The 50,901-nt window shown below is 40.1% G+C and overlaps 2 protein-coding genes across 2 annotated transcripts; one reads left to right on the forward strand and one right to left on the reverse strand.

The window, feature by feature from the left end:
• Positions 1-10,971: 10,971 nt before the first annotated feature.
• Positions 10,972-17,901, reverse strand: tmem100a (transmembrane protein 100a). Its single transcript, XM_088355468.1, has 2 exons — positions 17,755-17,901; positions 10,972-12,846 (listed from the first exon to the last, which is right to left on the reverse strand). Exon 2 carries the CDS (start codon positions 12,810-12,812, stop codon positions 12,378-12,380), a length of 435 nt encoding a protein of 144 aa, XP_088211594.1. The 5' UTR covers positions 12,813-12,846; positions 17,755-17,901; the 3' UTR covers positions 10,972-12,377.
• A 3,285-nt stretch (positions 17,902-21,186) lies between these two features.
• On the forward strand, positions 21,187-33,385 carry pctp (phosphatidylcholine transfer protein). The gene is made up of 6 exons (XM_088340866.1): positions 21,187-21,423; positions 25,221-25,338; positions 30,842-30,921; positions 31,011-31,182; positions 32,797-32,864; positions 33,013-33,385. The coding sequence occupies exons 1-6, from the start codon at positions 21,292-21,294 to the stop codon at positions 33,085-33,087; spliced, it is 645 nt and encodes a 214-aa protein (XP_088196992.1). The 5' UTR covers positions 21,187-21,291; the 3' UTR covers positions 33,088-33,385.
• Positions 33,386-50,901: the final 17,516 nt, after the last annotated feature.

The following is a 50,901-nucleotide window of genomic DNA, read 5'->3' on the forward strand; positions in this document are numbered from 1 at the left end:
CCAACCCTGCACCTAGTGCAAGCATGTAAATGCTAAAAAGAAGGGGGTCAAGCACTGAAACCTGCGGAACACCACAGGTAACACTAAAGGGCTCAGATGTCATTTCGCTATATTTAACACAGTGCGTCCTATCTGAGAGGTAGGATCTGAACCATGAGAGGACGGTTCCTGAGAGACAAATCCATTTTTCCAACCGTTCTTGTAAGATATTATGGTCCACATTGTCAAAAGCAGCACTAAGGTCCAGCAGCAGCAAAAGTGATGAAGTCCAATTGCCAGTAGGAGATCATTGGTTACCTTAATCAGAGCTGTCTCAGTAGAGTGGTTAGCCCTGAATCCTGATTGCATTGATTCAAAAAGATTGTTCCTTGATATGATATCATTCAGCTGCTGTGCCACTACTTTCGCAATCTTGAAACTCCCATGTGCACCTCCCAGTTTATTTTGCTAGCTTTTACGCTCTTGTCATGACTCACATGCCAACATTTGTATGTAGAAATATTTTTTTGCTATTTCCTATGATGAAAATATTGCTGAGAACTTACTGAACAACTCAAAAAAGACGAAGAAAGTATTGTAATGTCTGCTTTTGTTGCTGTATATTGTGTTCTCGCATGGTCCCTTTAAGAGAGGATGTGACGCGACATGCTTTGAAGTAGTGTGCTTTGAAGTCAGGCTGTGTGAATGGCATGAGTTCGACCAACTGTAGTTCTTGTGTGAATGTTTATACTGCCTGTTATAAATTGGCGATGACACTTAATCAGCGACTGGGTGCATCATTGATCACATTAGTGTCAGAAGTTTTGGATTTGCCGCTCGTCTGGAACGCTTGAAGGAATGGACAGTTTATCACTCGAGTAAGCTCTCCGAGCAGTAAAGCAAGAACACTGAGTTTGCGATTGACATGCCCGCATCAAGCTGCACCGAATAGAGTAATCGGCGCGATTATGAGCAGATTACATGGACTTCCGAGAAAGCTCTCAAGTTTTCGGGTAAAGGGAGTTGGGAAGCCGATAAAACGCAATTTGAATTAGTGGCCTCAGAGTGGTTCAATGAAAGGAAAGCCGTGCGATTAGCGCTGACTGATGACGCGGCAGACTCCATCGGCATACTGTTGGGGGCGCTGCAGAGGCGATTTGTGGAGTTGATTTTAAAATAATCACGGCAGTGAATTTAAGCAATGTGATCGATAGCCACGGAGAGGCAGACTGCAGCCAAGGAGCCTCTACAATATACTGAAAGTGATTTAACATGCATGCCAGATCACAAGAAATGTTAAGGTTTTCTAACATGAAAAAAGTACAATGCTAGACTGTAAGCCAATGTTTCTCGAGTAGTTAGACTTGAGGACCCACCATCCTACCTTAATTACAAGCTGCGACCCAAGCAAAATGACACGCAATACGAAATCAATGCTCTTTTGGCTGCATTTTTAATGAAATTCAAAATGCTTGAAAAGCAGTGAAAAAGCATGAAATGAAAAGTACATCATTTTTGTTGGTCCTGGGGGCCTTTTTCCTCTCCACCCAAAAGTTAACTGCACCTGTGCAGCCATAATCCATTATCCCTGATCATACGTTGCTGAGAGTGGGCTCTGTAAGAGAAAATGGGTATATTGTATTGTGGCTCTTTTCGACATTCTTTCCACCTAGAATGAACAGTACCCGTGCAGCCACAATCCATTTTCCCTGTTTGACTATTGCTGCAAGCTGGGGCATGTTAAAATGGGGAAAGTTGAGGCTACTTGTCGGATTTTTTGATATTGCGGGTTGTTCTGGTCCCCATTCACCACAATAAACAGATTGCGGTATCTGGGTTTCGCCATGCTCAACATGTGTAAACAATCTATTCTTTGGTGTGAAATAGCAGGCGACAACTTGCATTTGCAGTGCTTTATCACCATCTACTGTTAAGGAGTGTAATTGACCCCTCAGATATTCTTATTTTTATAGCAATTTTTTGCCAAGGCAAAGGTCCACAACCCACTTTTGGGTCCCAACCCGCCTGTTGAGAAACACTGCCCTAATCTGAACCTGAACCGAATTAAAAAAAAAGAAAACATTTAAGAAAAATAAATTTTAATGTAATCCTCTGCGTTGTATTCACTTCTCGGGGCTTTGTTTCAATTTCAACATCAAAGGAAAAGTTGATACTTTTATTTTGTTTCACAACGCTGTCTTCAAAGCCCTGGGATGTGTTTCACGTTTCATCACACTAACCATTGCAAACTTTTTGTGTGCGTCATTTCGGCGGCACGCTCAACATGTGGTCCCCACACATGGATCTCATCATTCTCAAAATTTAGTGGGAACGCCAAAAAGAAGCAAAGGGGATAAAGATGGATAAGAAGAGGAAGAGGTTTTGGTCTGTTTTGCACACTTCATTCTTCATTTGCCAACGTGTTTATGAGGTAAAAATTTGTCTTATACTTATGTCAAAATGAAACAAAGAATAATTTCTAATGGTTTTGACAGGAAAAAAGACAATTGTGAATATCGTATTCCACAAGGTTCCTGGGTATTTGTTGCCACTATGAGTCATTCCCAAATGGACAACAGTGTTTTGCCTGGAGGACTGAAACGGACAATTACTTGCATGTGTGCACCCCGGCCCCCCCTTTTTTAATGACAGTTGAATGCGTCGTCTGGGATGAACTGAAGCAAGCGTGTATGTGAGGTCCGGAAGAACTTCAATGTGGCTGGATTAGGGCAGGGACCACCTCAGAGACTCAGCAACCCTGGCAACACTTCCAAGACTTGCCGGGACGTCATAGGGTCATAGCCAGGGCGGAGGAGTTTTAAAGTGATGAAAAGATCATTTTTTTCAGTGAACTTTCTCTTCTGAATTCTAATCACCTCTTGCTCAATAAAACCTGCAAGATCGGTTGGCCTTTAAGTATCGTGTGGAGGAATAGGTATTGCAAACAAGCAGGTTATCTTTGTACAAATTTTGGTTTTAAGTCAAGTCATGTTTTTTTTTACAGCCCTTAATCACAAGGAGTCTCAAAGGGCTGCACAGACAGATTATCGCAAACAACAGACTGTTATTACACCATCCCCTGGTCTAAAACCTACATGAGGGCAAAAAAACCTAAAAAACCTCAACATGAGGAGAATGAAGAAACCTTGAGAAGGGACCGCACATAAGGTAATCCCCTTCCAGGATGACCAGGCTGCAATGGATGTCGCAATAACAAATAACACACAGATATTGTCAACATGAAATATATGTCATTCGTAAGCTAAAGAATAGAGCCTAGATTTAAACAGTTCCACTGAGGTTCTAGATCGAATCTCAGGGCATCATTGGGGCCCGGATGGAGAACGCTCTCGAACCTAAGGTTCTCTCCTTGGCTCTTGGGATCACTAGGCTCTTGGGATCACTAGTAGACCAGCATTTTCAGAGTAAAGGGGGAAATTAAATCCGAAAGATATGAGGAAGCAAGTCAGCAAGAGTTCTAAGTCTGCCAATCCATGTGAGGAAATACTTTGAAACACTCAATACATCCAGAGGACACTTTGAAAACTGCAGGTCATTATTTGACGAGAAGCGTCTCATATTTTTTCCAATGCTTCTCTCAGCATTCTATCGCGGGCTGGATTTAACCAGTTGGCGCACCTGATACAGCCCGCGGGCTGTAGTTTGCCGAACCCTGGCCTTGAGTATTGGGGACTCGACTCTAGGCTGTCTCTGATGGTTGTTAATTGTGTGAGTACAGGAAGTGACTGTGTTTGACAAAAGCCCACAGGCTTACGGCACACAGATGCCCATGCCCACACCCATTCACGCACACAAACACAAAGTCGCTCACATTGAGTGAGAGTTTGGCTCACCTTCCCGCGCTCAATGACGTGACTTCCTTCCAATGGGCGTGAGCGTCTCCTGTTAAGGCTGCTGTCGGCGTCAAGGAGGTCAGCTTTCTTCAAACATCCTGCAGAGTCGCCACCACCTCTGTGAACGCTCTAAACAAACTGCGGGGTGGATCCTGATTTTTCCTCAAATGCTCTTGGCATTTGATTGGCGTGCAGGATGAAAGTGAAGCAGTTTGATTGGAAGAATTGCAATGGAAGGGATGGGAATTATGCATCACAGAGAATATATATTTGTGTAAAATACAATTACACATATAGAGCTGTGGTCGGCATTCCACCTGGCCGCGGACGAGTACTACGCCATGGGTCGTTTGGTACCAGGCTGCAATTTTTTTTTTATTATTTTGTGCCTACACCGTATTTATTAATGTATTCACGCAGTTTTCACCCCTAAAAAACGCTAACCCTGGACGTGTGTTGTACCAAGGTTTCACTGTAGTTGAGCAATGATTGCTCAGTGGACAGATATTTCTCATCCAATAAACTCATTTGGATACAACACGAATAGATCTGGGATCACCGCGATCGCAGTGTTGAATCCTGACCAATTCTCTACAAGAATTGTAAGTCACAGAGCAAAAAGCATTGGATTTTATCTCATCATCACACCATGTGATACTCACATTGCCACATTGCACAACGTTGTAATGTTCTTTTAAAATTTCCTTTCTTCCCTCTTCTCTTGCTTTTAATGTTCAGCCGTCTTCATATTCTCATTTTTCATTCCGGTTCAAACCCAAGGAAGATAATTTGCAATATTTGAAGTATATGTTGTGTAATATAAAGTATAAACCAGTGTGGTAAGGTTTTGGGGGTGAGGCACCGTCAGATTTACAAATGAATGAACCTAGTACATTTTATTCATCATTTGAGGGCAAGAAATCAATATATAAACTGTAGCTTGGACAAAAAAATTCTCGTCCGCAGCACAGTTCTGAGGTCATGGGATCAGATCCAGCTACCAGCCTTCCTGTGCAGAGTTTGCATGTTCTGCCTGTGCTTGCGTGGGTTTCTTCCAGGCACCCTGGTTTCCTCCCACATTCCATAAAAACATGCATGTCAGGTTAAATGGCCGGTCCAAATTGTCCCTAGGTGTGAATGAGTGAGTTAGTTGTCTGTCTGGGTGCTCTGCGACTGGCTGGCAACCAATTCAGGGTGTCCCCTGCCTACTGCCCAAAGATAGCTGGGATGGGCTCCAGCACCGCCACGACCCTGCTGAGGATAAGCGGTGCAGATAATGTGTGGATAAAATGTTATTGACATAAATGTATGATTAGCAAGTAAGTAATATGAATATTTTAAGTAGTAAAACATTTCACTTGTGCTCAACTGAACCTAGTATTTTTGCCTCCCAGTTTGTCAAACAGGATAGCTTCTTTAAAAACACAAGCAAAAGCTGTATAAAAGTATGCAAACAAAATCGAGAAGTGTGAAGGAGTTTTATCTGGTATTATTCCCAATGTGGGGGATCGGAACGTGATGCAGAGTGAGTGGTTGAGTTTCTGTGCTTAGCGCTGTTGAACTGACCTTCCAAGAAGACATTGACATCCAATTTGACCTTTGCTGTGAATATGCTTATCGGAACAACCCTGGTGTGGGAACGTGGACTCTGTGAATCCGGTGAGGAGAATGACTGGCGCGCAGATTGGTACCACTGATATCTTGAGAATGCCTGGATCAAGCTGACGTCATCTGAGCTGCAAAAAAGCGATCAATGGGGGTCTGGGCACAGGCAATCACTTGGACTCGTCGGGCCCTCGTAACCTGCTCTTTTTTTAGACGTCCAATCCTATTTCAAAATTCACGAGAAATTGACTATTAGTCTCAGGTTTCACACATTATTTATAGTTAGAGAGTAAGGAGGAAAAGGATGGGAGCAGGAAGAAAATTGAGAAATTGTAAAATACTGTATATACTGTGATTCAAACAATGTGATCATCTCATCTCATCTCATTAGCTGCACCGTTTATCCTCAGTAGGGTCGCGGGGGTGCTGGAGCCCATCCCAGCAATCATCGGGCAGTGGGCAGGGGACACCCTGAACTGGTTGCCAGCCGATCGCAGGGCACACTGGGACAGACAACTCACTCGCTCATTCACACCTAGGGACAATTCATGTTTAAATTAATTAACAAAATGATTGTGAAATGATGTAAGATAAGATAATTGTTTTTTATGATGGAAGCATCCAAAATTATTTTGTGGACGTGTCTCTTATAAGCTGTCATCCTTTCTTTCTTTTCTGGTGACTTGCCCATTTTGTAATGAAAATAAATGAGAAATACCCCGACGCTCAGTATTATACAGTTGTGGTCAGAAGTTTACATACTCTTGTGAAGAACATAATGTCATGGCTCTCCTGAGTTTCCACTTATTTCCACAACTGCACAACTGACTTTGTTATGGGTTAACCGAAAAAAGTGATCAAATCTGCTGTGTCAAAGATATACATAGAGCAGCGTTAATATTTGGTAACATGTCCCTTGGCCATTTTCACTTCAATTAGGCGCTTTTGGTAGCCATCCACAAGCTTCTGGTTGAATCTTTAACCACTCCTCTTGACAGAATTGGTGCAGTTCAGTTAAATTTGATGGCTTTCTGACATGTACTTGTTTCTTCAGCATTGTCCACAAGTTCTCAATGGGGTTTAAGTCAAGTCTTTTGGAAGGCCATTCTAAAACCTTAATTCTCGCCAGATTTAGCCATTCCATTACCACTTTTGATGTGTGTTTGGGGTCATTGTACTGTTGGAACACCCAACTGCACCCAAGACCCAATCTTCAGATTGATGACTTTAGGTTATCTTGAGGAATTTGAAGGTAATCCTGCTTCTTCATTATTTCGTTTACTTTCGGAAAAGCACCAGTTTCATTGGCAACCCCACAGTATAATACTACCACCACCGTGCTTGACAGTAGGCATGGTGTGCTTGGGGTTAAAGGCCTCACCTTTTCTCCTCGAGACATACTGCTGGGCATTGTGGCTGAATAGTTTGATTTTTGTTTCGTCTGACCACAGAGCTTTCCTCCAGAAGGTCTCATCTTTGTCCATGTGATCACAGCAAACTTCAATCGAGCCTTAAGGTCCCGCTTTTGAAGCAAGGGCCTTCTTCTTGCACGGCAGCCTCTCAGTCAATGGAGATGCAAAACACGCTTGACTGTGGACACTGACACCTGTGTTTGTGCAGCTTCTAATTCTTGGCAGATGTCCTTTTTGGTGATTCTCGGTTGAATCTTCACTCTCCTGACCAATTTTCTCTCAGCAGCAGGTGGCAGCTTGCATTAACCCTGATCGTAGCAGTGACAAAACAGTGCCATGAATTTTATAATTACAAACAATTGCTTGCACTGTTGCTTTTTGGGACCTGCAGCTGCTTTAAAATGGCTTTTTCAGATCAATGCTGAGCTCTTTTGACTTTCCGTTGTAGCGTTTGCGGGCTTTTGCATCCAACGAGCCGTATTTAAATGGCCTCAGAGAAGTCACCAGCCGTAGTCTCTCATAATCACTCACAAGAAGTTAAGAAGCCATGCTATTTATTAGACTTACTTCACTGACACAACTTTATAAATCACCAAAATTGCTGATTCGTGTTGCTGTATGTATAATTTTGACCCAGCAGATTTGATCACTTTTTCCGTTAACTCAAAATAAAGTCATAAAAGAACTAAACCTCATGAAAATTCTTTTGTGATTTTTGATAGAGGCTGACTTGATTGATTTGCCGTTTCGTGATAGTCAGTGTATACCAGATGGTACCCATAATTGACAGATTTGCGTTTTTCCGTGCAGATTTTCTTGTACGTCGTACACGACTAAAATTACATAATGAACATACTTTGTACGGCAAAAACGTACAGGTTGACAGGTATGAAATGTAACCGTTTAACATCATTTGAACATTACATTTTCATGATTGAAAAGGTGAGATACCTGCCTCCCCTTACAATACGTCACTGGTGTAAACAAGTTATGTGTTTGCATGTGCCACCTTTGGCAAAGATTGTATTTTACTACAAATCATCTCAAATACGATACCAAAAATGAGTGACTGCAGCAATACTTAAAGTAACAGCGCTTTGGACGAAGTTGCTTTGGCTAGGCGAGTTTTATGCTGAATGCTTTAAAGTTCCATTTTAAAAATATTGTTTAAAATACACAGCACTGTTTGTGTGTGTTGCACATGTGTTGCCGAGTCGCCTTTGACGCAAGCCAGGCGATGCGTTGTAGTGTCAAGTATCACGCGGACGCATATCGACGCAAAGGCTGACTATAAATATCCTTCCACGTCTCGACTATTTCCATCCCGGTCACTCTGACAGTTTGGACTTTCTTTTTCTTCCACTCATGAGTTTTTCTTTGATGGAGGTGCCCGTCCACTAACATCATTCACAAGAGTAAAGCAAACTAAAATACTGTATTTTTTTTAAAGGCAGGGTGCATCGTTTGAGGTATCTAAAAACGTTGCAAATTAAATATTTTCTTTGTTAAGCATGTGTTAACAATGGCCAACACAGTTCAAAGAGCCCACATGTTTTATTTTCCACTGGGCCTATATAATCATTTCACAATTTTAGCAGAGCTGTTCCGGGCAGAACACGTTAGGTTCGAGGAATGGAGGCAGGAGGGGAGTGCTGGAGAGTGAAGTAATACAGTAATGCAGTGTTTTTTTTTTCAATTCAAGGTTCTCTTAGTATTATACAAAATCATACATGGACTTGCTCCCTCTTATCTTTCAGATCTGATTTGCCCCCATGTCCCGGTCTGAAGCCTACGATCTGAGAGTGCCGGTCTTCTGGTGATCCCAAGAGCAAAGAAGTGTTCTGCTGGTTCGAGAGCGTTCTCCATCCGGGCACCGGTGTTGTGGAATGCTCTTCCCCCTGAGATCCGATCTGCAACCTCAGTGGAAATGTTTAAATCTAAACTTAAAACTCACTTCTACTCCATAGCATATGAATAACCTACTCTTCTCGTTGGCTGAAAAATAGTCTGTGTAATATAGTGTAATAATCTGTGAAGCCCTTTGAGACTCTTCGTGATTTAGGGCTATACAAATAAAAATGACTTGACTTGACTTCTTAGTGCAACATGAAAATAGTAAAGGTAAGAAAAGGCCTGCCTCAAGCTCAGTACTAATGCCAACCCAAAGACAAATTAACAAAAAAAGAGTTTATTGAAGTGTTTTTAAAAAATGCACATACTTGCACGTGCATCATAAATGAGCTGACTGAGGCTGCAATTATGACACAAGCCAGCAGATGGAGGCAGAAAGTAACAAAGTTTAAAATCCGTACAGCTCCATTAGAAAATAGCTATGTTAAATTTTTAAATTGTTTTTTTTCGACCACGATTTTTAAATGTCACTAAAATCGGATCTCTTCCCAAGTTATCATCAGCACTTGAGCACCAAGAATCTATGATCTTTCTATCAGCCATCTTTGACCACTTAAGTGCTCACATAACACCCGAAAATACATATGTCAAGGAATCACGACGGGATTTTATATGTATCCATTCATCCATCCATCATCTGTACCGCTTATCCTCAGTAGGGTCAAGGAGGCCCTGGAGCCAGCTATCTTCGGGCAGTGGGCAGGGGACACCCTGAACTGGTTTCCAGACAATTGGAGGGAACACAGAGAGAGACAACTCACTCGCTCATTCACACCTAGGGACAATTTGGACTGGCCAATTAACATGACATGCATGTTTTTGGAATGTAGGAGGAAACCGTAGTGCCCGGGGAAACCCACGCAAGCACAGGGAGAACATGCAAACTCCACACAGCAAGGCTTGATCCCATGACCTCAGAACTGTACTGCACATGCGCTAACCACTGTGCTGCTGTGCTGCCTTATATGTATTCTATTCTAAAAAATTGTACATTACACATTTTATCAGGCAATAAATGAGTCTTCGTATAGTCACTTTTGTGTCACAGGATTATTTTTATATGTGCGGATTAATCTGATTGATTACAACAAATTTTTGAAGGTGGCCGGTCTTAATAAACGTACACCCTGTATATGACGTATGTGTATTTCTTTAAAGGGACACTTTGTAATATTTGACCATGACGTGTCGCTTTATAGTGTATTTTAGCCAAAATGAGAGCTAAAAAGCCCAAGGCAGTACAAAAACTATGGAGACTCAAAGTAACAAATATTTTTGGTGGTACCCTTAGCAGCAAGATGGCAGAAAATCATGTAATCTCTCTCCAAGTGAGCCCTGCATTACATATAATAAATACTAATTTCTCAACCAACGAGTATTTAAAAAAATGCTTGTTTCTATGATAGTTTATGCATTTTTACTTATTATTCAAATCAATATTGTTTGTTGTTTTCTTTTTACCACTAAGAGATGCTAAATATTACAAAATGAAAGAGACATTGTGTAAGTCATGATGGAGCAGTGACTTGATCTAGAATCTTTTTATGGATTTATTATTGTTGACAATTGATTGTCACACTATTTTCATAACGTTTCATCAGTCATGAATTGTTTGACACGTTGTCAAGAACATGACACAAATGAGGGTAGAAAGGTCAGTGAGATTGCAGTACTTGGTACCTTACTTGATGTCTTGAAATATATAATGGAGTCAAGACGTTGTTTAATGTATTGTAGGCCAAAGCAATGCATCAACATTTTGTTCATTCCAAAATGTATAGGGCAAAATTTCAACTACAGTTTACACTTGGGGTGTTATGCCAATAGACCCAGCAGTACATCTTTAAAGAATTCTTTATATGAAATCTCATTGAACAATCTGTGTTCACTGGTGGTATACTTTATTACGAAAACCAACATAACAAACTTCAAAGACCCGAAAACGCCAGCCAAGCACCCAGAGCTATTTGATTGGGTGAGCAGTGATCTCTCCAGAAATAGCGCCTAAATCTGTATCCTTCGTGTTTGCAGTATTCTGACATTTTTACAAAAGAAATCTGCTCGCACCTTTTTTCAACTATTATTTATGTCATAAATTACAGTCAAAATGACCCTCAATGATCTTATAGGGACAGTGTGTAAAATGTAGTGCTTTCTAGTACTATAAAAAGCCTTCGTTCTGTAAGAAAAAAAAACCATACATACAAAAATACATGAACTGTCATACCAATGTTTATTAAAAATATATTCATAGGTCAAAATATTTGTATTTCTTTTACATAGCGGCTTCCATACCTAGTAGTTGCAGTGTTTGTCTAGCATCATGCTGCTTTGCTGCGCTCATTTGACATTAGTTTTCATTCGCATTAGACAATGTAATGCTGTCTAGTTGTCAAATATTACACAATGTACCTTTAAGTAAATGCAGGAGTGACAAATTATAACTGGTGTATTTGTTTGATATGGGACACAGGCTCTGGCATTATTATTATTTCATAGATTTTATCAAATTATCAAACCTCACTCAGTAAAACAAAATATGCCAAAGAATTAGCTTTGGTCTGGAGAGCCGTTTGGCTGTTTGGATGAATTTTGTCTAAATATATATGGTCTGGCTCTCAAAAATGTAATCAAAATATTTCCCTTTTATGGCCGTTTCAGTCAAAAGGGTTCCGACCCCTGGTCTAGGATCTCAAAAGTACATTCACCTTTCAAAATAATTCTGTACATGCTGAAAATGTTTAATTTTAAAAATGGATGTCTATGGCTTACATTTCAGTGCAACTTCTATCACTTTTTTATTTTATTGTATTTTTTTTTTAAACGATTGAGTGTGTCAGAGGTAGGATCTTAAGCCTAAGCCTAAAATGTCAATCATTATGTTTCGATTGACTCGAAATTCTCTCTCTTTTTAAAAAAAAATATCCACCCATCCTTATTTTTCTACTTCTCTCCCTTTTAAAGTGCCACACTAGATTCTTAAGGAGGTACTGATGCTGTGGTTTACGGCCCAATTTTCAACACGTCAAAATGACGGACGGCCTTAAAATTTCCCTGTCAACTTTTAAACAAATCCGTCAATGATGGAGAATGGTCAGTTAATGTAACCTTTGCAGACACTGAAAAAAGAAATGTTTTATAGAGTCTTGATTTTGTTAAAAAAGACAGACTTAATTTGTTATCATAAATCACCTCTCCTCCTCTTGAGTCCCTACAAATAAAATATAACATTTCGGGTTACTTTCGGGCTTGATCCTGCAAATCAAGTTAATAGGTCTGAGTCAGGCTTTAATTCCTGCCTAGGCGGCGTTGGGTTAAAATGTTTTTGGGCTGCATCTTACCTCTGATACAGTTGTGGCTTACAGTCCAGAAAATAAAGTATTCACCAGTTTTCACCCCACTATTTGCCATGAAAGCGAATATACAGTCAAGGTTTGAATGGTCCCAAAACCTGTCAATCGCCCTTGTCAATTCTTTGAATTAGTGAGCATAACATTTTCAAGTTTAAGCCAAGAAATTTCCCATCGCCAACTGAAGTCTGATTTGACTCAAGTCATGTGATCCGAGTCCCCTGCCTCTGTGTCTTCCAGTTCCTCTTTCTCCTTCCCGGTGGTGTTCACGTGAAAAGTCTCCTTTGATTGGTCACCAGCACAGTCTGGCTCTCACGCCGCCGTTCCTTTTTGCGCTGCAGCCGGACCCTCCAGCAGACGGCGCTTGCCGCCAGCAACGCCACTCCGGCTGAGAGCAGCACCAGGCCCAGGTAGGAGATGGTAGAGCCATGTGAGTTGAAACTGTACGCCACTGCCGTCACAACCACGCCGGCAATGAGAACCACCACGCCGAAGGGAACCGTGCAGCGGTAGCACGACAGCTCGGCGCCCCCCGTCGCCGCCGCTAGCTGCATCTCGTTCACCACAGGGATGCTGACGGATGTGGTGGCGAGGACGGGACTTTCGCCGACACAAGATTTTTCTGCAGATGCCGGTGTCTTCATTGCATCCCTGCTGGCGTTTTCTGGCATGGCAAAGTCCGACAGGTTTAGTCGGTCCATCGACGAAGCCTTGTCATCAATCAGGTCTGCCAGCCTGTGTGGACAAACACGTCTTTTGTTAATTGATAGTTTTTGCGTGATGTCCTATGCAACAAACAGCAAACAATCGGCCAAATTGGATAGGTCCACCAGATGCGGATATATGTTGTCACGGGTCCACACTTATTTTGTTGGATGTTCAAAGGAAAGAGGAATGTGTAAAGTAGGCATGTCAAACTCAGTGACCGATCTATGTTTGTCTGTTCAAATTTCGCCAAGTGAAATATAAAAAGAACTACTGCTGACTGGAAGTAGGGGAAGATTTCTTACAATCAGAGGCAACCCAAATGAGTTCTTAAAGGGACAGCGTGTATTATTTGACCACTAGATGTGTGCTGCATCTTGTAGTGCACGGGCGTTAAACTCATTTTCACAGAGGGCCACCTTAGCGTCATGGCTGTCCTTAAAGGGCCTGATGTAACTTACAATATAAACGAGACTAAATGTAAATGAATGGTATTTACGAAATACATGTAACTACTCCTTAATGTAAATTTATCATTTATTCAAGTCACAAATATTACTGATGCATTGAAAAAAATAACAATACACATCTATGAATTAATTAATACAACAAATTCACAAATTCTTCAATCATCCATTTCTCAAATCCACTAATCTGGTATTGATAAAGGAATGCTGGCATGTAGTGGCACTTAGATGTCAATTTGCAGGTATTGTAGTCGACGGGAATTGTGGGAAATGTAGTTAATAGTAACAAACTAAGATGCAAGTTTATAATGAAGTCAGCGCTTGCCAACAGGTGTATGCAAGGTAGTGGAGGAATGAGGGAGCACAAGAAACCTTCGCCGGGAAACGCATGTGTTGACCGGGACGAGCCGATGCCAGCGATGAGCAGTCTCGAGCACTCGGCCCTCTACTGGGAGTTTCTGAAAATACTCGGAACTTGGATTTTCGCATGTATGTCGGACGCGCATCTCGTATCTCAAAATTTATAGGAACCAGAGTATCTCGTATAGAGAGGGGCCATTGTATTACCAATGTCCTCAGATTAAAATCATTATCGACACTTGTATGAACCTGAAGTCCAGTTCACTTTTTAAGCTTCCCTCCATTGGCACGAGTATAGTTCAAGATCCTTTTGAACCACCATCATACCGATTATGGGCGTGCTCATAAAAATCTTCAAGTGCTGACTATAACTAGGCGAGGGGATCATTTTTCTCCTGAGGTCAAGCACTATGAAATCAAATGTTTAGGAGCTGCCGGGACACCGCAAGGCCGGCCTCCCCCAGGGAATGTTACTGAACTGGGCCTGGAAAGGTTCCGGAAGCATGTCATAAACAATGAGAGGGATCCCGCATATGTTTGTTGTCAGAATTCCCTGCGAGGCGGCGGCAGAGGTTTCTACAGCAGCGTGCCGAACCCGCGTAACCCCCCCGACGCATTCCGGGCCGCCTCTTGACTCAGGCCGAATGACGCAGGAGCCGCGAGGCCCGCACGAGCTGAGACATTCCCCAGAGAGTGTCGCGAATGACATTATGGCCTCGGCTACGAGAGAGCAAGAGAACGGCCCGGCAAGGTTCCACTCCATCTTCTGCTGATGTTTTGTTGCGTATTGCAAACCGCGACTGGTGAAATGTTGCAGCTGGCTTCTATTAATGATCCAATTATTTCACATTTACCCTCGACGCATTTGTTTTGTACTGCTTGATTAGTTCCAGGATTTTAAGAGTAGCTGTTGCCACATAGTTCTCCTGAGAAAGTAATCTAATTACTGATTGCAACACCACAGAAAATTTGCCGGTGTTGGATTAGCACTAGCAAAGTGTGTGTCCACACCCACAAGTATGGGTGGGGGAAATTTCCGATTCTTAGATTGTGACGTAAACAAATCTGAATCAATACATTTACTGGATTTCTATTGGTATTTTATGTCGAATAACATAAAAAACGTATGGTTACAAGCAGAGCGTGACTAAGAAGTTATATAATGTTTCCAGAGCAGGGGTCCACAGACGTTTTCTTTCAAGGGCCACATGAGTTTTTCCTTCTCTGATTATTGGTCTGGGTTAATTTATAAAAGAAAAATGTGACTATTGCGGGAGTGCCTCAGTATAAAAATGTATTGTTTTCCAGAAAGCCACAATCCAATAAACCTTCTGGATACTTCACAGAACAAGTCAGAAGATAAATAATGAGTAAAAAATAACCAATTTGACTGTGTGGGTCTTCACAGGGAAAAAGTACATGAAACATAAACCTTCTGTTGTGGCTTGCAAAGTCTTAACAGTTTCAAGATCAGCGTAGTGTCAGAACACTGGACTACCAGTGATTTAGAGAAGACAAATGTTAATTTAGTAGTAGGTTTCACATGTTACAGTGACAATAAAGTATTAATTGTAATTTCAACATGTAAATTTCACAACAAAATTGACATTCATATTTGGTACTGGGACCAAAGATCATGTGATAATGTGATAAAACCCAATGCTTCTTCAGCTGTCTATATCACTGGGAATCCAGTGGTAAGAGTTTACCACTCTCACAAATGCAACCTGGGTCCGAACCCTGTTACAGCCTAAAATGTGCACAGAGACATTGAATTCCTTTGAGGTTAAAAAAAATTCTCATCAAAATGCTCTCTTGTATTGTTCAGGGTGCTGTATCTGGCCTGCGGGCTGTAGTTTGGAGACCAAAGTATCACTTTAAGCCCTTTGTCAACAAACACCTACTTACTGCAACATAAATATATCAAAACAGCCTTCTGCAATGTCGACTGCGGAACACAACTTAAGGAATTTGTATGCTAGCTGTATAAAGCTAAAATACAAACCCCAACAAGGCATTCAAGTTACCAACGGCTGGGCTGTATTTGCTACTTTGCTAGTTACCATTGATCAACCAGAAACCGGCTTCCACAGAAAATAAGTGAGCTCAGGCAGACAAAACTACCCGGTGTTATTTTACGAAAAATCAAAGTAAATGGACGCATTGTTGGAGGCAATTGCAATAACATTCTCCTAACTTTCATTTCATTTATTACTGTAACTGCACTTTTTATCACAAGTTTTCGGAAACCCAAGGTTTGCGACAGTATTAAAAAAGAAACAACACTTGACTTTGAAGGATTTTTAAAACGCTTTGGCTTCATTCTATGATACACTCAACATCTAAAACAGGTGTAACCTATGGCTCGCAAGCCATATATGGCTCTAGCCATGAGTACATATTGCTCCGAGATAAAATAGACCTAGCACAATTATTCAATACAGATGTTTGTCGCACATGCCAAACTAAGAATTTACTGATGGGCAGAGTGTTCAGTCCAGTATGTAAAGGACACAATTTTTAATGACTTTATAGAGTTAAGGTGTCACACCAACAGACCACATTGTGGCTGTAAATTGCTAAATGATCATTTATATGGAAGCTCATTGAACATTCTATGTTGATTGTTGAGGCACTTCATGATGAAAAGCCACACAACAAGCTTTAACCCAAAACAAACGTTTTACCTAGAAGCTCAAGCAAAGAATGTAATTTGATTTGGTGAGCGGTAGGAATGGGTAGAGCTATACACAGGGTGAAGCACTTTCTTCTCCTTTGCCTAGCACAGTCTGCACTGCAGGCAAATATGTTAGTATTCTCGATTGCAGTATTTTGTGAACATTGCTTCGACCTTGTTTTGAAACTGTTACTTAGGACAAAAATGAGCTTCAAAACTCTTACTGTGGGAGGAAGACCAACTTTGAGTGGTATATACCCTAGCATCAGTAATATTTCATCAATTTTATCAAATCGTCTAACAACACACAGAGAAATAAAATGCGATGAATAATTATTTTTTATCTGGAGAGTGGTTTTGTCGTGCTTTGTCTCAAAATATATGATGTCTCTCTCCCCTCCCAAAGAAAATATGTATGTGTACATGTATGTATATATATATATATATATATATATATATATATATATATATATATATATATATATATAAAGGGTGATAAAACTTCACTAATTGTCTCATAATGATTTGATAATCGCAAAAATATCCTCTAAATATGAATTTAATTGTGAGGCAAGAGTCACTTCCCAGGGTGGCACAGCGCTGAGTGATTAGCAAGTCTGCGGCACAGTTCTGAGGTCATGGGATCGAATCCTCCTGTGCGGAGTTTGCATGTTCTCCCCGTGCTTGCATGGGTTTCCTCCTCATTCCAAAAACGTGCATGTCAGGTTAATAGCCATTTCAAATTGTCCGTATGTGTGAATGAGTTGTATTTCCCTGTGTGCCCTGCTACTGGCTTGCAACCAGTTCAAGGTGTCTCTTGCCCACTGCACAAAGAGCAGCTGGGATGGGCTCCTGCAGTCCCTACTGTATATTTAATAATACACATAGTTTAATGTAGCTTACAAAAAACAAACTATTTCGAAAGTGTTAAAGTCACACTCAAAGACGTGGACTCATTAGAAGCATTAATTAGAGTTGTTTTTGTTTGGCGATAGTCCTATATTTGAAAAAAAAAAAAGAAATTATTTGGGGATAGTGTCAATTTTCCAAAAATCAGTGTAGACTCTGCCTTGAAAAAACTTACATATGTGTTTTCTGGGCTGGAGGCTATAGTAGCTTGGCTTAAAAAAGATTGGGGGGGGGGGGATAAACATCACATTTCTACTCTGTTCTATTACTACGCTGACTTTTGATAGTATTTCCAGCTCGGTTTTCTGAAATTATTTCTTCCACCGTTTTCTTGGATGGTTCAACACGCCTAAGACAGACATAAACTCGCGAAAAAAATTTTTTTTGGGGGGGGGTTGTTTCTCGTGAAGCTCCGTTTCCATTGCCCGAGCAGGGGACGTGAAGCGTTCTGAAGTATGATGGTGCAGCTGGTTCCTACGAGCAAACAGTTGCCGAAGTGCAGCAAAAAGTTTTGATGTGTCTCACCTGGAATTCAAAATCCATCTCTGAAGTTGAAGTTTTCTCCTGCCTCCTTAAAATCTTCCTCTCCTGTGACAAGACTTGAGTTTCTGCGTTCTAGTTGCCTCTTTGCGAGTTTGCGTCTCATTCATGAGCACACTGGCCCGTCTGAGCTGACACTGACGTCACGGACGCGCTTCCATTGACAACCAGCGCATGTGTCAAACAAAATAAAAGACGCGTGCTTACTATTTCCGGTTTTGTGGTAGACAATAAGAGCATAGTCTTTGCAGAGAATCACGTTCAGTGCTGGGAATAAAAATGCGGTGGCGATTCTAGGGTCCAGTGGGGCCCCAAGCAGAAATTCATTGGGGTGCCCCCACTACTGCCCGACCCCCACACACAATAGAATATTGCAAGGATCAACTCTGGGCCTTTGTCATTTTAATAAATAACCAACAAATTGGGTGGTCGTCATTAGAGGAAGGTCTCGACTGTGTAGTGAAGGTAGATGCTGGATAACCCATCAGCTGGCAAAGAAGGGACATCATTGCTTTCGGTTTATTTAATGTAAGAAACATCAGCAATGAACCTAAAAGAAATGTATAGAGAGGGAAAATAGGCTATGAATGGTAAATAGGCTATATTCATTTTATCCATTACACGGGTTTAATAATTCCACATTTTGTAAAAAAAATCTTGAAAAAAAAAGTTCAATGTTTATTGTTGACTAAACCGCTTATTAATCTGCACACGTTGACGTTTTATGAACAGATGTCCAGCTTGAAATGCAGTTACAGCTGTAAAATAATAATTACAGACCAGTGGCCTCACTGTCACAGATTTTCTGATGACAGCTTTCACCTTTCCAAACAACTAATCACGTGCCACGTTTAAAAACATGAATTACGTTTTCTGTTTCGACTATATTATTGGTTCTAAATCATAAAGCCACAATATTCTGTGTAATCTTGTATTACACTCAATGGGCTTTTAAAAATTAAAATTACTATTGTAAATATAGAAAAAGCTTAAGACGTTAAAAAAACATAAATAAAGTATGGTCATGCCATTGCTAGCGTGAGTGACACGAGCACCATTTGCACTACATCATTCATTATCAACGGTAGGGGAAAATACTGATTCATCTCCGTTCACGATCATATTGCAATCACCATCTTGCTTTATTCTCTCCTCTTGTTCTTTTTTTCTTCTTTCTTTTTTTATTCCCAGAAGGATAGTTTCTCTTCATAATGAAGGTCTCAAAACGAATTTTCCAATTCTTCACTTAAAACCTCCATCAACTGCAATGCAAATTTTGACTCTGTCGCCACCTAGCGAGGACCCTGAGCAAATGCCTGGTTTGCCTGGTGAAAAACATCGCCTCTGAAAACATGTCACAGTGTTCATTTTGTATTTTATTCAGGGCTTAAAGATGTGCTTGCATTTATTATATTATACGAATAGAATGAGTAATTTTTATATGTACTGTATTCTGAAACTTAAAAAAGGAAGAATTTTAATGCTTGGAAGAGCGTTTATATAACTTTGCAGCATCGGAAAAACAAAGTTTACATTTGGGCTTCAAAATAAGAGCTCAGCTAGCTAGCGTAAACGCGCTTGCTTGCGTGTATATGGGGGTATAGTAGGATGCCGAAAACGCCGAAGAAGGTATATTTAAATTATTTTTGTCCATAGTTATTTTCCTGAACATATAATTCTTGTAAAATATGTTAACTGAAAGAATGAGGGGAAGCATGTGCCACTTATCCTCACCAGGCACACTGAGACAGAACACTCACTTGCTTGTTCACATCTATAGCACAATCTGCACTGGCAAACTAACCTGACATGCATGTTTAGGAATGTGCAAGCACAGGGAGGACATGCAAACCCCGCACAGGAAGGCTGGTAGCTTGATTTGAACCTATCACCTCAAAACTGTGCCATGGAAGCGGTAACCACTCATCAGCCTTGCCGCCCATATTCAAATTTGAAACGCCTAATTTCAAGGTCTCGAACCTGCCACTGTTGTACATACAGAAAAAAGAATTAAACAAAAATAGACGGGGGAAAAAAAGTCTTAATATGTCAGTGGTGGGTCGTCAAGGCCTTCAAAACCCTCTCTGCTGGCCTAAAAAATAACTGATTGATGTGATGTAATTAGATTTTATCCGTGAATATTTATTAAATAATTCCAAATTGGGGTGGTAAATCACCACAGTCTAAAATCTATTTCTACTTAAGTATAAGATGATTTTTTTACACTAGAGTGAACTTTTAACTCATTTAAACTTTGAACTTTTTTATAAAAAGGAACTTTAATGTCAAGCAAGTCAAAATGTCATGGTTATGGCACCCGCAGTCCCTTCCCTCCACCGAGATGGCGGCATTTACCCATTTTTCAGTCCCTCTCCCTCTCTCTGTCTCTGTCTCTCTCTCTCTCTCTCTCTCTCTCTCTCTCTCTCTCTCTCTCTCTCTCTTTCTCTCTCTATCTCTAGCTCACTCTCCACACTCCCAGATGTTCCCAATCATCATCTGCCGCTCTCTTCTATATATACTACACTTCATGTTGCTGGATTGTCGATGTACTCTTTTCAAGACAACACGTGCCTCATATTCAGACATTCTTCTCAAGACAACAAGCTCTTCATCACCAGAGGTTTTTCGCGAGCTACTCACCTTGAAGGATTTTATACATTTGACTATAAAGGATTTTATACGATTGACTGCAAATTACATTTAATGCAAACAATACACATCTATGAATTAACTAAATTAACGGAAACCTAACTACTACGACATAAATGCTTGCTATTTTTCGTTTCTTTCTAGATTACAAATCACAACTTTACAGAAGGACCCTGTTGAGTAGATTTTTGTGTTTTTTTTTTTGGGTCGTTGTTCATGACGGAAAGCAATCCAGCCGAGAAAGTCTCGGAGGACAAAAAAACGGTCAGAAAGTGGTCAAAATATAATATTTTGTCTAGGTGCTGTGTTGTGAGAACGTTGGGCGGAGAGCAACAGCTTGGCACGCCCATGGGAGGATCCGAGACGCCATCTTACGGGGAGACGTGGGCCAAGAAGAAAAACCTAAAGGACTTGAGAAGGAGGCTGCACACAGACGCCAACGTCGCTTCTTCGGCCGTCTTGAATGGAGTTCACTTAGTTCTTTTGTTCTCTCTCTCTCTCTCTCTCTCCCTTTCACTCTTTCTATGTCTCACTCTCTTTTTCTCTCTCTCTCTCTCTCTCTCTCTCTCTCTCTCTCTCTCTCTCTCTCTCTCTCTCTCTCTCTCTCTCTCTCTCTCTCTCTCTCCCTTTCACTCTTTCTATGTCCCACTCTCTTTTTCTCTCCCCCTCTCTTTCTCCTATTTCTTTCTTTCTCTTTTTCTTTCTCTCTAATCTACCAGTCTGACCCCGAGAGAATGTTTGTTCTATCGTGTGGCATCCGAGTTAAAATGAGTTTGACACCACTGGTTTATAAGATGCGCCTGAGTCTTATTTTGGTGCTTAAGAGCGGAAGTCCTAGTTATTACAGGCAGCGCTTTCCATCCAGTAGCCATAATGTCGTCGCAGCGCTTCACAGAAGACGAATTTTGGGCAGCCTGCAAAGAATTGGACGAGCCTCAACTGGAAGGAGGATGGCAGCTTTTTACCGAAACCTGCGGCGTCAACATTTACAGACTTCTCGAGCAGGTTCCAAACCCGGAACCGCCGTTTCCTACCGGGTCATACATTGCCTCATGACCGTAAACACTGCACCGAAAGTGTAGTAACAATAGCGTAACATTAATATTTTCTTCTTTTTAATTGACACCTTAGCCAGTTGAATACACTCCAAATTAACTCTTTCCCTTCGCAGAAAATGCACGATCGATTTTTTTGCCTGAATGTAAATCAGATAATCATTTCATTCATAAAATAATTTTCTTGAAAAGACCGGTTGACTATGCATAAACGAAATAGAGACATGAAGATCTAAGTCGCATCAGTAAATCTAATTTAAAATTCTGATACACACAGCGAATAGGGACATTGTGACATCTAGTTGTGAATATTAGCACGTTGTTTGTGTACTCGTAAGGATCGTTGATTTTGCCGAATAAAGCAACAAATCTCAAAGGGACAGTGTGATGGGCACCGACAGGCTGTACTTGCCCAAGACACACTACATGAAATGGGGCCCTAGTCAAGTTATGTTTATTTGTAAAGCCCTTAAGCACAAGAAGTCTCAAAGGACTGCACTGACCACAGACTTAAACAGACTAGAGTTTATTATGACAGCATCCCCTAAACTAAAACTTACATGAGACAATAAGCATCCATATGATTGATAGGTTGGTTGTTTGAATCCCTTAACACCATTTCCCCTAGTGTGTCTTGGGCAAGTACAGCCTGGTGCTGCTAAAATCTGCTCCCTTGTAGAAATGTCACACCCGAATGCCTTGCAGTTACCAGACAACACTTTGAGTAAGCCAATTTAGTTTTTTAAAACATATATATTTTATACATAATCTATGTAATAATTTCAGGAAATACGTTTATTACAATCTTGCCTTTGGTTGCAAAATAGTAATGAGGCCTGTCGATTTTTTATTCGGATTTCAAATTTTGAATCATCTTTGCACATCCTTCGGGTGATGTTATATAGTTTGCAAATATTTAGAATATGCATAAATAATATGACTAGAATCAACCCTTAAAATAATTATTTGAAGAATTTGGCATGTAGACATTTCCTGGTTTGCGACTTATCTAACGGCTCAAGTAATGTACTACTACGACGAAATAAAGTCGTAGAAATAAAGGAAAATACGCACTACTTACTACTACTTACTAACTTCTACTTACTTTATACTACTTACTTATTTTGATTTATTTTTCTTTATTGTCATTGATATCAACTTGTTGTACATTGTGTTTTGCAGCAGACAGCAAATGGTTGTGAGAATGTGTGTAAGTGTGTGTGTGTTGGGTGGGCGTGTCTGACTGTGTGCATGACTGTGATAGGCTTGTGTATGCCGTTAGTCAAACAGCGGAAGTCACCCAAACAAACCGAGAAGCATGGCGACACTTAGCTTTTAGTGGCTCATTACATTGAAAATAATTCGTTTCTCCTTCTTTTTTATTGTCTTCTTCCTGTACTGTACTTTCTTTTTTCACAATTTTTCTTTTTTCCACTTTTCTTTCCTTTTCTTTCTTCACAGAAGGTGGAGCAAAGGAAATGAGAAGAGTATGATGCATTTTTTTTCTTCAGTCAGACTGAGTCTCCGTAACTTTTAGTCTGCATTTATTTTGTAGCACTTGTTTTCAGTGTCATGATGCAATGCTGTGACACCCAGTGGTTAAATATTACACACTGTGCCTTTAAGTGCAAAACGGCAGCGGTGAATGGTTGCCATCTGTGTTCACCATATCCTTGCCTTCGACGTCACACCGGATAACAAAATAATCTCTCTTTTTAATCCGAGTCATGCTCTTTGGGATTAGCAGCAATACAACAGGGATGCAGTCAAGACCAGTAAACACAGAAGGAGACCATATTAAAATATAATTTTAGCCCAGCGGACACTGAAAACAGGAGCATTATCTTCACCTTTGTGTCTCTATTAACACTGTATAAAAAAAACACTAACTGCTGTAATCAGGATCACGTTTCACGGATGCCTTAACAACCAGGGTCATTGGGGCACCACTTTCTGTGGTGTATCTTGGGCAAATACAGCCTGGCAGCACCCATCCCTTTCCAGATCGTTTATACGGGTAGGGGTTTGCTCCCCCCGCATTTAACAGATAATTCTGGTATCCAGGGTTAGCAGTACCCCGAGGCCTCCTAATCCGACTCAAATACAGCACCTTCATCTTCTGGTCGCTGTTGATTTTTGGTGTAAAGCACCGTCCCACTTTCTGAGATGACCTCAGCACTGAAGTGCAGCGGCGTGTGACAATACTGATTCTGGGGAAAAGCCATTTGGTTTCGAAATAATGAGTATCACATTGTAAAATGCACATTTTATCACTTGTAGCTTTCATATTTTTCCACGTTGATAAAATAACTTTTTGAACTCTGACATCAGTTTTTTAATGTAACCCTGAGTCTTATTTTATGCACAGAAAAAATATTTCTCAAAGCCACTTTCTCAGACCAATAATGGTACCTCACTGGTTCTCAACTGGCCTGACTTCAGGACCCACAATTCCACCCTAATTAAAATTAACTTGTATTAAATTAAAATTCCACTTCTCAAATGTATCCAATGAAAGGATTGTGCAGTTTAAAGCAGAGATGGTAGAAAATATTCACCTTTATTTAAAAAAAAGACCAGCAAAACAAAGCCACTTCAAGTTCTGCATATACTAGCACATATGCCTGTACCGCATATAAGCGACCCCTTAAAACTGCTTTAAAATAGTCTCATACTAAAAGAGATTCAGAAAATATAGAAAACATGTATCAAAACATCAATAAGTATTTAATTTAGTAGTCGATAAAGATGAATATACTGTTAAAAATCATTACTATACCATTATCGGCTGCGCTTCAATGGCAGACATTTGTACACCGATTTTGTATTTTAAAATCGTTTCCTTCTTCGACTCAATCCTTGCTGTCACTGTTTGCCGCGTTTCCTTCTTATCACCACCTTTCTTGGGACCCATGATTATGGTCAGAAAAAAGAAGTAAAACCAACCAAATCACAATAAATCGAGAATTGGTCCCTCTCAAACTCGACGATTGCCCAAACGAGGTAGAAAAGTTTGGGTAGGGCATTTTGGTCATCAACTGTTAAGGAGTTTAATTGACCCTTTGTTTTTATTTTTACTTATTCTTAGCCTTATTTTGCCAAGGAAAAGCCCACGACCCACTGAATAAAAGGCCCAAACTTTGGGTCCCCACCCTACAATTGACAGACACTGTCATAGGCAATTCTTGATACTAAACATTTGATACCTACTAATGCTTGCACGAGACGTCCTTCGGTCATTGGATGTTAGGCTAAATCGGATATGGTCTGCTATAAAAACAAACCTAAACAATGCGCGCACAACTAATATACTTTAGAAAATATTTTCATTGATAAAGTGCATTTGTATTTACACTGTAAAAAAGTCCATCCATCCATCCATTATATGCACCGCTTATCCTCAGTAGTGTCGCGAGGGTGCTGGAGCCCATCCCAGCAGTCTTCGGGCAGTTGGCAGGGGACACCCTGAATTGGTTGTCAGCCAGTCGCAGGGCACACAGAGAAAGACTATTCACTCGCTCATTCACATCTAGGAGCAGTTTTGACCAGCCAATTAACCTAACATGCATGTTTTTGGAATGTGGGAGGAAGCCCACGCAAGCATGGGGAGAACAGGCAAACTCCACACAGGAGGTTCGATCTCATGACCTCAGAACTGTGCCGCACACGCGCTAACCACTGTGTCGCCGTGCTGCCATTGTAAAAACAGTGATTCATTAAATCGGCTATCACACCCTTTGTTTTCAGGAAACGGGTCTTTACGAGTACAAAGTGTTTGGCTCCCTTAGCGACTGCAAGGTGGATCTCTGCGCCGACGTCTACATGGACCTTGCCTATCGCAAGCACTGGGATTCCTACGTCAAAGGTAACTTTAGGCCACCCTCCAGCGCTGACTTCCCTCTAAAACGATTGCATGATTTCCAACTCAACTGTTGGCATTTTTTCTGTCTTTGTTCCCATCTGCAGGAAGTGGCAGGTAAGATGTAGTGAGCGTGCCTCGTAGCCTTTTTGAGACGTAGATGCTCCAATTGTTACCTTGTCTTCCTTTCTACTGCTGCTTTTAAGACACTGAAATGTTATTTTGTTCATACAGTTGTGGAAATATAATTGGCATGATTTAAAATGTTAAGTCGGAGTTACCGTTACTAGTTCTTCATTTAAAAACTAATTCTGTTATTCCCGGGATTACTGAGCCAAAATTAGCATGCTACTCCGATAGTAACTAACTGGACACAAATTTCCGTTTATACTTGCATCGAAGCAGACCCGCTAAAACTGCTTTAGATAGCCACATGGTAAAATTAATTGATGAAAACATCTACACCCATCTGAGGAAGTATTGAAACCCTTTACATTTCTTGTCTCATGCAATCTTGAGACCTTGCAAACAAACGCTTATCCATTTTGTTTGAAGGCTTCAAACCACTCGAAGATCTCATTCTCCACTTTTCTTTTTTTTCTCCAGGCTTCGTGTATCTGAAGGATAATTTTACAAATACAAAGACCAAAATTGGACTTTTATCTTAAATTCTGTGCTCACGTTTGTCCCATTGATTTTCTTGTGCCTGTATATTCTAGCACCCTCCCCATGGGCTGCCTGCCATTCGCTACTGGTGACACACAATCAAATACGCACATATAAACTGTCGCCCCCTATTTCCGTATTCTATTTTATTGTTGCTTAGATTATTGTATATACGGTAGGCAAAATATATCCATGAGAAGAAATTCAGTTTTCGTACACTGTGCTTGAGACAGTTAAAAATCAGAGGATGATATAATTCATGGTATGCTTTTAATAAGTAGCAGAGTAACGCACAATGTTGTATCGACAGTTGAGTTATTCAATTTGATTAATATGGCGTTACAGTACTCGTGATCAAAAAAGAAATATTGGAAATACAGTGGGACCTCGCTACTTCGCGGTTCCACGTTTGCGGGTCCAGAGCTTCGCGGGTCTTAAAAATAATAATAATAAAATAAAATAAAAAAATAAAAATCATTTTTTTTAAGCATTTTTGAAGGGGCGTCGCTACTTCGCGGATTTTCACTTTTCGCGGGTGGTTTTGGTCCTCATTAACCGGGTCTAAAAAAAAAAAAAATGGAATAATAAAAAAATATATATATTTTTTAAATGTAAGCATTTTTGAAGGGGCGTCGCTACCTCGCGGATTTTCACTTTTCGCGGGTGGTTTTGGTCCCCATTAACCGCGATAACCGAGGGATTACTGTACATACAGACGCTGCCCCACTTAAGAACCAGATAGGTCCTGGATGAGCTTTTGTAAGTTGAATTTGTTCGTAAGTTGCTTCAGTGCTATATTTTGTATGTTTAGGGATTATCTAAGTATGTTTAAGGCTTGAATAAGTAACCTGTATTGTTTTATACTAAAAAGTAGACATATCATAAAATAAAGTTAAGTTTTACTTTTGGAAGATGAGCTTCAAGAGTTAGGCGACTTCCTCCTCTGTGGTAGAGAGTGGCCAAAAAAAAGCGATCCAACCATTTTCTCAACCGCATCAAGCTTTCTTATACCACATTCGTTTCAAAAGAAACGGCTCGCCTCTTCCTTACACTTTACACCAACTATATTGAATTGCTGCACGAGATATCAAACAATAAAAATGTCAAAGTTCTTAGCGCGCTGGAGATACATTATAGAATGTTTACACATGAACTAGGAAGAGCAAGCCAGATTTCTTCTTCGGGGTGAATGCTGGGTGACCTCTCACAGCGTCACATGCCAGTAGGGGCGGAAAGAAGCACTACAGTAATATCCTGTAATCGGAAAAAGGTGCACAAAATACAAAATCTAACTTACAGCAATTTCCAGGTTGTTTACGACATCCCAGAAAAATGATCGTATCTCCCGTTTTTCGTGAGTCGAATTGTCGTAAGAAGGGGAGCGTCTGCACTGTATTTATACGGGGGTATGTTACCGAACGATCGATCAATCGAAAAACGTTGCTGACCTAAATAAAAAATATCGTATGCAACGGGAATTGAACCTGGGTAGCAGAGGTGAGAGCCTGGACACTTATCCACTAGATCATAAGTGAGACAGATAACAAACGCAGAGGCATTCTGTTTTTTCTCACTATCACAGTATCTTTACTCATGGTGCTTGAAATGGAATGTTCGAGAATTAATAGAACAGAAACTCACCATAAAATAAATGAATAAACCTAAAGTTTGATTTATAATTAGCTACACCAAAGAGCTGTTTCCCTCATCGTTCTTTTTGCGTTTATTTATATATCGTTCTATCTCGATTCACCTCCTGTGTTGTGATCTACACACTAATTATACAGTGGCTTTAAATCTATGAGCCTTATCGTCTATTGCGCGTTATATATGAAAAGTAAATGTCAAAGGACTATTTTTATGGGTGCGCCTTATAATCCGGTGCACCTTAGAGTGCAGAATATACAGTAATCAAGTTTTTTTTACTACTCACAGCTCACGGATCCTTTAACTCCCAAGGTCATAGGGGCACCACTCTCTTTGGTGTGTCTTGGGCGACGCCCATCTGTTTCCAGGCCAGTTTTTTTGTGTAGGGGTTTGCTCCCCCACATGAAATAGATTGTACTTGTTTCCATAGTTACATGTAATTTATTGTAAATAAATTAATCATATCCAATATTTAAAGTCGCAGCAATTAATATATAAATAATGACCGAAAGTTACATTAAAACTGACAAACTTTTAACTTAAGTCTTCATTAAAGCATTTTATGCGTAATGCTTGCTAGTAATATATTTTATAATCATTTAGGTAAAATTATTCACACTGTATAAACAATAAGGCATGGATGTAATATTACATAGTATAGTAGTAGAAATACTGCTTAGCTATGGCTCAAATAAAAATAAAGAGCATAGTAATCTTACCAAAATGCCAAGGCTTGCAAAAAGTTGCCCTGTGCTTCTTCTCAGAGACACATTTACTGGTTAAATAATACTACTACTACTAATACTTTCCCTTTAAAACTATCTATCCAAACAATACGCATCATTGGTTGCTCTAAATAACATATATCAAAGTCAAAAGTCCACAGGCCACATCCAACCCCCAAAAAGGTGTTTTTTTTTGGCCCCAAATGATCTGATTAATTATTGAATGATAAACCAGAATTCCATCCACCCACTATCTCTAGCTTATCCCAAGAGCCAAGAAGAGATCCGCAGGTTCGAGAGTGTTCTCCGTTTGGGCCCCGGTGCTGTGGAGTGCTCTTCTCCCTAAGGGGCCGGTCACACAGACATTTGCGGCTGAATCACGGCTAAAATTTTGCGGTTTTTTTTTGCCCGTGGTTGCCCGGGATGGAAAATGCGCAAAATTGGCTAACCCGCTGTTCATCGGTGGTATGCCCGCAAAACAGACGCCGGCGACTGTTCCGCTTCCTCATCGCGTCATTTCTGCGTCATTTTCTCGTGTGGACCACGGGTATAAAAGCTCCCGAGCCGGTGTTGTGCCCAAATCCGACTCCTACGCAACACCCCCCACCGCCCCAACGCCCCAACGCCCCAACGGTGACTGTTCTATCTTCTTTATTCATTATCCATTATCGACCAGTTCATAATACGGTACAGGGCTTAGGAGCCGGGACTCTTACTCTCAACCAAAAGGCGAAGCTAAGGTCCCAGAATTAAAGCATTGCTGCGAATGCACCGAAAGATTTATTCGAAATGAAGAGAAACTACGCTGACGGGGATCCATGTTCACCCCCTTGACGTCACGAGCACAAATGACGTGTGATCGGCAAATCGCGCTGTATATACGCGGAGAAAGGCGTTTGACTGTCACACGCGTAACACGCTAATTTCACGTAAAAACACCGCGATACAGGCGCAGAACATGCTATTACCATGCTCCACCCACGATTACCCGCTGAAATTTCCCGTCCTACCCATGTTTAACCACGCCCTGGCCGCGGCCAGAGCACGTCGTTCCGCGTCATTTCCGCGTCATTACTTCGTGTTGACCACGTGTGCGGCACGCGGTTTAAGACGTGCTCAAACTTTTGAGCAGCTCAAAAGTTTTGAACGCGGCCAACCACGTGAAAATTTCCGACCGCGAGTAAAGCACTGCTCTATCTCGTCTATATGGCGGTCTCAAGACGTCTAACAGCGCCCAACAGCATCTGCTTCACGGCCAGAAATTTCTGGCCGTGGTTCAGCCTTAATACGCTCGTGAAAGGCTGTGTACCCACGGTATGAAGAATTGAGCGGCGCAAAACAAATTTGCGCTGCCACCCGCGCGCGAATTTCCGACCTCGTGTTAAGCACCGCTGTATCTCGTCTGAATGGCGAACTCAATGCGTCCAATAGCGTCCGCCTCGAAGGCTGAAATTTCTGGCCGTGATTCAGCCGTAAATGTCTGTGTGACTGGCCCCTAAGATTCGATCTGCAACCTCAGTGGAAATGTTTAAATCTCAGCTTAAAAAAACACTTCTATTCTATAGCATATGAATAACCTATATTTTATGTTGACAATGTAAGGGCATTGTGTCATAATAGTCCGTAGTTTGCAATAGTCTTGGATCCGTGCAGCCCTTTGAGACTCTTTGTGATTAAGGGCTATACAAATAAACATGACTTGACTTGACTTATCCGGGATCGGGTCGCGTCCCTCTCCCCAGCCACTTCCTCCAGCCCATCCGACGGGATCCCGAGGCGTCATAGTCTTTCCAGCGTGTCCTGGGTCGTCCCCGGGGCCTCCTGCCGGTGGGACATGGCCGTAACACCTCCCGAGGGAGGCGTCCAGGAGGCATCCTTATCAGATGCCGAGCCACCTCAACTGGCTCCTTTCAATACGGAGGAGCAGTGGATCTACACGGAATCCTTTCTGGATGACTGATCTTCTCTCCTTACCTTTCAAACGACAATAATAAAAACGTATCACATTGCAGTTCGTAACCACGGCAAACCTCAATAATAGTTATTTGAATAACACCTGCAGCAAGTCAAAGCTCAAAGTCATCTTATATAAGAAGGAAATATGCCTCTGGTGTCCATTATCTACTTTCCCTTTTGCTTGTATTAATATATACTTTAGCTGCATTTTGAATAAAATCCAAATTGCTTCACTTCAGTAGCTTGGTCTTCAATAATATATCCACATCTCGAATGTTCTCTGCTGTTTCTGCGTTTGGCCATATCAACATATTAGGAGGCGCTAAATAATATACAAAGTCCCTTTGAGTTTCTCTCCTAGTAATGCATTAGGAAACGGAGTAATTGGACCGAGTGCGTATTATGGACTGGCGTCCTTAGTTCAGTCTTTCTTTTGCAAGTGTCCCACACAGTCCATCAGCTGTCTTTGACTTTAATTCTTGAGTTAAACTTACTGCCACCTTTATGCCTGTCAGAACTGCAGGAGAAGGAAGTTGACGGCCAGTCGGCGATTTACTGGGAGGTCAAGTACCCCTTCCCTCTGTCCAACAGAGACGTATCCTTACCCTGAAAAGCAACCCACGCTCCCTCGCGTCTTCTCGACCGTGGGGAATTTTCCTTAACGCGCTGTCCGCCCCTTTTTAGTATCTGTACGTAAGGGAGAGCCGCTTGTTGGATGTGGACGGTAGGAAGATCTGGGTCATCCTGGCAAAAAGCTCACCTGAGACGCCGTACCCGGAGAAGAACGGCGTGCTGAGGGTCAAAGATTACAAGCAGATGGTAGCCATGGAGGCTGACGGTGACATGGGGACCAAGGGTAAGGCCAAAAAATTATAAAAAGATCTATTGTAAAAGCTTCACAATGTTGCGAACAATTTGGGGAGGTATGTGCTCAAATGACCTGCCAATCAGTGCAATTTTATTTTGAAAATGTTTGGATTGTAAGTTGTCATGAACTTTTCATTCAATAGAACGTGGAAAGTCAAAGTTTTTAAGATGATCTAGATCAGGGGTAGATGACCTTTCTGAATCATGGGCTGCGTTGGGATGCAAAGAAAATTGGCAATAGGGCTGGGAGGAAACAAGATATTTATTTCATTTTGTCTATACTAGGGCTGCAACGAATAGTTGTCCTTGTCGACAAAAATCGCTAATAGAAATTGTCGACTCTTGTCGCCAGACATGTATTCTCTTTTGTGAGTGATAATCATACCTGTCCACCTGTACGTTTTTGCCATACAGAGTACGTTTATTATGCATTTTAAGACATGTACGACGTACGGGAAAATCTGTACGGAAAAACGCAAATTTGTCAATTATGGGTACCATCCGGTATACAACGACTATCACGAAACTGCAAATCAATCAAGTCAAATGGGTTCTCCGCGGTAGCTTCTATCTCGGTATCGTTTTTTTTTTGTTGCAAACGAAGCGAGCGGTTTGACGTAGTGAAAGGAAGTCTGTCTCTTTTTAGAGAACCGGCGTTTTCGGCTGGACTCATTAAAGAGAGCCGGCTCTCAAACAGCTCACTTGCTTTGATGCATTATATTCCGAATTATTATGTTGTATAAAGAAGTTAATAAAAAAAGGAAGTATAAAATGACAAAATGAAAAAAAGACTCGTTTGTGGTTATCCCCTTAATCAGTAGTACCAACTATAATTTAGTGCAGAAAAGGAATTCATAATTTGAATAAGAAATTGTAGTATTCTACTTAATTATATTTGCATGTATTTTTTTCTTCTACAGTGAACGTCCAAGCTACATAATTTTTGAACTTTTTGTTATAATAAACCTCATTCATGTCGAGCAACTCAGGATCTTAAAACAAAATGTTAATTAACAATATATATGATATAACGTAACACATGGACAATATAACATGTTACCTACACAAATAAACACGTTTGAAAAAAAAATAGTGTGAGATTATTTTGTATTTTGTAAGGGAAAATACGACAGTTTGTAAGGGCATGGAGCTGTGGAGGTTGACAGGTATGGAAATGAAATGAAGTGAAATGATCTGCATTTATATAGCGCTTTTCAAGTCAATGACTTCCCAAAGCGCTTTACAATGTGCTCCACATTTCCCAATAGCGGCCTTGCAGCCATGTAAGGCGCTAACCTGCTTATTGGGGGTATTAGGGGATCAGTGTCTTACCCAAGGACACTTCGACATGTAACACGGACAAGCAGGGATTCGAACTGGGATCCCTTGATCCCAAGACGAGCGCTCTACCTCCTGAGCTACTGCCGCCCACAAATAATTATGCCATAACACAAGAAACGGGAAGGGGGCAAATACTTTTTCACGGCACCTGATCTAGATGAATATGAATACTGCAGAGACTATATTTGAATGCATCCAGGGTTAACACAATAACGATTCTGATAATGACCAATTATTAATTGTGCCCTGTTTCACTTTGCAGTTTTCATGAATTACTTTGACAATCCGGGTGGGATGATTCCAACCTGGCTCATCAACTGGGCAGCCAAGGTGAGGAGGGACACATTAACAAATGTCGGAAGCCAACATTTTTTAGAAAATGCATTTTCCTCATTTATATTATTAAAAAGAATTAGCATTTTTGTTTCCTCCTTTAACTTGCCGTTTGGCTTACGTGTTTTGTTTTCATGGACACTAGAGCGGCGTTCCCGCCTTCCTCACTGACATGAAGAAGGCGTGTGCCAACTATCCACTTTACTGTCAGAAGAAATAAGGACGCCCAATAGCGTCAGAGTCGTCAAAGTGTGGGAAATCTTGGGCATGATTTGTGCATTTACTGCTGTCCGCTTTCTTTATCTTTTTACACACTCCGCTCTATCTGTGCAATCTGAGCCTTTTGTGGAGGCCGAATCATTTTCAGGCATGTTCACATCAGTGCTTTTAAACATGTTTACTGTCAAAATGACATATGCAATTTTAATGATTGTGTTTGATGATCTCAAATGAAATGTTGTGAATCTTGTTGCTGTTTGTATAAAAAATCATGGCAAATAAACAAATGTTTATTTTCATGCTGCGTGTGTTTGATAAGAGCGTTCACTGTTATTTTGATTGGAATTAATTGGTTGACGTTCATAGTTGGATATGAAAACCTGAACTACAGGAACAATAGACTTTAGGCCCAAAAATTATACCATTTAAAAAACTTTCTTTTTCTCAATAAAGGACAGGATAGGCTTAAATATCGTGAAAAATGCTAAATAAAAATAAAAAAAGTAAAACAGATCAAAAATGTAAACAGCGCAGGGTAATAAATACTCCATTGCCTTGAAATGGTTCAGTCCATTTGATTCTTAGCATCACATCGTAGTATTTCTGCTGTAGTATTTTTGTAGTATTTCTATGATAGAATTTTTGTAATATATCTAGTATGACTGTAGTTGTATTTTTGTAGTATTTCTGTAGTATTTTTAGTATTTTCTGTCGGTTTATTTTTTTTACAGTCTTCTCAGTATTACTTTAGTTGTATTTTTTGGGGGGGTTTCAATATTATTTTTTATGTTGTATTTTGGTGTTATATCCATAGTAGAATCTTTGTAGAGTATCGGTGGTATATTTGCAGTATTACTTTAGGTGTATTTCTGTAGTATTTCTGTGGTCAGATTTTTGTAGTATTTCTATTGAAGTATTTTGAAGTAACTGTACTTTTTTTTGTAAGTCTTTTGAAATATTGCTACAGTATTATTTTTGTAGTATTTTCATAGTAGATTTTTTGTAGTATGTCTGTAGTATTTCTGTCGTAATATTTCTGTAGCACTATTTTCTTTTATAGTGTTAATGTATAGTAGTATTTCTGTAGAAGTATTTTGAAATATTTCCAGACTAGTATCTTTGCATTATTTCTCAAGATTTTTTTTCTATATTAACTTAGTTGTATTTTTGTAGTATTTTTCTTGTAATATTTCTATAATAGTATTTTTATATCATAGTATTACTGCAGTAGTATTTTTGTAGTATTTCTATAGATTTTTGTCTGATCAGAATGAAGACAAAGTAATAAATTAAGTAATAGAATCCCTAGTACGATCACATAACACCGATTTTGGCTAACCTGCATTGGCTCCCAGTTAGCCTTAGATGTGATTTCAAGGTTCTCTTAATATTATACAAAATCATACATGGACTTGCTCCCTCTTATTTTCAGATCTGGTTTCACCCTATTTCCCGGTCCGAAGTGTACGATCTGAGAGTGCCGGTCTTCTGGTGATCCCAAGAGCAAAGAAGTGTTCTGCTGGTTCGAGATCGTTCTCCATCCGGGCACCGGTGCTGTGGAATGCTCTTCCCCCTGAGATCCGATCTGCAAACTCAGTGGAAATGTTTAAATCTAAGCTTAAAACTCACTTCTACTCCATAGCATATGAATAACCTACTCTTTTCGTCGGCTGAAAAATAGTCAGTGTAATATAATGTATTAATCTGTGAAGCCCTTTGAGACTCTTCGTGATTTAGGGCTATACAAATAAAAATGACTTGACTTGACTTGACTCTTATTGAGCTGAATTTCATATTTAGTTTGTTAGTCATTTCGTTGCAGACACACAAAACGACAATGGGGACACAGTTTTATCACTAGTACTATATTGACTATTTTATATCTCTTTATTATGGGCGGCATGGCAGCTGAATGATTACCGCGTCCGTGGCACAGTTCTGAGGTCATGGAATCAAATCTACCAGCCTTACTGTGTGGAGTTTGCATGTTCTCTCCGTGCGTGTGTGGGTTTCCTCCGGGAACTCAAGTTTCCTCCCACATTACAAAAACATGCATGTCAGGTTAATTGGCAGGTCCAAATTGTCCCGAGGTGTGACTGAGCGAGTGACTTGTCTGTCTCTATGTGCCCTGCGACTGGCTGGCAACCATTTCAGGGTGTCCCCTGCCCACTGCCCAGAGATTCCTGGGTTGAGCTCCAGCATCCCTGTGATCCCACTGAGGAAGAGCGGTGCAGTTAATGGATGGATGGATAGCTTCGTTATATTTTAACCATTTTAGTTCGGCTGCTCGGATGAAGAAGTCTGATGGGCTGCGTTTGGCCCGCAGGCCGTAGTTTGCCCACACCAGATTCTGGGTGCTCATGACCCCCAAAGCTCTGAACCTAAAATCGCCCCTGCTTAATCTCATATAATGGGGACCATTTTAGAAGACACAAGATCTGATGTTGTTCCGGAAACCATTATGAAGCGCTTTTCATACTCTCGGACTCTAGATGGCAGTAATGGCAAAAGCATTGCTACTCAAATTGTTAAACGTTAAACACTTTTCAAGGCCAATGCACACTTATTTTTTTCATCTGAGGCACACTGTTCGTCAAAAATGTTTAGAAATTGATTCAAAGCTCAAGTTTCCTGCTTTTCAAACCGTAAATTTGTATGTTTCCTAAAATGACAAAATTACGTTTTTCTTTTCATTTATGATCAGTGTGGCAGAAGAGGTAAAACGGGTTATTTATTTCGGTTAATCATTTTACTGTTTGGATTAGACTTCAACCTGTTATTTCCTTTTAAGTTTTATTACATTTTCTTTTGGTTCCCTCGATAAATAATACAAATAATGCTTGAAATGAGCAGAAATCATCTGCCAATGTCAGAACATGCGCACAAGACTGATAACAATTTTCTACGGAGAGTACTTACAATTTCCTTTTGTTTTCATCTTATTTGACTTTTTGCTGCTTCAAAATACTGTTTTTGAGACGTGTCTGTGGTAGCTTTTTAAGCATGGTGTTTGTTGACTATGGTAATCCCGTAGTGTATGTATGCATGCCAACACTCAATTATATGTCATCAGTAAAATTTTGTTCGCAATAATTCCGAGTTTCAGAGTTGCTAGATTTACGTGATAAGAAAGAAAATAAAGTTATTGGACCCAACAGAGTGCTAAACCACACCCACAATAGTTACGGTATTCATGTAACACACGTGGAGCAAATAGAGCGTCCGAAGCAACAGTGAGCAACTGTTTAGTACTACTCCTGATAGCATAGCTGTATCATCCATCCATCCATCCATCCATCCATCCATCCATCCATCCATCCATCCATCCATCCATCCATCCATCCATCCATCCATCCATCCATCCATCCATCCATCCATCCATCCATCCATTATCTGCACCGCTTATCCTCAGTAGGGTCACGGGGGTTCTGGAGCCTATCACAACTGTCTTCGGGCAGGGGACACCCTGAACTGGTTGCCACCCAGTCGCAGGGCACACAGACAGACAACCACTCACTCACTTACAACTAGGGACAATTTGGACCGGCCAATAATGCAAATCCCCCACAGGAAGGCTGGTAGCTCGATTTGATCCCATGACCTCAGAACTGTGCCGCGGACGCGCCAACCACTTATCCGCCGTGCCATAGCCATATCATTTCTTTCTTATTTTTCAAAATGATCTCAAAGCTTACATTTTCATGACAAATAAAGCTAAAAAAAATAATACAACAATCAAACAATAAACAACAGGATAAAAAAGGCAGAAAGAGTTAAAAACAAAAATAGAAGAAAAAAGAAGTAAATGCTTTAAGAAACAAAAGGAAAATGAGGAAAAAGGAGATGCAGGAAAATTTAGAAAAATTTAGAAAAATTAAGAAAAAGGAAAATGCTGAAGAAAATAAAAACTTAAAATAGAAGAAAAAAAATGTTATCCTCACAATATAAGCTTCTTGCAGATGCTTGCAATGTCAAATCGGCTAGCATACAAATTCCTTTTGAGCCTTTTCTGTACTCAGGTTGTGTGAAAACTAAACTGAGAAGCTCACTGTCTCAGGAACATGTAGAGACCCTCATGCTGATGTACACTGAAAAGGAAATTTTCATGTCTACAGACAATGATAATGTCATTAACAAAGTACAGGGACCAGTGCTTTGCTTAGGTGGATTTTGATTTTTTAAGTAGCCTCTTCTAAATGTGTGTCATAAAACTACTTCATAAGAGTTCAATGTAAAGCCTAACAATCTCTTGGGAAGGCAAATTTAATTTTCAGATGTCTGATTCTGTACATAGGTGAATATGTTTTCATCTGAATCAGAGTCTATATAATTTCCTATGAATTAAAATGGCAAAGTGTTTTCTGTTAACTTATGAACATGTATCTGAATTTCTTCCCAATAAAAATGCATCATAAGAGTTTGCTGCTATTCCATCCATTGAAATTCCTCCTCTATGGCTAAGTGGGCCGGCTTTGGGTAGAGAACTAACAGGCTGAAAAAGGGGCCAACCCCGCACCTGTAGATAGGTAATTCTCACTAATATAAAAAAAAGTCCATAGCTTGCTAATACTATCACCATCAGAATCTTTGGTCTCACTATTGCCCTGTGCCATGAGGCAAGGGAATTCAATGCTTCACTATGCATCTGCAGACACTCAGCACAGTAATATGTTACATATTAATTTCATTATTAATATTCGTAATAAATAGTGACGATTCAGCGATTTCGAAAATCCTCAAAATGTAAGGGTACCAGCCTCCCGAAGACTGCACGTCACTGCCAGATTGGAAGACAAATCAATTTCTTAGTCAACACTCTGGTATGCCATCCGCCCCTCAATTTATACTGATGTTTCAGAACTTCAACGGAGCATTCAACATCCAACTCCTCTTTTATTATTCTGTACAGTATCTGCAAATATTCAACACCGACCAAAAGAAACTACTTTCCAAAGATAAATAACGTTTAGATTACGTTATTGCTACAGTATTACATTCTCCAACTCAGTCAAAAGGCCAGAATTCAAATCAAGACGTCTTGTCTTTTGTTATTCTCCTGCTGTCTTCTACATTTTTTACGGTAAAAAGTTGGTCAAATAATCTAATTGCTTACTGAAAGTCACGCAAGGCCAACTGAAACTGAAAGCCCCCCTCGGCGCTCATCCTAACACCCCACCGCCACCACTCGCCCTTCATCAGACGTCAGCTCAGATTTCCCAGGTGCCTCTGTGTCTGCCAGACGTAACAAAATAACATCTCTGCTGGCGAGCTTATTTTTCAAGCGCTTTCCTCACTTTTTTGCTCATTTTCGAAGAGATGACCATAGCAGATAGCCCCATGCACACTTGAACAGTTTCTTTTTATCTTCAGTCATAATCTTTTTTGTGTTCTTGTTTTCTTTGGCCTAGAGCTGCGCCATAAACACTTCATGCACAACAGAGATGCTTCCCCCCTTTTGACTCCATGTTGTTAATCGTTGCAATATGCCTAAGTGCTGGCACACACACACACACACACACACACACACACACACACACACACACACACACACACACACACACACACACACACACACACACACACACACACACACACACACATATATATATATATATATATACAGGACTGTCTCAGAAAATTTGAATATTGTGATAAAGTTCTTTATTTTCTGTAATGCAATGAAAAAAACAAAAATGTCATACATTCTGGATTCATTACACATCAACTGAACTATTTCAAGCCTTTTATTATTTGAATATTGCTGATTTTGGCTTACAGCTGAAAAAAACTCAAAAATCCTATCTCAAAATATTAGAATACTTCCTCAGACCAAGTAAAAAAATAATTTTATAACAGCAAAACTAAATCAAACATTTGAAAATGTCCATTGATGCACTCAGTACTTGGTTGGGAATCCTTTTGCACGGATTACTGCATCAATCCGGCGTGGCATGGAGGCAATCAGCCTGTGGCATTGCTGAGGTGTTATTGATGCCCAGGATGCTTCGATAGCGGCCTTCAGCTCATTTGCGTTTGTAGGTCGGGCGGCAGTAGCTCAGGAGGTAGAGCGATCGTTTTAGGATTAAGGGATCCCAGTTCGAATCCCGGCTTGTCCGTGTTACATGCCGAAGTGTCCTTGGGTAAGACACTGAACCCCCAATACCCCCAATAAGCAGGTTAGCGCCTTACATGGCTGCACAGATCACGGCCGCTATTAGGAAATGTGAAGCACAATGTAAAGCGCTTTGGGAAGTCATTGACTTGAAAAGCGCTATAGAAATGCAGATCATTTCATTTCATGTCTGGTGTCTTTCATCTTCTTCTTAACTATACCCCACAAATTCTCGATGGGGTTCAGGTCAGGGGAATTAGCAGGCCAATCAAGGACAGTGATGCCATGGTCAGTGCACCAGTTACTGGTGGTTTTGGCACTGTGGGCAGGTGCCAGATCATGCTGGAAAATGAAATCCTCATCTCCATAGAGCTTTTCAGCAGATGGAAGCATGTAGTGCTCTAAAATCTCTTGGTACACAGTTGCATTTACTCTGGACTTGATGAAACACAGTGGACCAACACCAGCAGCTGACATGGCTCCCCAAACCATTGCTGACTGTGGGAACTTCACACTGGATTTCAAGCAACTTGGATTTTGCTCCTCTCCAGCCTTTATCCAGACTCTGGCGCCTTGACTTCCAAATGAAATGCAAAACTTGCTTTCGTCTGAAAAGAGGACTTTGGACCACGCTGCAACTGTCCAGTGCTTCTTCTCCATAGCCCAAGTCAGACGCTTCTTCCGTTGTCTTGAGTTCAGAAGTGGCTTGACCATGGGAATACGGCTATTGTAGCCCATTTCCCGGACACGTCTGTGAACTGTGGCTTTTGATACCTGGACTCCAGCTTCAGCCCACTGTCTTTGAAGCTCCCCCAAAATCTGGAAGCGGCTCTTCTTCACAATGTTGTTAAGGCTGCGGTCATCTCTCTTGGTTGTGCAGCGTTTCCGGCCACATTTTTCCCTTCCAACAGACTTTTTGTGGATATGCTTTGAAACTGCACTCTGTGAACAGCCTGCTCTTTGAGAAATTTCTTTTTGTGTCTTACCCTCCTGATGGAGGGTATCAATGATGGTCCTCTGGACAGCAGTCAGATCAGCAGTCTTCCCCATACTTATGATTTAGTTTACTGAACCAAGCTGAGTGTTTTTAAGGCTCAGGAAACCCTCGCAAGGTGTTTCGAGTTAATTAGATGATTCAGGTGATTAGTTGAATAGCCTACTTGTATACTTTTTCATGATATTCTAATATTTTGAGATAGGATTTTTGAGTTTTCTCAAGCTGTAAGCCAAATTCAGCAATATTAAAATAATAAAAGGCTTGAAATAGTTCAGTTGATGTGTGATGAATCCAGAATGTATGACATTTTTGTTTTTTTAATTGCATTACAGAAAATAAAGAACTTTATCACAATATTCCAATTTTCTGAGACAGTCCTGTATATATATATATATATATATATATATATATATATATATATATATATATATATATATATATATATATATATATATATATATATATATATATATATACACAATCTTTGTGGGAAAGTCTGCATCTTCTTTACATCGTTCCAAGTACCATTAGCAATGCTGTACTCTTTAAACCAAATCATCGTCATTAAGAAGATGGACTAATCTTGGATTGTAACTTCCCCATTGACGTTTCTTGATGCAATGAACGGATGATTTTAAAATGCCAACCTCACGACTAGCTAGCCGCAAAGACTTTCGTGGACTTCTTTGCAACGTTTCCAGTAATCTTTCTTATTTTGTGGGGCTTGTCAGTGTTTGAGGTCTTTCGGAATGCTTCTTATGGACAATTCCATCGGCTTCAAATTTATCTCCAATCCGAGTGATGATAATTCGCGTTGGTGGTTCTTTGTTAACCCCCCTTTCTAAAATATCTTTGCACTTCAACTGCGTTTTTATTTCATTAGCCTTTTAAGAGTACATTTCCTTTCTTCGAATTCAAATTTAATTGGTTCAGTCTATAATGAAAATATTAAATAATTTAGTTATATGTGGATGGTAAGGCGCCCGCTTTGAGACTGGGAGGTCGGTGGTTCGCGCCCCGGCCGAGTCATTCCTAAGACTTAAAAAGTGGTCGGCGGCGCCCTCTGTTGGCTGCGGCTGCATCGGCTCGCTACAACGGGTCAGGTGCAATCGACATTTCGTTCTGTGTACATTGTTACACAGAATGACAATACAAGGAAATTATTATTATTATTATATTATTATTAAATGTGTATACATACATCTTGTATGTGTATTTATTGTCCTATTGTCCTATCCTATTAACTTAAAAAACATCATCTTTCCCCCAGGTATGAAAATGAGTTGACCCCAGAAATGGCAAACGGTATATACACCAATAACAAATTACAGTCGCGGCAATGCAAGCATATGAGCGCCTGCTGAATAAGATCAGATTTGCCTTGAGTTGCTTGGGAACATCAAAAGTGGCTCTCATTTCAAGTTACTTGATGTCTTATATAACCATGAAGGCAGTTGCCGGCACAATGTTGTGTGGAGTACAGACTAATGTTTTGGGGCATTATTTGGTTGCTGTGGCTCAGTGATAAAGCAGCTCTCTCACAACTGAGTGGCCATAGGTAAAATCCAAGACCATGTTAAAGTATTCTAGGATAAAATACTGAACCTATGTTGCAGCTGATGCTGCGTCATTGGTAGATTACTGTGTAGTTAGAATATGTAGTCCTCTAATTTTCCTGTAAGGTGGAAAATACAAACAAACTCCCATTGAACAAGTTCTCCCCAATGCCATAAGATGTGTGTTCACAACTCAACCTCTTTGCCCCACTTGTTTCTCCTTGCTGTGTGTTTTCTGGCTGCCGTAGTCAAATTCCTGCATGTCTATCGGACGAGCCGTCACACCAACGTTTTGAAATAAAGCAACGAGGGAAAAAAATCCCAATGTTATTCTTGACGCAGGAATTTTTGTCTAATTTCCTTTTTTTAATATCCACACTACATAGCTCAAATGAATCAGAGATACTGTTTACTAATACATAGACAATGCGTACATTACCATTAAGGTTAGAATTGGCAAATATAAAGAGTCCATATACTTATTTCATATACTGTGGTTCAGGAAAACTGTCATATAACATTCCTTTAAGTAAATGCAAAAAATGCGACCCAAAAGGAGGCCAAACATGCTTTCTTAAAGTTTTTTTTTCCCCAGTTTTTCTTAACCACGTTTTTCAACAAGTCTAATTTTAATCCTTAATTTATTTTATTCAATTCATGTACTATACCCATGGCACTCTGGCCAGATTTACAGTTTTGGCATTGAATGTGTTAACTGGTTTATTTTCACAGTTGAATGAATGCTTCTTTGCACCTGAACCAACTCAACACAGTACTCAACACTGCCCTCTAGCAGCTGAAGAGAGCGTTTGGTTTGTATTCATTTAAAAAGTCATAACTAATTATAATACGAAAAGTGCATACTTTATAAAGTAGTGCTCATTCAACCATAAATCATCTCCACGTAAGCAGCATTTGTAAAGATCTATTAAAATAAATAAATAAACACATTAATGAATACATAAATGAATAATATACTAAAAAAGAACATAGTCTACCAGCTTAGAGCTCACTTGAACTGAGAACAGTGGAAAACAACGGAAACAGTGTAGCAATACAATGTGACACTGTCACATTACTCAAGGTCATGTTGTATTTGTCGTGCAGTCCCGGGAAGCATCATATAATGTAAAATACAAAAAAACAAAACAAAAACAATTATTTTGATTCAGTGTTAACGTTTTTTCTCATTTAACCTCACAATTTTAGGTTTTTGTTTCTCATAATTACAGATTTATCTAGTGCTATGAGAGGGTAGAAGTGAAATCAAGGATCCTGATTTGGCAAACACCCCAGCCCCAATTGAATTAGTGATAGTATCAGCAAGCTAACAACAAGTCAAGCCATCCAGTATTTCTTTCTTGTTTTATTATCTTTTTTCCTAATGGAGGAATACCTATCTCGTGATGCTTTTGTTCCAAATTAGCAGAACATATACTTTATCAATAAAAGTATGGTAAGAGAATAACATGTTTTCCTATGCTACAGTTTATATGTTGCTTTCATGATCTGCCAATCAAATGATGAACACTGTGGACTTTTGTCTCAAATACTGAAGAAAAAAAACAATACCATGTTGAAATTGTGTGTAACAATGCTCCATGCCTGTGGCAAATTTATATAAACACATCCAAAAAGTTCAACGTACAGTGAACATTTAAATGTTAACATATTAATGTTCCTGAAAACAAACAAACTGTAAATCCGTTGTCACTATTGCACAGATCTAAAAGGGCTTATCTGTTGCATTAAAGATTTTTGTTTCGAATCTCTTGACTTTTGCTGTGTAACAGTTGTAACAGTTGTTGTAGTTGAAGTATTTTATTTTCAATACTGTTAAATGTTTTTAGATTGTATAGTTTACACTATTTGCACTTTCTGATTTTCTTTTCAGAATATTGTGCGATAAATTCTGTGCTCATGCCTTATTGATATTCCGTTGGTTTGTTGTTCCTTTATAAGCCGTGCCCCTTCACTATGCAGGTTCTACCGTTTAATTTATTCATTTTTTACCTTGCTGCTTTTTTATTTGACTCTCTTGGCTTTTGTTCTGAAACAGTTGGAATACTGTAAGATTTTAAATAGTAGTTATTTGATACAAAATAAAAACCTTTTAGTGGCCAAATTCTTTGTGGTGTGTTTATTGTAAACATTAACTAAAAGGGGAGGGCTCAATTATTTAGCAATCATGTAATTTATGAAGAGAAAGTATCGATTAATACTACCATGTATTTACTTGGATATGATCAATGATAAAATTCCCAGGATCGCACACCTCTACTATAGGTGTATCGACATTTCGTTCTGTGTACATTGTTACAAAGAATGACAATACAAAGGAAATTATTATTATTATTATATTGCCGAGTCACTATCGGTAGTTGAGTGAAACTCTTTTTTTCTATGACCATTAGTATCAAACATACTGCCCCTGGTGGCCATGCCACACTACATGAAATTCAATGCAAGGGGGTGGTGTTGCTCACTGGCTGCCCCCTCGTGGTTCTCCCAGGGTTTCGCATGGCCGTTATCTTTCTGGGCGTCAACAGGAAAACACTCTCCTATAAAGATTTATGGCCCAGATTTTTAGGTTTCACGTATCATCTGTGCCTTTTGACACCAAATTTGTCAGAATGTGATGGTTTTTTTTTTGTAATGACAAATGTGCCATTTTGGGAAGTTTAAGGGGATATAAATGGTGATTTCCCCCATTTCACATGTATTTTTTGAAAGACCTCAGCTTTTCTCTGTCTCATTTTGGCGTGATCAGTGTTAGGCGCATTACTGAAAAAAAGTAATTGGTTACCATTTCTAGTTACTTAATTTAAAACTCATTCCATAACCCCCCGATTACTGACACCCAAAAGTCGCACGTTACTCTGAAAGTAAATTATCCCCACAAATTATCGGATATATGGGCATTAAAGCCAACCATCTAAAACTGCTTAAAAAGTCCACATAATGAACGGAATGCAATAAAACATTTACACTACTAACCCGTGGCAGCAGTGAATTCTTCATATTTCTTGAGGGCTTGCATATGAACACTTAGCTGAGAAACTCCATATCCATTTGGTCTATGGGTTGCAAACCACAGATTTCCTCCTTAATTGCTGAGTTCGGTCCAAAACATTTTTTTTTCCAGGCATGATATACCGCAAAAAAAATTGTCAAAGAAAAAGACCAAAATTCAGAAAATGTATACCATGAATTGTGTGCTCACATTTGTCCCATTGACTTCCCGTTGGTTTGTTGTTCCTTTGTAAGCCATGCTCCTTCTCCACACGGTGGGTGCCATTTGCTACTGGTGACACTTAACCAAACTGCATTAAAGCTGACCCCTGATTTCAGTATTTTATTGTACAGTTGTAAATATAGCTTAGCTGCGAGTATATATGGTAGGGACAATATCAGTAGGGAGAATATCAGTAGGTAGAAGATTGTGAGACGGTGCATTGTGACTGTATTGCGTTTTACTTCTTAGAGCCATCTAAACAAGCCAACTCCACCTTGACAAGGTGATTAGCGGTGTGACGCTAGTGGACTAAGGATTCATTAATCCGTTATGAGCGAGAGGGAAACAGGTACCAATTAGATGGCATTGAAATTTGTCAAACGTTAATAATAAGTAGCGAAGTAACACACCGCGTAGTAACAATGTTTGCGTTACAAAGTTTCATTTTTAACGTGTTACTGTACTCGTTACAAAGAAAAGTAATTGTGTTCCAGGATCGCGTTGCTTTTTAACGTGTTACTCTCAACACTGGACAAGATGAGCTGAAAGTCACCTCTTAACAGCAATTAGTTTGGCACCAATCACGCACAAGGCAGAGGTATGTTTTCAAAAGACACCGAAGTGGCTGGGAGAAGTCGAGGTGAGCGGCAGTCGGGCGTCCAGTTTGTTTAGTCTGGACCGGCTACCATTTTCTAGTGGCTTCTAAAGCCTTCGGAGATGCCAGACCCGGCCGGCTTTGTCTGACTGGGGCAGCAGTGCATCATTTAATGACCACCCTTCGGGCATACAGTTTTTTTTTTGTTTCTCCTAGTCCACACGATGAAAAAAAATCGCTTATGGTAAGGTAAGGTAAGGTCGGGCCTAAAAACATCCAGCCAGACCCGACCCAGGCCAAAGGGTATCTAAGCCCGACCCAGCCCAACCCCGAGTAATTTACTGTTTACTTTATAACTAACTTGATTTGCAGGACAAACCCCAAATTTCGTCTTTTATTTGTGAGGACTTTGCAAGAGTAGAGGTGATATGATAACAATTTAAACCTTATAAATATGTGATAAGATATTTTATATTACTGTGTCTGCAGAGGTAACATGAACCGACAACTTTTCATCATTGCTGGATATTTTACAGAGTTGACGCAAAAATTTTAAGGCTGTTCCCCATTTCAAAGAGTTGAAAATTGGGCCATAAACCACAGCAGCAGTACGTCCTAGCATGGCATCCACATATCCACATATAGTGTGAATTTCCCTAAGGGGATGAATAACGTATCTATCTATCTATCTATCTATCTATCTATCTATCTATCTATCTATCTATCTATCTATCTATCTATCTATCTATCTATCTATCTATCTATCTATCTATCTATCTATCTATCTATCTATCTATCTATCTATCTATCTATCTATCTATCTATCTATCTATCTATCTATCTATCTATCTATCTATCTATCTATCTATCTATCTATCTATCTATCTATCTATCTATCTATCTATCTATCTATCTATCTATCTTTTTGGTAAAAATGTTTCATAAACACATTTTTATTTCTTAAAATGTCAGCGAGAGAGAAGCCCGGCCCAACCTCAATGTAATGATTAACAATTTATTAAAGCTCTTACCTCTAGCGCACTTATTCCTCTACGTTCTCATGCAATGGATTGTTACATCATGCCATCATGATTTCATCTTTGTTAATTGATTTCAATCATTAGCTATCAGTGGGTTTTCTCCAGGCTTACAGTATTGTTGAACATGCATATATACAGATTACTTGAGAAGAGTAGTTTAATAGTTTGACTATGTGAATTGTTTTGAATGATGCATTTGAAGAATATTTTGTTTAAAAAATTGTTTTTGTACTATTTCAAATAAACATTCAAACTTGCACTAAGTACTACCTCAAACCAACAATGTTACTACAAATACTAATTAGAACAAAATCTACAGTTAAATGACAAAAACCAAAAAATAACCTAAGTGAAATGTTCTTGTTTTGTTTGCACATGATTGACACTGTTGTTAGAGACTATAAGACACATCTTATTACAAGCGACACGCATTACCTTTATTAAACGATCATACATTGTTTACATACAAGAGCCGCACCAGCGTATAAGCCATAGTTTCGTATAAGCCATGAGATGTTTACCAAGAAATATGGTACACCAAAAGAATGTAGGGTTGTAATAAAATACCTTGACTATGTTACACTGGAGTGTTACATTGGGCCTCTCAGAAATTAAATAAGGGACTTCAGCTGACCTGCTAGGTTGCTGTGACATTATGCTGTGACTTGCTTTGGTGTCTTCCTATCTAACAGTACTCCTGCTCTCATTATCCAGTTTGAACTAGTTGAGACCATTGTGTTTATTGCATCATTGAAAACCTTCGCTAAAAGCAGCGGCTTATAGTGCAGAAGATACTGTATTTTTGATAAATTTGTGTATCTATGCAGTTGTGTTAGTAGTGACAAGGCAATTTGGTGTGGAATGGTGCACTGTCACCAAGAGCCAGTGATCAAAGGTGTGGTGTGTTTTAGGGGTGCTGAAGGTTGTGTGTGTGTGGGGGGTGGGAGAGGAAGTCAGTGTACAGTTCACACTCCAACCAGCCGTCATGCACTTTTACACCTCAACCCCTGCTGTGCAGGTCTGTCTTAATCCGACAGGGGGAAGGGTTTGCCAGGGCATTTGCGGCAATTGTAAGGAGTCCAGCAAACAGACAGAGATGTGCTGTTTAAATCTTCAGCACGGTAAGAGGGACTTTGAGTTGTTAAGAAGTGCTTTTATTGCGTTAGTTTAGTCGAGTAAACATTGTTTGCCTGGTAGCGGAATTAGGAAAGAAGATAAGTTTCGTCCTCAATTAGCCCCTTGTAAATAGCACTATTAAGTAAGCAAAGACAATGATAACTGGTCGCCATATAAAACTTCTCCGTGTGTGCGCCATCCTTTACGAATGACAGGCTTAAAGGTATTCCCAAATTATTAAACACGCAAAATGGGAGAAAATAGTACATACTTGCATAAAAATTATATTTCGATTAATTCCCATCATTTTCCAAGACAATGCAATTTAAAAACAGACAGTCTCATCTTTGATTGCCCGAGCTGCCATATGAGAAACTCTGGCACCAAATCAAACCAGACATATCAAACCAGACCATATTGGTGTAGGTGGTACCTAGTAAAAGAGTGATTTAAGCCAAGTTTTGGTTGTTTATGTTATCGAATGCCTAGGCATTGCATCTCAAATGGCTGTATGGTGGAGTAATTGTACAACAAAGACAAAGCAACTCAAAAGGGACTAACTGGCAAAAATGACACGCGGAGAGCTAACGGGGGCTAACTGAGACAGAACAATGAAAGGAGGCCGCAGCCATGGTGGAAAAATGCGAGGTTGGACGGCCTAAAACACGCAGTTAATGGCCAGGCTAACAGGGAACCAAGAACGAAAAATGGCTACGGCGAAGAACGCGAATCCCGGCCAGGAATAAACACATGGACACGGCAGGCTAGCCGGTTGCTGACGGGTCTAACCAGGAGCAAAGAAAACAGGAACCCTTCAGGATTCCTGACACTAACAAAGATTTGGCCGGATGATATCATCCCTACCTCTTGTTACGAGTCACCCAGCGTGTGAAATAATTTGTACATATCTGCATAACTACACGTTCTGTGCCAAATTGAAAAATAAAATGGTTATTTTGAATACCTTTAAACCTAGCGGATATAAGGGGTCATTGGTGATGTCGTTTTGCCTCGTGTGCTATGGAACCTTCGAAACAAAAATGTCATGTCGCTATTGGCAACATGTAATTAACATGTTTAACACTATGATGATATTAAAGTATTAGGATCCAGTGTGCATGACAAGACTTGTGCAATCCAAAAAGGACATGATTGAAAACAACATTCAAAATGTTAAAGTGAGGAATACCTGTTTAATAAACGAGACAGTCCATCCGTAGCTCGAGTGTTTAAGCCATACATTTTGAATAAGCATTTTGTAAAGTCAACTTCACATTCTCAAATGAGTCTCCAAGTTACAAATTGCAACGTCTTCGCATTTTTAGAGAACTAATCAGATCGGCTTGGGGTCTGTTTATTGTCTTGCGGATGAGTAAAGTGTTTTGTTCATTCAGGATGTTGTAAAAAGGAAATTTAAAAAAAAAACTCAAAACCACTGCGATTGGCTGGCAACCAGTCCAGGGTGTCCCCTGCCCACTGCCCGATGATTGCTGGGATGGGCTCCAGCATCCCCGCGACCCTACTGAGGATAAGCGGTGCAGCTGATGAGATGAGAACTCAAAACCATTATTTACATTTAAAATAGTTATAACAATCCCAGTGAAATGAAAATAGAAATGCAAAGTGATCATCTTTGAAAATGGTTTTGTTGACCCCCCATGACATTTATTTTTGTCTGATGTTGATTCAATGTGATTTAACCACTTACTGTATACACTTGAAATTCACTCGTAATGAAAATATAGTGTAATTAAGAATTGTCTTTATTGACATTGGTTACAACATATGAATGAATAATTGGATGAATGAATGAATGAATGAATGAATGGAGTTTATTTAGGCAGAGCAAAAAAAAAAACCACGAACCACTAATCAAGAAAGGGGAACAACAAAATATTTGAACAAAAAATAGCAATAACAATAGTATCCATTCATCCATTATCTGTACCGCTTATCCTCAGTAGGTTAGCGGGGGGTGCTGGAGTCCATCCCAGCAATCTTCAGGCAGGGGGCAGGGGACACCCTGAACTGGTTGCCAGCCAGTCGCAGGGCACACAGGGACAGACAACTCGTTCGCTCAGTCACACTTAGGGACAATTTGGATCGGCCAATTAACCTGACATGCATCTTCTTGGAATGTGGGAGGAAACCTACGCAATCATGGGGAGAACATGCAAACTCCACACAGGAGGTTTGATCTCACGACCTCAGAACTGTGCCGCACACGCGCTAACCACTGCGCCGCCGTGCTGCCCTAAACAATTGTATTATACATAAATATGGTCGGGAGTAGGATGAAGCAGAAACTTTGAAGTCCCCACCCGTTACTGTACTTTTTTTTCCTCACAGGGAAGACATATTCAAAATCAAAACAAGAAAACAGAACGTTACCCCACAACGTAAAATTAGCAAACAAGGAAATGACATTTCAAAGTTATATTAGTGTCGCTAGTGACTTGTATAGCAGATAATACTCATAATCTTGATACATTAATGTTTTTTAGAATATGTATGGCATTAAAGGGATATTTAAGGTTACAATCTCAATTGTTCCATAGAAATATAGCCTTTCATATCTTACGCTTGTCATGAACCAGAACAGACTCTCGGATCCAATAGCGTTAGTTTCAGAAGGCTTTTTATTTGAAAGAGTTGTTGGAGCTGGCTTGGGACGTCGGCGCTTGTTGGTCGTCAGCCTCTTCGAGCGGGATGGCAGCTCCGTGACGGGTGGACGGATGGTGCAGCTTAGCGGGTAAGTCGATGGCCAGGGCGGGAGAGTAGGTCGCAAAACGTGGAACGGAAACAGGTCAAAAACAGAAGGCAGGCATGAATCAGGCAAGAGGAGTCGTGGGTACCTTGTAGTCTGGAGAATCACTCAGGGATACAACGAGTACACTCGGACGATCCTCTCTGGACGCAGATCGCTTAAGTGGAGAACGTCAGCCAATCAGGAAGTGCGCTCTAGCGCGCCAAACGGATTGCCCCAGGTGACTTCACTTGGGCAATCAGGACAACGCTACATTGTTCACAATGAGAGTAGACATGACACACCAGGATAAACATTCAATAGAAGACTTCAAAAGGGAACAAAAGATCAAAAGTATATTGGGAAAGATCGGAAACATTTACAAAGTAGCAAATAGAAACAACATTGTATTTAGACT

The sequence above is a fragment of the Urocampus carinirostris genome, chromosome 1, assembly GCF_059441175.1.
Source record: "Urocampus carinirostris isolate Australia breed hairy pipefish chromosome 1, RoL_Ucar_1.0, whole genome shotgun sequence".
Lineage (NCBI taxonomy): Eukaryota > Metazoa > Chordata > Actinopteri > Syngnathiformes > Syngnathidae > Urocampus > Urocampus carinirostris.

What these genes read in the sequence shown, in the direction of transcription:
- tmem100a (XM_088355468.1), bottom strand. Translation starts at nt 12,812, where the DNA reads ATGGACCGACTAAACCTGTCGGACTTTGCCATGCCAGAAAACGCCAGC.
- pctp (XM_088340866.1), top strand. Translation starts at nt 21,292, where the DNA reads ATGTCGTCGCAGCGCTTCACAGAAGACGAATTTTGGGCAGCCTGCAAA. An exon ending in TTTACAGACTTCTCGAGCAG is followed by an intron (nt 21,424 to 25,220) that starts GTTCCAAACCCG and finishes CTTTGTTTTCAG; the next exon opens with GAAACGGGTCTTTACGAGTA. An exon ending in TCATCAACTGGGCAGCCAAG is followed by an intron (nt 32,865 to 33,012) that starts GTGAGGAGGGAC and finishes CATGGACACTAG; the next exon opens with AGCGGCGTTCCCGCCTTCCT.